The following is a 72,089-nucleotide window of genomic DNA, read 5'->3' as shown; positions in this document are numbered from 1 at the left end:
TTTATTAATGTCAACGATTGCTTGAGGTTGTAGGTGGGCCATAACGTTCTGCTGATTTTGCATTTCGTCTGGTCTCTCCATCTACAATCTGCAATTCGAAGGTATTTTAGGGAAATTGCATTCTTGACCGCACCTAGTGGAGTGAATACTGGTACTGCAAGAGCGCTATTCATGGCAGATCCCCCTCTTGCCAGTTCATCAGCTTTTTCGTTACCTTCTATGTTCCGGTGTCCCGGGACCCAAATCAAGGTTACTCTATGGTTTTCACTCAAGTTGGTGAGGCTATTCCTACTTTGCTCCACCACTTTAGAGGTTGTTATAGTCTATAGCTACAGTCATAGTGATTAATAATTTTTTTGGTTTTTGTGTTTCAGATAAATAGAAGAGCCAAAATGGAGGAAGGGTCAACTTCAGCGCCATTTTCTAAATTATTAAAATTAAAAAAGTTGAATTTTTTTCATTTTTGTGTGTAAAAGAAGTTAAATAAAAAGCTTAAAAAATGTATATATCATTTTTAATTTTTTTTTTATTGTAAAGAAACAAATCCTGAAAGTACCGGGACACCTTAAGTAGAGATTTGTAGATCCAGTGATAATGCAGATTTTGGATTGAGTAACTAGTAAAGTGAGTGAAGTTTTAAATCAGTTGATTCAAGAATATATGTGGAAACCAAATTAAACTTCTATCGAGTTGAATACACAGATATTTTGCCTGAGCAGCTTGAGGTATTTGACAGTGATTTAAAGTTACTGGAGGATATGCGTCTTTGCGGAGTGTGAAAGTTATTTGTACCGATTTGTTTTGATTGGCTTTTATACGCCACTTGTTCAACCAGGTTTTGACCTTGTCGATGCTATGCTGCAGTAGAGATGAAGCAATGGGGCAAGATCATATTGCTTCATTACAACGGTATCGCCTGGGTATGTAGCTGTGTGTGTGCGTTTTGTCAAGGGTAGATCGGCAGTAAATAAAGTGTATAGAACCTTTGTCCTTTGAGGCACGCCTGCTCACTTTCGTGCATTGTTAATTTTCACAAGAAAGTGTCTACGCTCTAGGTATGATTTAAGCAGCTTGTAATAGCAGTGACGCGGATTCGTTAGAGCTTGCATGCTAGACTTTATCAAATGCTTGTGTTATGTCTAAAAAGACAGCCGCGCAGTATTCTTTCTTTTCTAGTATTCTCTGCATTGAAAAATTCATATATTTTGCTATCTTCTCCTTCGGATTTTGGCTTGGGAAAAGTTGAAAAACTAACACAAAAGTGTTTCGCAAATTCAATTCAAATTTTGTTTTGTCGGTTTTTGCCCACTGACCCTCGGTTGTTTTATTGGTTCAATCTGCTATTTTATTCAATAAGTTTTGCCGTTCGATAAGAAAAACACAGGTTTATGGTTACAAATACACTTTATTATTCAGTATAGACTCTCTGATTATCACCACATCATCAATACACCTGTTCCAACGAGATTCCCTTTTATGAATTCAATCCCGGAAGTGAGAATTTAGAAGGGCTACCGAATACGCTTCACAGCAGGTTATGACCTGATCAATTGATGAAAACGACTACCACGCGCGAAATTTTTTAGGTCTGGCAATACACAGAAGTCGCAAGAGGTCAAATCTGGTGAAAACTGTTGATGCTCCAACAATTCGAACTTTAATTCATTGATTTTAGCCATTATCAAAATGCTCTTGTCTTACGGTGCATTGTCCATTGATGAAAAATAATTTTTTTCTTTTGCAAACTGTGTCTTTTTTCACGAGATTTTTCCTTCATCTGGTCTAAACGGTGGCAATAATATTAAAAATTTATTGCTTTACCTGTTTGCAAGTATTGCACAAGCAAAATTCATTTCGCATCCCAAAAAACTGATGTTAACACCTTCTTGGCCGATTACCGATTTCTGAACACGAACTAGTTTAGGAGACGAAGAACCAGGTTCACACCATTTTTTAGCCTTTTGGTTTAATTTAGGATCGTGATGATAGACCCAAGTCTCATCGATAGTGATGAATCAACGTAAAAAATCCACTTCGCCCCTGGAATCACAACGCCCTAAATGTTGCTGAGAAAGTCACATACGAATGCGTTTTTGTTCCATTGTTAGCGAATGCGACACCCATTGTGCACATAGCTCTCTGAAACCCAATATTTCAGTCAAAATATTACTTATACTACCCAATGAGATGCCTAGAGCTTCTACTAAATCCCTTTTAGTCACTCTTCGATTTTCAAATACGATACCCTGTCATTTTTCTACGATTTATGCTGTTGCTGCTATGGACGTGGATCGTCTTCACGGCTTGTACGACCACGTTTCAACTCAGCAAGCCATCTTTCTATTGTACTAATAGATGAATTGATGGCGAACAAACCTTATACAAATACAAAAATTCAATTACTGCAGCGTACTTGACTTTTTCCATTGAAGGAAGTATTGCACTTATGCACTATACTGAATAAAGAAATTTTTTTCAATCTCACACTTTTTGATTCGAATCTTTAGAAAAACTATAAGTATGCAGTTTTATAGTCCCCTAAATATTGGCATAATAATTATCACTGATTTTTGAAAAGTTTTCCTGCTGATGATTTTGGGCATTTTCTGTATGAAACGAATGTTCGACACTTTTAATGTGGAAGAAATCGGCCACAAAATATGCACCTTATTTTTTGATAAATTATTATAGGTGGGTATTGTGATACTCAATACTTACTTGCCATCCTTTCACAAAGTTTCTTTACAAAAATTTGTCCCCTTATTATCTAATAAATATTTTTCATGATTGCGCCTTTAAAAAACTATAAAATTTTGATGCTGTTAAATAAATCCTCATAAATACCAATTATATGCGTTTATCTAAACCACTTGCGCTATAAAGTAAGATTATGCCCATAAAATGAAAATGCATACATGCATACATATAAATATGAACTACTTACATATGTGTATGGGTGTATATATTGTACAAAATTAGTGTGCAAAACTTACCCAGTAAACACAAGAAAAAATATTCTTCAACGTTTAGGTAATCCTTAGTTTTCAAGTTGAAAGTGAAAAGAATTGAGAAGGTGTGGCCAATAACAGACTGTTATTCGAATTCGACAGAATCAGCTGATAGGCTGACGTAAAAGGGGATGTGTTTATAAAAAACTGAGAGTGTGTTGGTGCTCAACGCATCTTGATTCGTTACCGTTTGAACAACGACTGTTTGAACGAGTGGGTGAATAAGTGTTCGGACGAGTGTGTGATTACATGTGAAATTATCGTGCAGAATTCGGCTGCCGAGTCCCCTGTGACGTGTTAGCCGAAGTTCCCACCACATTGTTCTTTTTCACCATATTTATTGGCCAAACCTTGTATGTAAATCTATCATCCCTGTTAAGTTTCGGCATTTCTTAGCATTTAATACCCGTATTAATAATTTTCCAGAATAAGAAGTTGAAGAATATTTGAGAAGTCATTAGCAAATTTCACGCAGTAATTACATTTCCTTGCAATTCGCTTTTATAAACAAAACTTTTATTCAAAAAAATTAATACAAGGTGGCGCAAAATAAATATTCCAATTTGGTTTTTGGATAACATTTTTACTAAATAAAACAAAAAATAATAATTTTTAGTAATGGGAATTTTTATTTTGATCTTTACACGCACCATTGATCGGCTGTGTGTATACCGCAGCTGTCTATAAAACTTCTGAGAGGGTGATTAAATTTGCGCTACCTTGTATAATTAGTTCAGGAAATGGCTGATGGTTTGATTCGCAACGTACCCTATTTACTTAAAATTTTTTTTTTTCGATAAGTTTGTTCACTCGTCGAAAAAAAACTACTAATCAAAACTACAAAACTACTAAACAAACAATGCAAATTGACTCTGTATAAAACCATCATTAGACCAGTATTATGCTATGCAGCTGAATCGTGGACGCTAATTGAAGCAGATAAAACAAAACTGCAAGCCTTCGAACGAAAAGTACTCAGAAGAATTTTCGGAGATCACGGCGAGTGGCGGATAAGATGGAACGACGAGCTAGATCAACTGATGCAGCGCGAAAATGTTATACGTTTCATCAAAGCGCAGCGGTTAAGATGGCTGGGTTACATTACAAGAATGGACGGTACGAGGGCGCAGAAGAAAATCGTAGAAGCCAGAGCATTCAACACTAGAGCAAGAGGAAGGCCGTGAACAAGATAGACCGACGAACTAGAGGACGACATCAAGAAACTTAGGATAACGAACTGGAAAAAAGTCGCAAGCGTTCGAGACGTATGGAGGTCCCACGTGCAGCAGGCCAAAGCTCACAAAGAGCTGTAGAGCCAAAAGATGATGCTGTTAACTCGTCGAAAAAAACCCATATCATTTTGGTGATTACAAATTTTCGCATTTAATTTTTTAAATATATTTTAACTGATTTTCAACAAAAATATAGTTCATTCTTTAACGAAATCCATGTGAATCAAATTTCTAGTTTAATTTCCAAATTTTTAGTCTAAATTTCTAGACGACTTTAAGTATGCAATTTTAGTATGATAAAGATAAGTTTTGAAATGTCTCAAAAATCGGGCTGGTTTTGGAAAAAAAATTGAAATGAAAAAATGAGCATTTCATTTGATACCAATTGGAGAAATCCCTTGAAATCAAGCAGAGATTCAGTAATTACGCAGCTTGATAGCTAAGAAAATTTACATCTAAAAAGTACCTTTTACGTTGGGAACACTACAATCCGCTTGTTGGGTTCCCGTTGAGAATTAATGCTTGGGATTTGAGAAAACTATTTCATATCGAATGCCCCTCGGGGCTTGTTGGGTAGCACCACATTGCTACAAATACATTCGTACCACTTACCAGAACTTCGAGCCAAATTTGTTACTCGTGATGTTGAAAAATAAAGAGAACAATAAACATACCTCCTTGTATATGCACATACGTACACAAGAACTTAAGTATTAAAGCAGAAAATATGTATCAATGCTCCTACAGTGAAAATAAGCCCAACAATAGAAACAAATCCCAACACACATATTCGACTATTGAGCAATGCAGCAGAAAATCCCAAAAACGAAAAGTACCAATATCCAAATAAACTATAATACATAGGCACATATCTCTATACATATATGTCTATACATATAAATAAAGCATCCAAAATGATCCTCAGGTTTGCTAAGCTTCCACGTTAGGCGCCATAATGGCCCAAACGATCGATAAATCTGGCGTTTATCTCGCACAGCAAAATGCCCTCTGAAAGCTGAGTGAAAAAAGGGCGAAGACAAAAATATCTAAGGCAAAAAATACTTAAACGTTCTGACGTTTGTGGCCACTCTACGTGCGTCAGCCACAAATTGCCACAAGTAACGTAGGCGAGTGCAGCCAAGTGAGTGAACTAAACTGCGGCAAGGCAGAGGTCAACTTGTGGCAACAGCATTGGGCGCCGAAGCGCTGGGTTGGGCCTTGCATACAGCCTGCAGGAGTGCCAACTTTGTCTATGAAGACATGCGGTACCGCGCAATTGTAATACTCGTCTCATCTACAGCGTATTTTCAGCTTAATTTTTTGCATTTTTTTGCTATTTCGTTTTTTCCCCCAGCATTGCTCTGAATTTTCCGCATTAGATACACATACAAATGCAGCTATGCTTGTCATATCCAACATGCGCATGGATCATGGATCATGCCACATGCCTTGTGCATTGCAATTCTTCATATAGTTTGCCGCTCCGTAGCCATGTCTTGTGACGCATTTGTGGTGCAACTTGATTTTATTGCTATTTTGTATGCGCAAGTCAATATCTACACACTAAGTGCTTGTGTTGTATGACTCCCATTAAATTGCTTTTATGTATTCATCCAACTGTAAGTGCGTCATGTCGCTGATCGCTGCTGCTGCTGTTGTCGTTTGTTGTTATTGTTTTATGCAGCTGTGGCATGCATGCGGTGGTCCAAATACTCCAAATCGTTTTATTCATTGCATCAATTGATTGTTGCTGATATTGTCTATTTGCATGTTGCTATTGTAGTTGTTCGTTTTATTACTTTTATTTTTGTTCTTGTTTTTGCATTTTGCATTTTGGCGAAAATGCTTGTCGATCGCCAATTGCGATAAATTGCCATCAATAATGTGGGGTTGAACGAATTAATCGATGAACTGCGATATGAACGAAATTTTGCTGGTTGTTTACTCGAAGAGGCAGGAGGAGCAGAAGCAGCGTAACAGTCATTGATGAATAGAAATAGGCTTCACTGAACTGAATCGACTTAATAATAATTAACAATTGGTTATTACCAATAATTTCGCTCACCATAAAAGATGGGGAAATGGAAACGAACCGAATTATTATGAAATTAAACTCAATCAAATTTTCTCTTGAAGCGCGCTGCGGCCAGTGCCTTGATCGCTGCTTGACAAAAATGATCAGGTTTGTCGGAGGTAAGTGCATTAGTCTTATCGTTTTTGCTGTTTTGTCTATAGCGTAGATCTTAGCTGCCTTCTAAGCTCCGGTCTCGGAGTATAAAGAAGCAATTTAAGTACGATCCAGTACCACTGGCCATCTTTGCGCCGTCAGTATAAATATGGTGACCACTATCAACTGATATGACTCTGGTGTGCCAATCCTCTCTGTCGGCTATTCGTATTTTATAGTCTTGCTTTAGATCAATCTTCGGAACCAGATAGTCTGTTTTCGATGCATATGACAAGTGTTCAGTAGATAGTAGAACTGATGCATGACCGTGCGTGTTTTCTTTTAGCATGTCTGCGGTTTTAATCCTGGAAGTAGATTACGTAGGATCACATCCAGCGCCACACGAGGCATCGATCGTAACGCATCTGTTATTCCTACATAAGCTAATAGTTGGATTTTATGAGATTCTTTAGGTAGAATTGTGTCTGCACCGCCTTCCAACACACATAAGCCCCATGAGTCAAAATGGGTCTGACGACGACATTGCTCACGCAGTGTATATTTACAGTTTTAGACCCCATTTTCTGCTCAGTATCTTATATCTTTTAGTGAACAGAACTAGTTCGGTCTTGGCTGGATTAACTGTTACACCGTTTAAGGTCACCCACTTAGAGAGTTCACTTAACGCTGATTGAGTCTGCTAATAGTCGAGAGACATTTGCCTGACATCAGGATGACTACATCCTCCGCATAAGCAACTATCTTGATCCTTTTCTTGCTCATGCGAAAACTCTACCAGAAAATTCGGCGTCTTACAGAAGATTTCGAGACCGGGATATTTTCGCGCACGAACGTCCAAACCACACTGAAATGAGTTAACACAACTCACACATACAAAATTGTGAAAGCACTGGATGTCACAGAGGAGGTGAAGACTCTGATCCCTTAATCGTTAATAACGAGACTGACGTTACATTACCCAACCATGATGAGGCGTGAGTCACAATAAAGTGGCTCATGCTGCTTCAGAAAGAAAAGATGCCTATAGAGCCACGCTGTGATCGGGATGGGTACGGAGAGCTAAGAGAGGAAGAGAAGAGAGACGTTTTATCCGACAGAAGAAACGAGAGGCCGAAATACGTGAGTGCGAGGAACTTTAGATGCTGGCGAATAGGAACAACGCACGAACATTCTACCAGAAAGTTCGGCGGCTTACAGAAGGTTTTAAGACCGGGGCATTTTCCTGTAAGAACAAAGGCGGCGACATGGTGACTGACATTCAGAGCATACTTAAATTATGGAGTGAACACTTCTTGAACCTGTTAAACAGTGATAGCTGCGCATGTCACAGAGAATGTGAAGATCCCGATACCCCAATCGTTGACGACGGAATTGTCCTTCTCCTACCCGACCATGACGAGGTGAGAATTGTGATAACGCGGCTAAAGAACAACAAAGCCACGGGCGCCGACGGACTGCCGGCTGAGCTATTCAACCAAGGCGGCGAGGAGCTGCTAAGGTGCATGCATCAGCTCCTATGCAAAATATGGTCGGATGAAAGCAAGCCTGCCGATTGGAATTTAAGTATGCTCTGCCAAATCCATAAGAAGAGTGATGCTGCAATCTGTGCCAATTGCCGCGGGATTAGTCTTCTAAATATCGCCTATAAGGTTCTAGCGAGCGTATTGTGTGAAAGGCTGAAGCCCACCGTCAACCAACTGATTGGACCTTATCATTGTGGCTTTAGACCTGGAAAGTCTACTATCGACCAAATATTTACAATACGCCAAATCTTGGAAAAGACCCACGGAAGGAGAATCGACACACACCATCTTTTCGTCGATTTCAAAGCTGCATTCGACAGTACGAAGAGGAGTTATCTGTATACCGCGATGTCTGAATTTGGTATCCCCGCAAAACTCATACGGCTATGCAAGATGACGTTGCTCAACACCAGTAGCGCCGTCAGAATTGGGAAGGACTTATCTGAGCCCTTTGATACCAAACGAGGTTTCCGACAGGGTGACTCGCTGTCGTGTGACTTCTTTAACCTGATGTTGGAGAGGATCGTACGAGCTGCAGAACTTAATCGCTCAGGCACAATATTTTATAAGAGCGTACAATTGCTTCAGTATGCCAATGATATTGACATCATCAGCCTTAACAGCGCTGTTAGTTCTGCCTTCTCCAAACTGGATAAAGAGGCAAAGCGAATGGGTCTGGTGGTGAACGAGGACAAAACGAAGTACCTCCTGTCTTCAAACAAACAGTCGGCGCACTCGCGTATCGGCACCCACGTCACTGTAGACAGTTATGATTTCGAGGTTGTAAAAAGACTTCGTTTATAATATTTAGGAACCAGCATGAACACCGATAACAATGTCGGCCTGGAAGTCCAACGTAGAATCTCTCTTACCAACAAGTGCTACTTTGGACTAACTAGGCAACTGAGCAGTAAAGTCCTCTCTCGACGAACAAAACTAACACTCTACAAGGCTATCATCATGCCCGTCCTAACGTATGGCGCAGAAGCTTGGACGATGACAACATCCGATGAAGCGATGCTTGGAGTATTTCAGAGAAAGATTCTGCGGAAGATTTTTGTGACCTTTGCACGTTGGCAACGGCGAATATCGCAGACGATGGAACGATGAGCTGTATGAGCTTTACGACGACATAGACATAGCGCAGCGAATAAAGATCCAGCGGCTACGTTGGCTGGATCATGTCGTCCGAATGGATACAAACGCTCCGGCTTTGAAAGTATTCGATGCGGGACCAGCTGGTGGTAGCAGAGGAAGAGGAAGGCCTCCTTTGCGTTGGAAAGATCAGGTGGGAAGGACTTGGCTTCACTTGGTGTGTCCAACTGGCGCCGGTTAGCACGAGAAAGAAACGACTGGCGCGCTTTGTTAAACACGGCCAAAATCGCGTAAGCGGTTATCGCACCAATTAAGAAGAAGAAGAAGAAGACTAAAGAACGATAAAGCCACGGGAGCTAATAGACTGCAGCTGCGATTATATCTATAAAATCGGCTTAACAATGGTGCTTTTTGTTCTGTGCTTTTTAAGCTGGGAAAGGAAGTAAAGTGAACGAGTCTGGTCATGAAACAAGCAATCGACGCAGTCAGGTACTAGCATCCCCGTCACTGTTGAACATAAATAGGCAATTTATAAGTCTCTCTCATCGTGCTCGTCCTATTGTATGGTGATGATGACAACATACGATTAGATGGCCCTTGGAGAGAAAGATTCTGCGGACAATATTTGGACCTTTGCACGTCAGCGACGAGGAATAGTGGATGAGCAACATAGGCATAGTGCAGCGAATAAAGATATAGCGTCTCCGCTGGTTGGGCCATGTTGTCCGAATGGATACAAACGCTCCAGCTCTGAAAGTATTCACCTCCTTTGCGTTAGAAAGAGTAGAAAGGAAAAGTACTTGGCTTCATTTGGTCTTCCAACTGGCACGCTTTGTTAAATCCGACCAAAATCGCTTAAGCTGGAACAATCAAGAAGATAAATACGTCAATGATATCTATGCCAAACTTATATATTTACTTAAGTCTAGAAAAATTAAACCTTCGTAAAAAATCCTGTCTCTACAAATTTCCAGATCTCTATTCTGGAAGTTACAAGATGAAAACTTTAGAGTAGAAGTAGGCAAAAAAATTTAGAATTTCTACTAAAATTGCGTCAAGGAAACATAGATCTGGGAAGTGCGCAGTCTAGTTTTTGTAATGGAAGCAAAATTAGAACAATTTGATTTAGTCACTTTTACATAAAACGGAAGGTGGAAACGCAAGGGCTGAGTCAGAAATGTTAAAGTTTATTTATTCCAGAAGAATAAGGCAATTGGCGGCAGGATATGTCGTAGGTAAGTATTTTGAACTGTACAGTGGGTCTGTAATCAAGTGGCTTCCTTTGTTTGAGCATACACCGAGAGCCCTAAGACAGTACACAATTAAGCAGTTGACTTGCGAAGCTATATGAATCCATACCGAACTCTTTCGAATCGGTGGGATGTCGTGGCATAAATCAGATTCCAAACTATTGATGCATATTCCTGCTTTGACTTAACTAGGAAGTTGTAAAGCGTTTTTCTAGTATATGGCTTTTTGAAGTTCTTAGCATGGCGCTGCACAAATACTAAGTTAGAATTGGCCTGAGGCTAGTAATGGTTAACGAATGAAAGGCCTGAATGAAAAACGCCACCGGGGTCTAAAAATTTATTGGCACTAGAAAGCTGAGGGTTAAAAGAACTATAAGCAGAAGCTATTGGATTTAGAGAATGTCGTATGAAAGCCAATATTGATATTAAGATACAAATTACTTCTAATAGTCCAGCCAACTAAAATGTTTAAATCGCTTTGTAGAAAGAAGCATCCGACAAATTAAAGATTCTACTAACAACTTTTAAGAAGTCTGCATAAACAAAAATTTTGAATTATGAAAGCATAAGCGAAAGAAGAAATAAGAGTGGATGCCCAATGTACCCAAAGGCGCACCAGGGATTACATACTTCAAAAAAATGCTATTTAATATTATCTGTTTCCATGTTTGCGTTTTTGTTGGAGAGACATGACTAATCCTAATTAAGAATGAGGAACGAAAGTCTACTCTGCGAGACAGCACAGAATGCCAATATTAGCATTCGATCAAAATCACACACAATACTGGTTCTAAGACTGAGAATTCACAAATAATAAGGCTATTTTAAAATAATTCTTACCTAAGACTCACGAATAAAGCATTTCATATTTTTCAAAAACACAAAACACAAAAACAAAAACACATACATATTCACAAAATTTTAATTTTTTTTTCTCCCCCTAAATATTTTATATGCGCATCCCAGTGTGCGCCGGCTGCAAGGATGCAAGAGAATAGATTGGATATTTTTATGTACAAAAAATTTAATCAAGTTTTTTTAATAACTTCCCTGTAATAAATATTCTATTGTAAGTGAAACATAAAATTATATTTGATAGTTTGCGCGATAATTGCTTGTCTCCAAGAGCAAATTATTGGTTATAAATTCTAATGACAAGAATATGCTCCTGCAGCCATATTTATGCACTTTGCATATCGGTGCGTCATTCATTTCAAGTGTTAATAAAATACAGCTGTTGATTTTTAGTAACTTACGGTGACCGAAAGTGGCACAGCTTTTGCGCTTAATTACGCTTGTGATGAACTGAAGAGTGCATCTTTTGTTGCCGACAAATGGAATTGTACGAGTGTAAACACACACGCATATGCATTTATTACATAAATTATGGCAAAAAAACCAAAAACAGTCATTAACTGGCATTTAGAATATACACATTAGGGTGCTTTGCGCCCCATACCAAAAAATCGGTACTGTTTTCCAATGGAATTTTAAATTTATTATATTTCAAAATTTCGCCAAATATTTCGGAAAAATATTAAGATTTATGAGAAATGGAACGATTTCTCATCATTATTCTTACTCGACGCACTCACGTATCGGCAGTTACCATCTAACCAACAAGTGCTACTTTGGACTACGTCGGCAAATTCTTACCTTGACGAAAAAAATTTGCACTTTATAAGTCTCTCTGTCATCATGATCGTCTTATTGTTTGGCGAAGAAGCTTCGATGATGTTAGCATCCGATGAGATGTCCCTTCCAGTACTCGAGAGAAAGATTTTGCGCAATTTTTTATTAACCTTTGCACATTGGTGACGGCGAGTATTATAGGCGAGGGAACAATGAGCTGTACGAGGAGTATAGGCATAGTCCAGCGAATAAAGACACAGCGTCTCCGTTGATGAGGCCATGTTGTCCTAATTCATACAAATGCTCCAGCTCTGAAAGTATTCACGTCTTGGTGTATATAGTACAAATGACACGCTTTGTTAAACCCGACCGAAATCGTTTAAAGGGTCCCGGTGGTCTAGAACTCGAAAATTTAGGGTATTTTCAGGAATTTTTTTTACAATAAAAAAATGAAAAACGACATTTAAATTTTTAGGCTTTTGATTTAACTACTTTTATATACAAATATGAAAAACACGTTTTTTTTTTAATTTTAATAATATTAAAAATGGCGCTGAAGTTGACCCTAACGAAAAATTGGACCTGGACGGTGTTGTCCATTTTGGCTCTTCTATTTATCTGAAACACAAACTCCAAACAAATTATTAATCAGTATGACTGTGGCCCCGTACTAGAGTAAAAAAAAAATATTTGACAAAATGCCGCGGTTTTGAATTTGACAATCTAAAAATCGGGTTTTTTTTTAAGTTTTTTAATAAAAAAAGAAATAATTGAAATAATAATATGATTCTAGTACGGGCGATAGCTATTGATGTTGTGAACAACATACTAAAATTTCAGAATATTTGGTTGGATAGTTTTTTTTTGTTTTTTTTTGACAACACCAGGTGAAAAAGATAACAAAGGGAGCGCGCGGACCGCTCTCTACTTAGTTAATGGGCTGTAGAAGCTATAATATTGGGAATTTCCGCATGAAAATTTCACACTACATTTTTAAGATACTATACTTTTAAAATATCGAGAAAACAAAAAATCGAGTTTTTGAAATTTTAAACCACCGGGTCCCCTCAAGCAGGTATCGCGCCAAACAGGAAGAAGAATACTCTCACTGATATCTACATACCTATGTCAAACTTATAGACTGACTTGAGTCTAGAATTAAGAAGCCTTACAGCCCAGAGATACACACATGAGTTAATACCAAAAAAAAAAAAAGAAACAACATATGCAACTTATTGAGAACCAATAATTCTTTAGCATGTTGCAAGTTGAAATTAGTCAAAGAGCTGCAAGAACTAAATTAAGTAAATTACTACTATTGGTATGGGTAGACATAACAGAGGTAACGGGAAACTGTCCCTATCATTATACACAAGGAATCAACCATAGCAGCAATGGGCCTTAATAATACTTCTAACAAAAAAAATCGGAAATTTCACAGGACATCGAAATGGCAATGATTTTCATAATAAATCCAGTATTTCAAATGGTCTCGAAAATTTCCATATGTATTCTAGCACGGGCGCTCTGGGCGACAGGTAATTCATTATTGAATCTGCCTTGGAAATCTGGAACAAAAATGGGTCGAAGCTTGCCGATGGTAGTGTTGGTACGGGCGTCTTTGAGCCGAACATCAAAATAAATATGTGGTCGAGAGTGTGTTCGAAGATATAACTTCAAAGTGCAAATGCATTTTGTCAAGCATATGTAATAATATTGAGCTCGCTGAGGAATGCTTTAAGAATTATTCAAAAAATTTTATGAAGACGTTTTAAGCTCAAACCTATCTAATGTGATTTTTAGGAAATCCCATTTTTCATTAGAATTTCAAGAAAACTTTTTGATATTCAGTTTTATGGCTTATTACATATTAGCTTATCATATTACTCGTATTTCAGTATAATAAATTGCAAGTTGAAGTTTCTTAAAATTCGCGTTGATTTTCTATAATTGTTCCCCTTGACTTAGTTAAGCATTTTCTATGTATAAAAGCGTCAGGCATTCGTTATATAGAGAAAATGCGCAGTCAAAAAATTCGTCATGGAAAAAATCCGTCATGGAAATCTACGACAAACTTTCAACTTACTGCAGTGTCACGCATTTTCTTCCATACAAAGTGCATGCGACAATTGTTTTTGTATAGAAAAAATGCTTAGCACAATCAACAAAAAAAATTGTCAAAAATCGACTGAATTTTGTGGCCACTTATAACTTGCGCTTAAACTTATATTATTATTCAACAAATTCTGATTAAAAAGTCTGAAACTTTCATACAAATTTGCATAATTTTCATAATTTTCATAGATTTAGAACAAAGGGATTTGAAAGAACGCTTTACATACATATGTATATATACCTATATATGGTTTTTGAATTAAACTTATAGAAGAATTTACTAAGCACTAAATGAAAGTAATGGGCAAAAAGTAAGGTGAATTTGGTTGTAAAATGAAAAATCTTTATTTATTCTTGTAACTCAATTTCAGCCGCTTCAAAATAATCCCCTCTCGATGAAATACACTTATGCCAACGATTTTTCTAGTCCCCGAAACATGCCAAATAGTCCATTTCCGGTATAGCCATCAGCACCTTCTTCGATTCAGCTTTTATCTCCTCAATCGACTCGAAACGCGTTCCCCGGAGTGGTCTCTTGAGTTTTGGGAATAGCCAGAAGTCACACGGAGCCAAATCAGGCGAATACGGTGGTTGCGGAACGATATGCGTGGAACTTTTGGCGAAATGGTCACGAAGAACGAGTGCAGTGTGAGACGGTGCATTATCGTGATGCAAAAACCAAGAGTTGTTGGCCCATAGTTCTGGTCTTTTTAGACGAATTTCTTCACGTAAACGACGAATAACGCGCAAATAATATTTCTTATTAACAGTTCGGCCAGGTGAAAGGAATTCATAGTGCACCACACCACGAAAATCGAAAAAAACTGTCATAATGACCTTTATTTTTGAACGACTTTGACGTGCTCTTTTCGGTCTGGCCTCGCCTTGAGCACGATATTTGCTTGATTGGTCAGTTGTTCCAGGGTCGTAAGCATAAATTCAAGACTCATCTCCCGTAATGATGCATTTGAGCTTGTCCTGATAGTCTGACAGCATTGTTTCACACACATCAACGCGACGACTTTTTTCCAAGAAATTGAGAGTTTTCGGTACCAAACGAGATTTGACTTTTCGTAGGCCCAAATGGTCATTCAAAATGGTTTTCACAGATCCTTCTGATATTCTGATCATATCAGTAAGGTCTTTAACAGTCAACCGACGATTTTTCAGCACTAACTCCTTCACTTTATTGACGTGTTGGTCTTCTGTTGACGTCGATGGTCGTCCGGAGCGCTCCAAGTCATCAACACGTTCTCGACCCTCTTTGAAGTCTTTGTACCACTTATAAACATTTTTCTGCGACATGGTCGAATCACCAAATGCCTTCTGCAACATGCTAAACGTTTCCGCAGCCGAAATTTCATTCCGCAAACAAAATTTGATGGCACTTCTCTGCTCAATCAAATCAGACATTGTAAAAATCGAAAAATCCACTCTTGGTAAACACAAGCGTAAATATATTACTGATAATTACATTCACATGAAAGTTGGCCCAGATGTTATTAACAGTGCTGCCAACTCATGAGAAAAATAACTAGAGCGAAATTTTAATCCTGCGAAGTTTAACAAATAAATTCACCTTACTTTTTGCCCGCAGTATATTACTATTATTAGGCTATTGCGCAGTGAGTCCAAAAGTGATTTTGCAAAGCATGCTGAGTTAGCCTATATTTTAAGGTTTTTCAAAAATTTTAGTACATTCTGGGATTTACTGTTCCATAATTTACATGGATGCACGGCAATACCACCAAGGTAGTTTAGCCGTTTTCTGCCTAGTGCACGACATTTACAAGGAATGTGTTCTGAACTTTCAGTGTCTATGATTGGTTTCAGAGAGGCCATTTAAGTGGTATTTTAGGCTACAGGGGCCTGTGAAGTAACCAGTTAAGAGTCTTAAGACTACTCTGCTGAGTGAACGTCGCTTATCAGAAAAACCTCTGTCCGGCGTTAAGAATGGTTTTGCTTGTCGCTGACTGATAGATTTGATAGATTTTCGCCAGTGTCAGCGCCAGAATTTTGTATCCCCCCACTCCAGTGAATTTCGTTAATGTGGCCCTTTGTAAGTCCACAGAAGGGTTCAGGACCAATTAGATGTATGTTTGTCCTTGAGCTAGCTAAACGTAGAATAGTCAAAACTTGTCAAATTTTAGTTATAAAATTTCGAATTAAGGTTAAGCTCAAACAAATCTTAATATAATATTGTTCCGAAATATTTTGGTCGAAGTCTTAAAATATAATAAATTTAATATCATCAGTGAGCAAATCACAACTTTTTTTGGTGAAGCACCCTAATGTACTTATATATGTGGATGTATGCGTACATATGTACATATATATATACACGCTGTCATTATAACTAGTTACTTCTTCTGTACGCACTTGTAATATCGTATAGAGTTACGTAAGTGTTAGGCTATTACCATAAAATATGGAATAGCAATGACAACAACTTCACATGAACCTGAAGTTGGCACTAAATTTAATGGAAAAAGTGGGTTTATTACCCAGTCTTAGCGATAACTACCGTTGTAGATTACATATTCTTATGCTCAAACCTACACACATTTGTACAGGCATACATAAATACGTGCGGAACTAGGAATACGAGTACCAGTTTCAGCTACAGCGGCAAGTGACCGGCCACGCATGCGCCACAGGGGTTGCCTTTCATGCGCTTTGTGCATACTCATCCTGACGGTTTTTAGAACTTTTTTATGACTTTTTCTCTATGTATTTGTATCAACATTTACACATGAATACGTATGATATGTATGTCTGTATGCACGCCCATATGAGTTTAATAACATCTAGTTTAAAATGAATGCAAATATTTGGATTTTGAGCACGCTATTTTCATTTGGAGTTGGGCTTTCTTTCGCTTGTCGGGCCCGTCAGACAACTACGCATATGTACATACATACATACCCCAGGAATACATATATAACAAACACCATACAGCAGCTGCCGCTAATTCAGAAAAACTTGCCGCGTTCTAAGCGGTTCGTTTGAACAATTCGTTTTTTTTTTTTGTCTTTTTTATTAAGAAACCAGATAAATTTTCCACTATTAACAACAAGCTGAGTGATGAAGTCATTACATACTGTCAGCGGGACAAACTGAGTATTGGGTTGGATTGAGTGAGTGTCATTGAGCTAATGCAGGCGGTGGGTTGATGATACCAGTAAGAGACGTAAAAGGCGTTGTGAAAAGTGGCAAGACCTTAATGTCGAACTAAGCGAGAAATAAAATTAAACAAATATTGCAAATTAGTTGGAAATTCAGGTGACGTATGGGGAAATTATTAGTGTTAATAATGTAATGCATGTCGTGTATCTGCTTACTAATGTACGTACGTCGATCGATAATAATTTAATATTGGCCCTTCGCTAGAGCAGCATTTTGCATTGAGTTTTAACTGGTTCGCTGTACGTACATATGTATGTATTTGAATATAAATCAAAAAGTTAATGCGATCGCACTGTGAAACTGCCAGAGATTACTGAGCATAGTCTTAGCTATTAAGTGAATAAAATTATAAAAAATCTGAGAAGCGTGTTTTTTTATTTAAAATTGGAAAAGAAAATTTTTTCGAAAAATTAATTTCGAAAAACTTAATTACATTTTTTTCCAGAATTCCAAAAAAAAAACAATTAAATTAAATTTGTTTACCAAGAATTTTTCTTTAATGAAATACTTTAGGAACTCTATTAATTAAATAAAATATTAAAAAATCTGAGGAGTCTTTTTCGAAATTAAAAAAAAATGTCCCCTAAAATTCTTAACGAAAAATTTCATTTTTTTTTTAATTAATTTTATAAAAATTAATTAATTTTTTTCTAATAATAATACAAAATCTGAGGAGTTTTTCTCAAAATTGAAAAAAAAACTCCCCAAAAATTTTTAACAACAATCTTTTTCCCCCCAAATTAATTTTATTAATTAAAAAAAAAAATTATTAAATTTTTCCTAATACGAGTAGTAATAAAAAATCTTTGGAGTCTTTTCACTTTAAGAACTCTATTAATTAAATAAAATAATAAAATATCTGAGGCGTCTTTTTCAATATTCAAAAAAAAAACTTTCCCCAAAAATTCTTAACAAAAAATTTAATTGTGCTTTCCCAAATTAATTTTATAATAAAAAATCTGAGGAGTTTTTTTCAAAATTGAGAAAAAAAATTCTACAAAAATTCTTAACAAAAAATTTAATTTTTTTTTTCAAATTAATTAAAAAACAAATTAGTTAATTTTTCCCTTCAAAATTCCAAAAAAAAATTCCAAAGAAAAAAATTTTTTTAATATAACTAGGTATTTTATCCGAAAACTTGTAAAAAATAATATATATACATATGTTAAAAAATATTTTACTTTAAAAACTCTATACAAAAATTTTCAACAATGAATAAATCTGATAAATAATAATTTTTTTCAATTTTCTTCTTATTCTACTCAAGCCTCAGAAAAATGACAATGCCCAAGATACTCGGGTCACCTGGCATGGAATCGCTCAGTTCGCAAAGAGAAATTTTTCAAAGCAATTTATTTTAAGAAAAGAAAAGCAAACTAAACAAAATGCATCTAAAAATATACAAAATGGGCAATAAAATAAATGAATAAAGTTGGTTAGGAAATAGCATAATCCGTATAATATCCCTACTTATACTTTGAAGCACTGGGCTAGGCATGTGGCTTGTGAGCTTGGAGATTGAACATAAAGTTGCTTTCATATACAAATTTTTTGCTTGGCGTGCAGAGAATTGGTGAATTGAAAGCAATTATTATGTGAGGTAAACAGTTCTGAACCCTTGTTTCGTTTTGAATTTCAAATATAATTTCATAATTTCGCGATCGAAAAAATCTTCGTGCATATTGGCAGAAAACTTGGCCAGTAAATTTTCACAAGCCTTCCTTGAGACCAATTTTTTACCATCGAGAAATTTTTTTAATGATTGAAAAAGTAATAATAACTCGCTGTTAGTTCTCCATTCTAGCATTCTCTGTTTCTACATAACTCTCGGAATTTCAGGTGCGTTGTTAGAGATGTTTGGGTCTTTCAAGATATTTCTCTCGTTGGAACCAACTCCCCTCATATTCATCAATTCCGGCCGCTTCTGGTCGATTACTGCTTTTTATCCCATCAGTTGCTGATAGTAGAGGTCGGAATTGAGTATTTGAGAGAAACTCATAGCGCCTGATTCGATTCCAATACCAACAAACACATATAAAAATCTTCTTGGCCAATAACTGGAATGTGGCTATAGTTTTGGCCGCTTCACCTCGGTTTGACTACGATCTTTTTCGAATGTTGTTCTCTTGTAAAATCCAGTTTTTATCCAATTACCATCCGCTTCAAAAATAAGTAGATTTTCTAACGTTTCAGTAAAGAATCCCTGTCGCCATTTCGGTTTAAAAAAAATATTTTGCGTCATTTCATGAGGATCGAACTTTTTCTGCAGACCAGCCCTCTCGGATGACCCAGATTAAGAGTTCACAAGTTAGTTTTCCTCTACGGTTTCCATGATTTTATCAACGTTTTCGACGATGAAATCATATCAAATCATTCGATATTGTTTTAGATCAAGAAATCGCATTTATTTTTTGGCAACTTGCTCTGATTTCTCACCGGAGTTCTCATAATACTGAAGAATATAAACTCAAATCTGACCCCATGCAATGAGTATATCAGATAAGGTTATATAAGATATGGTTCATTAAAGGCATTTTGCGGAAAATGATCAGGATTTTTTATTTCACCAATAATATAAAATTATTTTATGGCTTTCCTAAAACGTTCGTAGCGATAACTCGACCTACCAAATTATGCCAAAAATGCAACTGAAAACGATATACCAAGAATTAAGATAACTTTTTATTAATATTACTACTAATTGTAATCTTACCCTAAATGACACTTATCACCACTTTGAAACCGACGCCCAATAAATGCAATAAAAATACTAGTACGAGTATACTTGTGTATGTATGTGTATGTAGATCAGACACCAACGCCCATTTAAGCATTGCAAATCATAGTAATTGCTTCACAAGCCATAAAACAGTTCATTTCTGCATTTGATATAAGCCTACAGTGGCGAGCAAAATAATAGCAGCGGGGCATTATGCAAAATTTGGAAAAATTTTCAATATAATTTTTTGTATAGAAATATAGTTCGTACTACAATAAAAACCAGATAACATAAAGTTTCAAGCGTTGCATAAAACTAACAAAAAATCAGAAACTTTCATCAACATTTCAATTTTAGTTTTTAGTTCGAATTTTTTGAAAAATTCTGGGTATGCGGCTTGCAGCTCTGTAAAATCATAGAGTGAAAATTAAAGAAATAAAAATTAAAATTCAAGTTTATTTTTGATATTTTTTTGGTTCAATGAATATACCTCAGACCTCTGCGTAGTTTTGCCAGCATAGATAGTCACTATCAAGCTTTCAATCGATTGGATGTTTGTTTCGATTGTCGAGCGAAAATCAAGACCCTAGTCTCACTTAATGAGCCTTGCCTAGCCTGAAGAAAACATAAAACTGAATGAAACAAAATCAGCCAATGTAACCAAACTTTAGAAACAAAAAAACATCATATATCTTCAGTAAACGTTCCATGCGCTTGTAGCGTAAAGTACATGGGCATGACGCTAGGCGCTAAGCTGAAGTGGAGCATGTAAAAATGAAAACAGCTGTGCTGAATATAAAATAAAAAGCACAAGGGAACTTCACTTTCGATCGCAGCTCAATGCTTTGCTATCAGACTTACATATCGATGGTTTTCGAGAAAAGTGACATAACTCAAAAATACAAAATATTGAGTTGGGTCAGTTTTCTAGATAAGTGACGCGCCAATTCGATCACCTGACAAAACGACACTAGCGCCATCTCTCAGAATTGCTTCAAGATTCGCTTATGACGCTTTTCCAGATAAAAATATATAAACTCTGTAGTTGATTTTTGCTTTTCACGGCAAAACTCCGAATTTGAGTTAATTTTGAGTTGTGTCGCTTTTCTCGAAAACCATCGATATGTGTATCACCTGCCACAGAAGAGACATTGTGGCACTCTTGAGGGGGTTTCGTCGTGTCAAAAGATAGCAAAAAGAGTTTTTCTTTGGCTACCTGTATTCTAGAGCTCCTAGCTAAGTAGGTCACGAGTCAGGTCAGCGAGTGAATGTGAGTGACAAGTTGGAAAGCACCTCAGACCACTGGGAGATCAAGAGCATTTGAGTAAGAGTAACGAAGCTGCGATTCTTTTAATAGGGGAATCCTTAACGGAGCTCTTAAGAAGGAATACAAGGCGTAAAACTCAACTTAATTTCGAGAAGAATTATTGGGGAAGCTGACTTGAAAGTAATGACATGGCATCATTACAGTATTTACTCCTTTGCTAACCTGTTTTTTCAGATGTCTTGGCTTTCACTTTTAACAAGTGTCCGAAAAAAATCAGGCATATATATTTCCATCCGCTGAATGTTTGCCATGACCAAAAAGGATTTTTCCATCGGCAATTTCTTACTTTCTCCAGCGCCTTTAAAGTTTTTAATGATAAATAAAAGTGTTCCTTTAACTTCGGTTTGGTAACGACTCTTCGTAATTGGGGCATATAGGAACTTCATTTTCGTCAAAATATCAACACAAATATTTTAATTTTATATATTATATTCTGTTATAACCCTTTATAAATCAATGTAATGCATGGGCTGTAAAGTCCCGGGCCTAACACATAGATGGCGCTAGTTTTATTGCATTCAACTCTTTTTCAGTTAGTACTAATCTTAAAGAGACAACTGTTATAATTTCATGATATTCTATTATTGATTCCTGAGTTTTTGTGCTCAGAGTGACGTTACTTTTGTTATTTTCAAAACAAGAATTTCGTGTTTTACACCGCTTCTTGATGAGATCAAATACCATTCAAGCGAAGCAATGGCTTGAATAGTATTATGGAGACTCCGCTCTATTAGAGACAACAATAAAACGATGGTTTGTTAACTAGTGCACAACGCAGTGGCCGTCCATATTATCCGGTAATACCTGAAAACATCAAAATACTCTACAAAATCGTTTTGAAAGATAGAAAAGTGAAGCTGCGTGAACTAGCTTAGTTCGTAAAAACATAAAAAGAACGCGTTGGTCTTATATTATTGCATGAGCATTTGGCTATGAGAAAGCTCTGTTCGAAGTGGGCGCTGTGTTTACTCAGTGTTGACCAAAGGCCAAAGAAGTCACAAGTTAATCAAAACAATGGCAAAACTACAAGAAATAAACTTCGAATTGTCCCCACATCTGCCGTATTTGCCAGATTTGGCTCCCAGCGACTACTGGCTGTTCGCAGACCTAAAAAAAATACTCACCGGTAAGTAATTTTGCTCGAATGATACTCTTCATTCGCTGGAACGAGGCCTATTTTTTGAGCCCAAAAGTTCTACAAAAGTGGTTTTAAATATTAAAGCGGCGCTGGCAGGAAAGTTTTTTTCTTGATGGAAATTACGTTGATGAATAAATCTAATTTTGAACAAAAACTGAGTATTTTATTTGTTAGACCTTGGATTTTCCATGTGCTAGGTAGACCCTAGACCCCCTCCAGAGTAAGCAAAGCACTCCACTTATTGCTTTGTAGGGTTTTTGGAATGTGTTTTTGGCTTGCCACTTCCTTATAAAGGGGTTTTCAATAAGGGCGGGTAGATGTTGAAATGGAATAAAATGGCGTTTGCTGTGTGGCACGTAGCGCCGTTCTGCTGGAACCACATGTCGTCTAGGTCCATATGGTTCAATATGGGCCATAAGAAATTGGAAGGGCCACCACGTCTACCGAAAAATGAGCGCAATGCGCGCAACGTTTGCGTTAATGAACACTCATTTTGATAATAAAGTTTTATCATTTGAACGTGCTGTTCAATCGTGTAACTTGCCATGATGATTTAGAATAAACAACTGAGTAATTAACAAAACATTTGACAGATGTCACCAAAACAAAATGGCTGCCACAGGGCGCCAAAATCGACCCGCGCCAATTGAAAAACCCTTTATATGCGCGAGAGTGATTTCCATTGCACAAAAACTAGAATGTCTGTAATAATATTTTACACCCGTGGGTGTGGTGCTAATATTTGTGCTGCAACTGTACATACATTGTACTGGTACAATATGTGCATACAAAATTATTGACGGGTGCGCGCAAATGCACTGAAATAAGAAAACAAATACAAAAACTGCCATGCTCACACTTGTATGCACAGCAAAAGGCAAATATTTTGATATTAAATTGCAAATTCATGATTTATTACCGCAATTAGCAACAAGCTGCACATTTAATGCGTTTTTCATGTTTGTGATCAACGATCGAGCGAGCAACAAGTCGCTAGCGGTGAACAGCGTGCGCCTAACGAATGCATGGCAAAGAGACGCCTTTCATGTGTGACAGCGTATCGATATGTTACAACAAATAAACAACATTGTTGTTTTTGTTGTTTATATATACGATAGCCCCTCCAAAACTCACTCCAGTTCCCTAAGGTCGTTTGTTGGTGTGCAAGCACACAATTTAATTACATAAATGAGCTTTTACGTTTGCGCTAATTAAAAAGCATTATTGAATATTTGAAAAAAAAGACAACAACATACCTAAAACAAAATTGAATATGTTTTGTACTGCAGAAAAAAAGTCATTGCATTGCCTGACGACCTCATATTTGTAAGCAGCATTAACGCACTCACTCGCGCACATACACTGACACTCACAATGCATCCATCGCATGCAATCACGTTCGCCTTATTCTGGTTCACCTACAGTTAGAGTCAATGATTTGTTGACAACTTGTCAAAAATAATTATGTACGTGCTGCTGCTTTTGAATGGTACTTGTTTCGCTTATTCTTCTTCTTCTTTTCCTCTATAAAATAAGCAGCGTTATTAGATGTGTGTTTTACAGCGCAAACTTTACATGACAACTTTACAATTGAAGTGATACGTTTTGGCATAAAACGTTTGACGTTTAAGCTATGTAGGTTAGGTTACGTTACGTAACTGAAATCAGCGGCACACCTAGCCCATAAGTGGAGACCTACTACTGTGATACCACGGTTAATCTTCCTTAATACCATTTATTAAATCGTCTAGTGTCCTTGATGAATTTCTTCAGTACTTCTCAATTAATTTCCATCATAGGGTTTATGCTCATATTAAACAACTTATAACAGTCTGAAATTATTAAATTTGAGATTTTAAGTTAGAGGCTATTTTTGTGACCGAAACGATTAAGATATTTAGTAGCATGCAGTCAAAAAAAGTCCACCAAATTTGGTGGTGAGAAGCAATACAGGGTCTGGACCGCTCGCGCAGCTGATGACAGGGAATCAGCTGTCTGTTAGTTGGCTAAATGGCGACAAAGGTAAATCAGTAATGGATTTCACACGTAATAGTGTGATTTCATTATATTCGACTGGAAAATCACGAGCAGCCATTGTTCGTGAGCTCGAGCACCTTAAAGTAAATAAAGTTCTTGTTTATCGCAACACGACTCGTTACAATGATACTGGTAGCACCGCGAAACGTCATGGAGGTGGTCATCAAAAGACTGCAACGTCACGTGAAATGGTTAAAAGAGTGAAGAAGCGACTTGAGCGAAATCTCCGACGAAGTGTGAACAAAATGGCGAAAGAACTGAAAATATCTGACCGTACCATCCGCCGCATACTGAAAAAGTATCTCAAAGTCAAGCCTTGCAAGATCCAAAAGGCGCATGATCTCACACCAAAGCAGCAACAAATCAGACTTGAGAGAGCGAAGGAGTTGCTTCGCTTGGCCGAAAGCGGTCAATTTCCGTGTTCCGAATATTGTGTTTTCTGACGAGAAAATTTTTCAAATTGAGTAATTCATAAACTCCCAAAACGATAGGGTTATTTGATAGAACGTTCATACGAGAATTTGAGTCATCGATTTGCCACAAAGTGGCAGCACCCGCCACAGATTGGGCCGCTGTAACCGCAGATGGGCGCTCCCCAATCACTTTTATCGAGCCTGGCGTCAAGGTAAATGGGAAATAATTTCGGAAAAGTATTCTGAAGGTTGCTTTGAAACCGTTGACTGACAAACATTGCAGTGGCAGACCATGGACGTTTAAACCGGACTCAGCACCGTCTCACAAAGCTCGAGTGAACCAAAAATGGCTAAAAAACAACGCTCCGAACTTCATAACGTCTACACAATGGCGCTTAAATTCACCACACGCGAATGGATTACTTTTTTTGCGCCATTGTAGAGAGCAAGGTTCGAACTAAACGATTCACCAGTCTCGAGGCGCTGAAAGAGCCATTGTACGCGAGTGGGTCAAAATACCTGCGAGTCACATTCGGGCAGCCTGCGAACCATTTCTTGACCGTCTCAAGGTTATAGTCAAGACAAAAGGTGGTCATATCAAGCAAGAGTAAATTAATTCTTAATTTTGTATTATTTTCACTCATTTTTTACTTTGAATTGAATAAAATTAATCTTCCAAACTAAATGTATGGCCTCTTTAATTGGTTACACTTCGAGTGCCGGACCTTGTAGAAACAGTTAGCGTATAGGGCGTTTTAATAAATGAAATTTTTTTCGTTGAAATAATTTTTTCGTAAAAAATTTCAACAATGAATTCCGAAATCTGGGTAAACTCTGGAACTTACCACTCCATTTCCAGATGATAAGCAAATTTATTTTCATTTCGTATCCATTAAACTTCATATTGATTTTTTTTTTAATAAAAGAAAAGGCAACAATCTCTTTCTCCATATTTTTCTTTTTATGGTCTGCTAAAAATTCGCTGGGAAAATAGATGTTGTTTTTTGAAACTATAGATGAGAGACTGCTTCCTAAATAACAACTGGTCTAAAAATGAGATTTCACCGCAGAAAATCTCTATTTGTGAATTGTAGCTGCTTACTGGACCACGGAATTAAAGTGGCTAAAAATTACCGAAGTCTGTGTCTGCAAAATATGAGAGAGTAACATGGAAGATGAGAAATAGTTCGCTCTACATAAGTGTGATTTTAGCTTCTGAAAATCAGTCGGAAAAGCAGTCTCAGCACTATGATGACTATACACTAGGCCGGGTCGATTTGTGGGGAGGCAAAAAAATCGCCCATTGCTCTGTGAAAATCATATTCTAGGGATCAAAATAAGAAACTTTGCCGAAGGAACCATACCTCTAAAATGAATTCTGATGTCCCCCAATTTGGGTCGAACTTTTTAGTTTCTTTTCTCATGTAATGGCCAAAAATGGTGATATTTTGAAATGATTGTATGTGGAACCCCCAGGGGATGTGCCACTGGCATGGGTGGATCGGCCGTCTAAAGTTAGTGGGGGTCGGTCATACATTTGGACTCGATTGGAGCACTCTAAATGGGTCAAAGTGGGATTTTTCGTTCGACCCAAATTGGGGGACAACAGAATTCGTTTTAGAGGTATGGTTCCTTCAGCAAAGTTTCTTATTTTGATCCCTAGAATACGATTTTCACAGAGCAATGAGCGATTTTTAAATCGACCCGCCCTAATATGCATGTATACATGTACCTACACGTACCTACACTCATGTATATTCGTTATACTTTGATTATCTACATGTGTACATGTGTCAAATTATTCAAAGTTCAAGCGAAAAAATAGGTTATTGAAACAATATTTTTCTATTTAATAATATTAATTTAATACACTTTTGCATTCGAGGAAAAATGCAACGCTGATCACCAGATTTTCCCACTTTCTCTAGTTAATGCTTACAGGGGGTGGAATTCTGATAGCGAGAAGAAAGCCAAAAGTAAACAAAATTTAATTGATGAGACTTATTTGTTATTGTTTATAGGGCACATATGTTCATGAATACGTATGTGTATGAGCTAATTTATAGAGCTCATCGACTTTACTTTGCCACTAAATGAGCATATGTTGCACACATATGTATGTAAGTATATGCATATGTAGATATGTTTTATGTAGTATTAGAAGTTAAGAAATCCCATCAACAGCTGCATTTCCAAACAAAAATTAGAGAGAAGCCATACAAAAACAAATTGATAAATTTGTTGGTAAATATGTAGTACCTATACTATGTAAATACTGGCTACAGATAATTGAGTTGGGCAAACAAAAGAGAGCAACATGAGGCGTGTGCGAGTATTGAAATGCTCTACTCTACTTACTTTTTGTTGAGTAAACAAACTTTTCTCTTAGCTTGAAAAAGAAATGGGATTTTTAGAAATTCTTTTTGAATTTTGAATATGAAGTCCCTAAATTGATTTCGGATCACAGCGGTTGTTCCCAAAAATAAAAATAAAACAGATCTGCATTTCACGGCTTTAGTGAATCATTTGAAGATCAAAGGGGTGCTAGTCTCTGCATAAGCGGGACACTAAAGACTACGCGAACGGCAGCGATGAATGTCATGCTGCACTTACTACCGATTGAGGCCTACAGCAAACTGCTGGCGGCGAAATCGGCACTTAGGTTAAGAGAATCTTCCAACTTAGCCACTAACAGAAGAGGTCACGTAAGAATACTGGATGAGTACCCTTCCTACATCAAACGACAGACTTTTGTAACTCAGTAAAGGTGCATGTGCATTGGGACAATGGGGTAATGGACAATAGACGTGGAATCATTATCTATACTGATGGTTCCAAGCGAAATGAACAAGTAGGGCGAGGCCTTCACTCTGAGGAAATGAGTGCCAACATTTCATTCGGGCTACCGGATTACTGCAGCGTATTTAAAGCTGAAATTCTGGCTATCAGGGAAGGCCTGTTAGCCTTAAAGAAAAGTGTTCTCACTACAAGAGAAATAAATATATATTTAGATAGCCAATCGGCCCTGAAAGCATTACAATCACCTAATATTAACCCGAATACAGGAAAAGTATGTGTTGTTGATGTTTTGACAGGACTATCACAGTACTTTGCAATACCTATACCTACTCTGGGTACCAGGTCACAGCGACATAGCAGGCAACTGCAAATCAGATGAACTATCGAGATTAGATACTACATTACCGATCCAACGAGGAAAAGGGAACATGCAACTTGTAAGATGCTTATAGACAAACACATTATCAGAGCTGCCAACGGGCTATGGACTCAGACATGAGAAATCTTCTTGGGGTTCTAACAGGGCACTGCCTGGTTGGCAGGCATGGGAGCACCCTATAACGACTACTGCAGAAGCTGTAACGACATTGAAGCCGAAAAGACTAAAGAAACTGAAGATGTTTGACAGTGAACCAAAACACGAAACATGCGTCAGCTGTTTAAGGGGTTATATACCTTGTGTTTTTCAAAAAAATCAAAATAAATTTTATTTCTTTATCGTAAAGTACAATCCCTTGAGAACATTTTCCAAAAATTTCATAGAGATCTGAGCAATAGATCGAAAGTTACAGCGTTTTAAATTGTGCGTCGTCACGTCCTGAGCGTACGGCCTCATGCGGCGCTTGAAACTTTAAACGCGATTATCTCAAAAACGTGTTTTTCCAAAAATGCTTTTGCGGTGGACGCGATTGCAAAAAAAGTGTTCAACCGATTTTTATAATTTTTTTTTAAATTGTTCGTAATTGATGTCGCCTCTTAGTGAACGATCAACTTTTTATGTATAAATTTTTATTTTGCAGATATGAATTTTTTAATGCCAATTTTAGGACTGTAGAAGTGGAGTTTTTTAAAAACATGTTCCTATTTTCACAAAAATCAAAATATTTAATATATTGATCGTTCACTAAGAAGATATAACCCTATACTAATGAAATCTTTTCGATTTTTTGATTTCAGTTGACTTGGTGGACTTGAATCGCGTCCACCGCAAGCCTCTTCCAAAAAAAGGGTCTTGGGGGAAAACGCCATAACTCCGCCATTTTTAAATATTTTTACACAAACAAAGCCTTTTTTTTTCTTTAAACATTGTAATATCCAATAATAAAAACTTTTATACAATAAAATTATTGCTACATATCTTTAAAAAAAACCCAACTTTCGCTAATTTCACCGGACCACAAGGTATATAACCCCTTAAAACAACTGTTTAAAAAGATAAAAGATAAAAAATCACCCTTTATTTGGTGTGATCCCATTTAGGTGCATTTGCCTATATCTCTTGAAGGGTTCGCATGGATTTTTTGCGTTTTAGTTGGAGCACTGATATTTTTGTGAGAAATATACTTAACGATTCGGTCTTCGTCCAAAATTTTGTGAATTTTTCTGTTTTAAATTGTAACTGGTTAAATACAAAATGAGGTATCCGGAGTACTTCTTCAGTACTTTACTTAAGTTGAAACGTTTAGTCTGGAACGATATTTCAACGCAATTAAACGTGCTCTGGAATATTTTTCTAAACTTTTTTTAAACAGCAGAAAACGTTTACAGAAAAAAGAAAGCGCGAAAGACTTGCAAAAGCGCGATTGATAAAATGAAGAGTGTATATAACATCCATCGAAAAATTATTGTTAACCTGGAAAAGCCAATAACGAAAAGAAGAGTTGCACTTCGATTGGTAGAAGCAAGGCTTCACGGTCGACTATCACGGAAGAAACCTTTGGTAAGAGCGTCACAACGAGAGCGCCGAACTCAGTTTACTCGAGAGCACATATCGGCTCATTCAAAATCAGTGACGTTATATTTTATTCAGCGATGAAACGAAAATAAATAGAGTTGGTCCAGATGGTAGCAAGTACGTGCGGCGGCCAAAACGTACAGGATTCGACCCAAGTTTATGTCACCAATAATAAAACACGGATGAGGCTCAATAATAATGTGGCGGAAGAGAATTTACAGGACAATAATTCGAAGCACATTTCTCGTGTGGTAAAAAGTTTTTCACAGACAATTTGATCACTGTTGTTCTGGATTGGGCATCTTTGAGTGCCAACATAAAACCACTACAGTGGAACGACGTATAAAATGCACTTAATATGTAGAATATCACAAATTTGGATCAGTTATTTGAAAAGGTCAAGACATTCATGTTGAACATATTTTTTTTTTTCCTTAATCCCACCACTTGGGAGCATAGGGCCCCGACAAGACTCAGTCTTGCGTTGGTTTCGTTAATCTATTTTCATTTCTGACAGGGTAGGTGATTAGCCTGCCGCTACCAGTAATAAATAATGAAAATGCCCACCTAACGTTGCTTAGGAACAACCCTTTCTAACTGTTTAGGGCGCCATCGATGTTTCACATTTTTCTGCGAGAAGGATCGCACAGATGGTTGAGGGCTTCACTAAATTTGGTGTGTCTGTGCTATTACCGCTGTTGCCCGCTTCCTCTTGCTGGCGCCACTGATGTAATGTGTAACTGTGTGGTTTTCTTTGTTTTTTGCTTGTTTTAGCAGCCACAATGCAAATAATGCGCTAAATATTGTGCGCGAGTAAGAATGGAAACGATAAGGTTTTCGGGTTGAGGAATAAGAATTTTTTCTTGGTTTTACAAACAGAGAAAATAAGCAAATTTGGAAAAGTGTGAGGTCCGTGCCCTATGGGGGGATTTGAATCAACAACCCCTGGGATGGCAGGCTAGTGCACTACGCTAAACTACCGAGGCCGAACATATTGGAGGCTTAATAATGGTGATGCAAAGGCGCTGCGCAGCAGCAATAGGGCAAAATGGATTTTCGACAAAATATTAATGTATACTTACTTTTCCCCTTCGCTGGCACCTTTCAAGATCTGACTATTATTTTGCTACGTTTTTATATATTTTTATTGATGGACTCAAATAGTACTATCTTTTGAATTATTAGGTTATTCTTAAATAAAAAGACTGACAGAGATCGAAAAGAATTTACATTTATAAAACAAAACCTAATATGCAAAATATTAAGTTATTTATTGAAAAAAAGTCTCAGATGGAGAGAATTGGGTATTTCCTAAACATTTTTCAAAGGCTGTAAATAAAACAAAACATTAAAACAGTTAAAAAAAATGAGCATCAAATGGCTGGTGAGTAAATAAAAATTCTCACCTATTACCGCAATTTCATTCAGCCTCTCAGTGTACTCAACATCATCAGTTATGCATCTCAATTTGTTTGTTGGAGTATACTTGCATGTGTATGTATGTATGTATTATGCAAGCAATAGTATTACTTGGGGAATTCCTGTTTTAAAAACAATCAGCAAAACCCTGCAATACGTCCACACATACATTTGTAAGTGAAGTGTACATTGGGCACACAGTTCGTACACTCGGCATACTCGCGAGTACATCGTTACAGTATTGAAGTCAATTAACAAGCTTACTCGCCGCCTTAAAAACAGGTTTCTAGCAGAATCTCAATTCATTGGCGGTTAAATATAATTTTTTATTATTATAACTCTTTTTCTTTTTTGACTGTTCTGTTTGTTTTTGTTTTTTTTGTGCTTTTGTTAGCATTGAAGTCAATTTGTTTATTATTTAGTAAAAAAATTGTACAATTCCCTCATTAAAGCTTATCTGACCTCTAGCAATATAAAGTACAGTTTGTCAAATCTCAACCTCTGCTGCTCTGATTGACTTCTTATCCCTTTCTTGTCTCTTTCTTCATCTACCTTTTATTACATGTTATCAATATCAATAGCCGCAATTAATTCAGGTTTTTGCGGTATTTTTTTGTTGTTTGTTTTAATTCAGTGATGTTGCTCATGCTCTCGTAAATTTAATGTACACTAGACGCTCACGAGTGGAATGTGGCATTTTGCGTAGTTTCCTGGCAAAAATTAAAAATATTTGCATAATTACGGCATTCGCAGAACGTGACGAATGCAATTATTTACGGGATACCCAGATGTTGAGAAAAATGGTATGCGTCATCTAGAAAGTATTGTTAAATGCTAGAATAGCGCGAGTATTTTTTCTTTTTTTTATTGCAATCAAAAAAATAATTAATGCAAAAAATTTAATTTCGTAACCAATGTTCCTAATAAATACATATTTAAAATTTTATGAGAGCTGAATAGAACTTTCTTGGTAAAAGTAATCGATGTCGAAGAGCCCTTTTGATGCTTACGCTGCGCTGAAATTCCTTCAACAAATCTAGTTTTTCTTTCAAATAGTCGTAGAATTTTAAGCAGCTTTGTTCCAAATTATGTTTAGTGAACAAGATAGACCTCAACATTTTGACTTGTAAGCGGTTTTTTCGGTAGTCCAGATAGTTTTAATCGTGGAAAGGAGTCATTGGAATGACAAGTCCCTGGTAGAGCTAAACACGCTCCATGAGAACCGCAAGTTCTGTGAAGCGTGCGCCAATTTTTAAAAGATATTTGAAACACTAAATACAGCATTTGTCAGATGGATTTAGTTTGTTTGTCAAAAACAAAAATGGGTCGTCTTTTCTACTGCATTGCGAAATTTTAACGCCCAGAAGTAGTTTCACGAACGATGGGGAGCAAATGGTCACATTAACCGAGAATAATAATATTTTAAAAAGCTTTGCGAATTCCTGTAAGGATTGTCCAATGATTTTTCAAGAATGGCGGTTTACCTGCCTTAGCGATTTTGGCCGGCTAGAGAAGTATACAGCAGCCCTATCTATTTTCCTTCAACAGCAAATGGATGCCTTTTAGTGGCACTAACTGAAGTTATGTCACAAGTCTCGATAAAATAAGTTACTTTGATTGTGTTGAATATCATCAGCATTCCGCAACATTTTGAGCAGTTTTATTTTAATCTTCTCTATATTATTTTTAATTACAAAAGCATAGACGAATCCTGAACTATGTATATGAAATTCAAATATTTTAATATTGTAAATGTTAATTTGCCTCATTGTTCTCAAGGTATTCGTGAAAATCTATCTCAGCAGGCAGACCAAACTGAGGCATATGAAAACATAGCTGAATGTGAGGTTAAGTAATTAATGAATAATTTAATGTCAGCTCTACCTTAAAGCTCACGGTGCTTTATACCAATTGTATACCATAGCCGAACAGCTTCGCTTGTTTGTCGCTCCTAATTAGGTCGCAGTAATTACTCCGCCCTCAGATTATATATACATATATATAATTGGCGCATACACCCTTTTTGGCTGAGCTCCTCCTCCTATTTGCCATTGCCTGCCGAGGGGCGACCGACATTAGAAAAATGTTTTTCTTAATTTTAGTGGTTTCACCGACATTCGAACCAACGTTCTCTCTGTGAATTCCGATTGATAGTCACGCACCAACCCATTCGGCTACGGTGGCCGCCCTGAGATTATCCACTCACTAATTATGACTATGAAAAAAGAGACTTCGAACAAGCAATGCCAATTCAGGAATTTTTCCCAGAACAACTGTTTACGACTTACTAGGGAAATTCCGTCAAGCATCAGCAGTTGCAACTTTTGGAAAATACCTAGCTTTTACATATCAGAGTAGTATTCTGGTGCAAATAAATTCATTTTCATCAAATGTTTCGGAAATTTCAAAGAATGTGAATTATTACAGAAACTCCGCTATTAAGAAAGCGGCCACAATTAGTGAGAAACATTCTTGATAAGAATGTGTGTATTTTACTATTTGCCAGATGTTGCCTGTCACCTCTGATAAGGTGATGGTAAACAAAGCGTCGCCACATCCCTTGTTACGTCAGCAAATCAGCTGACACTTTCAAAGTCCCTGAGCGCCGTTTAGCTGTATGATGTTGAACACAACTCTTCTCGGAACTTTGTTTCTTGACAAATCTGTAGCTGTGCCCATTGGACATTTAACAGGTAGTAGCAGTAGAGCTGATTTTTTCATATGCATTTATTTGGTCTCGAAATTGTCAAGTTTTGTTTAAATTATTGTACTATAATCGATCTTTGTTTATAGATTTTCATATTCCAGGAACCGAAAGCAGAACAAAAATTCACTTGTTATTTTTGCTCTACTGCTAGCTTCTACTCTTCAATGTGTCTTGGCTATGCCGGTTTTATAAGAAAGTTAACCGCAAAAGTAGTAATGGGTTTTGGCGATTTCACAAAAAAGCTACATATTTACATTATAAGAATTTTTTGTTATCACAGATAGTTCTTTTTACAGAGAATATATAATATATTGAACTTTAGAGTAAATAAAATAACAAAATTGTTTTGCTCCAATACTACAGAATTTACAATAATAGTATTTTAATATTTAACTGATGATGCTTGCCGTTTGCCGTCGTCAATGTGTTTATATCATGCTGTGAGAATCGGCGAACTCTCTCTTTCTCTCTTCATGTTCGATCCAACAACAATTGCACGGTGTTCGCCAATTTTAGCATAACCACGGCCTCAAATATTTATATTAAGAAGTTTATAAAATTACGACCAGTGCCGCTTTGTCATAGTAGCCGCAATGAACAAAGTGTATAGTAAGATACGTGTGCGCGAGATTTCGTTCTACCGTGAATAACTGGTAATCTTTTAAAGAGGAGGAAGCAAAGAAAATCAATAAAAGTAAAAATAAATGAAGATATAAACAAGTGCATAACAGTTATTTATATAAAAAATTTGCGCAAAAAGTTCATCAGTACGAAATAATTTTTTAAATACTAAGTAATCGCACGAATTGCAGCCCGAATCGTATTGGTGATCGTATACTACTAGTAGCGGATATAAAAGTGAATACTAGTGGGGAAAAAAGAGTGAACAGAGCAAAGAATTGATGCTGTATTAGTGCAGAGTGGAAAGAGATAAAGCCAACAAAATGCAGGGGATTTTTCGTAAGCAATTTACTAATTAATCAAAAGTATTTAACATCAAAAAAACAAAAACAACAAAAAATACGGAAAAATATCAATAATCGCATTCGCTGAGAACGTACATACACACACATACATATCTGAAATTCAATGGAAATACCAGAAACTGATTTGCCGAAATTGAGATATGATGGAAGAAAATGCGTTCTTAGCCCTAGGTTGCACTTCTTATTTTTTATACGCTAAGAACCATCTTCGTCGATGCGACTACGGGAATTTTCATTTGAACTACGAGTATCATACTTGTAAATACGTAGTAAAATAAACTCGGATATTTGTGTGCATTTAATTAAATGCTATATTTTTTGTATATATTAGTTGATTTTTTTCGTTTTTGTATGATTCGGTCAACTTAAACTTAAGTCGCATAGTCGATTCGATGAAGAAGTGTTATCTAGGTTTAAATAAGACGCTTTGTTGGTTAGATTAAGGGGTCCCGGTGGTCTAGAGCTCGAAAATTTAGGGTATTTTCAGGATTTTTTTTTTACAATAAAAAGAATGAAAAACGATATTTAAAGGTTTTAGGTGTTTTATTTAACTTCTATTACATTAAAAAAATTAAACAAAAAATTTTTTTTAATTTAAATAATTTTAAAAATGGCGCTGAAGGTGTTGTCCATTTTGGTATTTCTATTTACCACAAAAACCAAAAAAAAATATTAATCAGTATGACTGTAGCTATGCCCCGTACTAGAATAAAAAAACAAAAAACTTTGACTAACTGGCGCGGATTTGACACTCTAAACATAGGGGTTTTTTTCAATTTTTTAATAAAAAATACTAAATAATTGTAATACTAATATGATTCTAGTAGTAAAATTTCAGACGATGCGGTTGCATAGTTTTTTTTTTTGTTTTTTTTTTTTACAACACCAGGCCGAAAAAGGTCGTTTTGGGATATTTGAGCTTAAAGTTTTGAGAGTGGCCGCGTGACGAATCTGGCCTGCTAAATCGGCTGTAGAAGCGAAAATACTGGGAATATCCTTGCAAAAATATGACAGTATATTCTTAAAAGTCTATAATTTCGAAATATCAAAAAAAAAAAAAAATTGATTTTTTGAAAATTCTTAACCACCTTAAGTTAATGCAACGGTTTAAATGCTTTCCGTAATTTACAAATTGCTTTTTGGTATTTCACTATACATACATATTTTTATAAATTTTTGTTGTATTATATTTGTATTTGTTTTAATTATTCTTATTTTTTTACTGAGTTATTCTTATTTTATTTAACGTAACTATTTTTCTTTAATTCTATGTAAATATTTTTATACTATTTTACTTCATTATTTTAATTTTAATTTATTATTTTTATTTATAGTGAAGTAATTATTTTTGTTTTACTCTTTTTATTGATTTTTTTTTTTTAATTTGGGTTTTTAAATTTTTTTTTTCAATTTATTAGATCCACTACTTTACATTGGAATGGAGCACTAGTGTAAACACCTTCGGCTTTTTTCAATTTAATTTTAATTTTTACATACACATTTTTGTTATATTTGTTTTTTGTATTAATTACTTTTATTTTATTTCACTCAATTATTTTTGTTTTATTTTACAAATACAAATACAGGTAGAAAAAATGTAGTATTCTACTTTACTTCATTATTTTTACTTAAGTTAACTTTATTATTATTTTTTTTTAATTCATGATTTGTTAGTTTTTTTCTGAAATATAAGATTTGCGTTACATATCGAAAACTTCAGCGATCAAAAAAAATTATGTTAAAAATTGAAATAGGTAATTTGATCCATACACTTACATATAAGGTATTATAATCTGCCTTTACTCGTTGCAAAATGAAGTATGTTTTTAATTTTTATTTATTTTAGGACCTTATCATGTTGTGCTCTTAAATTTGCTGCAAAGTGCACAAAGGCCTTTCCTTTAATGTGCATTGTATTATTTACACTGTACAGAGCGAATACAGATTATTCAATATTTTATCAACATACAAAATTTTGCTGACTTATCGCATTTACATGTGTATGTATGTACATATATTTCCGGATGCATAATTTCAAGATCGATACACTTAAATTTGCAAATATTAACCTTCAAAACTGGAAGAATTCATAAAATGTTAAAAAAATTTAATTTTTAAACTAAAATCAAAGCGTATCGTAAAAAATTCGTTACCGGAAATAAAATTCTTGAGTATTTTGGTATATTAAATGATTCATTTACTGAATACTATTGACTTCAACCTCCTCAAACTCAAACAATAAATAAAAAGTCGCCTATCTGCCTTTCCTCGAGAATGCGAAATGCTTGCAAGCCTTTATCTAACCGAAGTACTTGTAGTTCAATTCCTAAAGGTCATATTCTATCTAGACACATTTATGTGATTCACAAGTTGTCGTACTGTCTTATGTATCGTTTAAATAAACTTTTAAGCAACTCGAAACCGCAATCAACTACATACTTTTTGACTATGCGAAGTAATCATAACATAATATGACTGGTACGGTACCTTGCAAACCCCCTCAATATACTTTTAGCCGCTTACAAGTTTACAACGTACAGCAATACGATATTACGAAGCCCTTGTGGAGATCCCAATTGTGTTTAAATAAGGCTTTAAGATGAAAAACATAAAGGTGTTCTGAAAAGGGAAAATATATAATTTTTCGATAACGGTACCGCTGTATTCTTTTTTCGATGGTTCGGAGCTACTATGATCTCGTATGCTGCACATCTCTCACTCGATGGCGCCGAAGCCGATAATTTTTTGGCTCTTTGGGAGGCTCAGTTTACCCAGTTCTCTCTCTGCCCCCGCACTCACAAACGTTCACGAGTGGTGTATCGTTCAGGAAGTCTTAAGTTCGATTCTCGGGGCAAGCGAAAAATGCAGTACATTTTTTCTTTTATTAAACGATTGTAATAATTTTGATTTTAATTCAAATGCGAAGTTTATGTAAACACATTTATTGTAGGTCCCATCTCTGGTTACTCCCCAGTGTCGGGAATCCCGGATGTTTTGTTGCCTCTTAGTAGTTCTGACACCGCGTCTGCCGCATATGGTATCACAAACGAAAGAGCAATCGAAACGCAAGCGATTTCTTGTGCACTGCTGGTTTTCCCCCCAAATCAACCTAAAAAAGAACCAGCAGTTTTTCTGATACATTTCGTTTTTTGCAGCGTTAATACAAACATTGATTGTTTTTATTTACTCTACTTTTAGTTGCCTTACTAATTGGCTATGCGGCGGCGCAATCATTTCAAACGCCTTACCAACAGCAGCAGCAACAACAACAACAACAACAACTCTGGGCACAGCCACAGCAAGCACAAAGACCTATGCAAAATGCACCGCAGACTTCGCAAGGGCAGCTGCAGTCCCCCAACACACACACAAATTATGTGGATCAGCAGCAGACGTACACCACTGCCAACACCGCTACCGGCTCAATCCTTTCATTGACGCAACATCACAATATTCCAGCAAAAACAAATGAGGTGCCACAATCACTGCCGGGTGCGAGTTACGCTGAACCTCCACAATCATCATTAGCCAGCTTGCAGTTTCCGGCGCAGCAAAAACAGGGTCAACCACTGCTACAGGCGCAGCCACATCCCTTAGCCACACGGCCGCCGCAATCAGCAAATAGCAAACCAATTTGGCCCAATAGCAGTTCAGGAAGCAGTGATGGGCTCAAGGATCGTTTTAACCCACAAACCGCTGCCGCTGCAGCTGCATCAAACTCTCTTAACGATTTCAATGCCGATCTTTTCTACATAATTGCCGGCTCGCTGCCACAGCGCAACATCGTTTATTCGCCCATTTCGCTGCAATTATTGTTGGCGTTCGTCTATACCGGCGCCAGTGGCCAGACAGCGTTCCAATTGCAACGCGCACTCTCACTACCCGCCACTAAACAAGATACCGAAAAGCTTTTCTACAATTTGTTGCAAACGCAATTAAATACCGGCAGCTCACAGCTGGTAATGGCAAATAAAATGTATCACAGCCAACAATTAAGGGTACAAGCGGATATGCTGCAACGCGCTCGTTACTTCGAGAGTGCCATCGAAGCGACTGACTTTGGCTCGCCATATGCGGCGGCGGCGAATATCAATGATTGGGTGGCGAGAAAAACGCAAAATATTATACAGCAACTGGTTGCACCCGCTCAACTAGATGCACAGACGCAGGCGATACTTGTCAGCGCCATACATTTCAAGGCCAAGTGGGCGAAGGAGTTCTCCACTATGGATACGGAGCAACAGAATTTCCATGTTTCGCCACAAGTGACAGTGCCCGTCAATATGATGTACAATGATGACATCTACCGTTATGGTGAATTTCCCGAATTGGATGCAACCGGTTTGGAAATGAAGTATGAAAATTCAAATATTTCAATGTTGGTGTTGCTACCGAATCAGTTGAATGGTTTGCCCGCGATGGAACAACGATTGCAGAATGTCAATTTGAATAAATTGACGTCGCGCATGCAAATGGAGACGGTGACAGTACGAATACCAAGATTCCGCGTGGATTTCGAGTTGGGCATGCAAGGTCCATTGAAAAAGGTGAGTTGAAAGCGAAGCAGATCAAGAACTAAAGGTTTTTTAAAACTGGTAAATTCTTCTGGGATTCTGTACAACGGCTCTCTTCATAAAAATCTGTATATGGAAGCTGGGGGTATGATGACGTACGAAAAAAGTAGCACTAGCAGCAATACTATGCCTGTGGTAATAAAAACTTAAGATCGCTCACGATTGAAATTGTTTGGTTTCTCCGTGCAAAGTGAAGGTGTGAAATCCTCTGGCTATCTACAGTCGATTCGCGGTCAGTCAGCGCACCGGGCTTTGGACAAAAATATGGATTTGAAGGGTTGTAAAACCATTCTACTTGGCCGCCGTAGCTGGCTACCAATAGAGCTCGGGCTCGAACGACGCTCTAAGCACAAAATACTACAGATTTTGGCGTTCTTGTTTATTCATATATCAAATGGTGATTGGCTGATGTAAAAAAAGAGAAATCAATTGCAGTGTCTTTCATTTTAATAAAAAAAGAAAAACTTAACGCTAAGAGTGGCAAACGGGAAACTTAAACCTTAGGGTGACATAATTTTGTATCTAATAGTGCTCGTCGCTCAGCTGGATATGGCAAACTGCCGAGTGCATTTCTGACATGAAAAAATCTCTTGACAAAAAAACTTTCCGCCGTTCTGAGGTGGTTAATTTGTACACCTCAAATTGGAGGAGGATTTCATTTTAATAACCAAGAAAAGCCATGGATGGGTTAAAGGCAGCCGTGGGATTTTCTTAAGCTAACAAAGCCGGCTCACCCATTAGTAGATGGAAGTCTTAACCATACACTGTTCATCAGCGACTCAAGGCTTGCAGATTCTACAAAATTTCAAGTCTTTCATTACGAATTTTATGGAAATTTCTATTTCATATTGTGGCTTCCCATGTCTTGTATTCTGGATTTGAGCTAAAACAGGCCCAAAAAAAGATTTTTCGAAATATCTCTATGTCTGTTCCACCTAATAGGCCAATACTTTCGGAAAAGTATTCGTTTTCAGAAGTTAAAATTTCAGTTGCTTGAGTTATGTGTAGTTCTGCTTCAGCGCTTAGCTTACTTTCATTTTTATATATTGTCACTAATAAACTGTTAAGCAAATTTCACTAATTGCCCATTTTCCATTACAGCTCGGCATTACAGATCTTTTCACCGACCAGGCTGAGTTGAAAGGCTTTTTCCGCTCACAACCGGTTGGTGTGTCGCAAGTGCAGCACAAAGCATTCCTCGATGTCAATGAGGCAGGCTCCGAAGCGGCAGCAGCATCATGTAAGTATTTACATGAGCAAATAGAAAGCAAAGCAGAAACAAAAACAAAGCCACATTCAAACCTAACGAATTGAGAAAAAATTCAAATTTGTAATTTGTCTCCTTTTTTTAATTCTTCTCTATTACAGTTATCAAGCTAATACCGCTATCGCTACCCAACAAAATCATTCATTTCACGGCAGATCATCCGTTTATGTTCGCCATACGAAGCCCGCAGGCTGTATTGTTCATTGGACATGTCGTTAATATACAGTAAAAAATATGATCAAATATTTGTTCTAAGACTTGAATACTTTTACCCGTAATATTAATTTATGCTCCATGCCATTATGTGTGTGTGTGTAATTTTTAAGAAAAGAAATAAGAAAAAACAATCATGGAATTTCTGACACAAAATACTCAAATAAACATTTTTTATAAAAAAAGGTGCTGCTGTTTTGTATTTCCATTGATAACAGTTGCTCAGAGTCTTGAAAAATCGCATTTGTTTGGTTGCAGAGAACGGGGGGAAAAGACTATGCGCAAATATTTGTTTCATTTAAAAAATTACACTGTGAGGCAAAAGTATGCACATAAGTAATTTCAACTAATTTGGTGTTAAGCACATCTGAAGCAGACCCGTATACCTATAAGAGAGTTTCTGAAGAGTTAGAACAACCATACTTTGCTGAAAATAAATTCATCAGAAAATTTAGATTGTTTCTTAACCCGGCGAGCGTAAGGTTGGGTGAAATTCACCCAGCCTGTAATAAACCGTTTGATATTTTCTATTCCGTACGTCAAAATAAGTTGTGCGTCTGAGTAGCTGCGCGGGGGCAGGTAGGCATTCGTTGTGTTTCATGCCGCAGTTGACCGCCGACTGGCGAGGTGTTTAGATGTTGTCAAAGTTGCGGCCGGGTAAGTTTCACCCACCTTACGCTTCGTGTTACAAATTCGAGTAAATACTTTTTGTTTTATATTCGTTATATTTTAGTTTTTATTTTTTTTTTTTCAGCTAAATAATTAATATGTCATACGAAGAAACCCAAAGAAGATTATTGAGGGTTTTCGAAGCAGCTGATCAGGATGATTCTTGTGATGATTCTGGTAGTGACTTCGAAATTGATAATGTTGGCCAAAGAAGCTCTGAAAGTGATTCGGAACAAGAGGTAGGATTACCGAATGAGGAAGAAAACGAAGCTGAGGGATCTGAAGAACGTGAAAGCAATGATAACAGACCATATTTTACTGGAAAGAATGGTACAAAGTGGTTTAGTGTACCAGAAAGGTCTAACGTGCGTACGAGATCAGAAAACATTATAAGGGAAAGGCAGGGCGTAAAAGATATTGGCAAAAATGCAAAGACAGCTGTTGAATGTTGGAAACTCTTTCTTACTGATGAGATTTTGGAAGAAATATTGTTACATACAAATAGTCAAATAAATCTGAAGAGAACTGCTTGTGAAAATAGTCACGTAAAGAAATATATCATGGCAGACTTGTCATCGTCAGAATTAAAGGCTTTTATCGGTCTCTTGTATCTTGCAGGACAGTTCAAAGCAAATAAGCTGAATTTGAAGGATCTGTGGATAAGTGATGGATCAGGGGTTGAGATTTTTAGGACAACGATGACTTTGAAGAGATTTCAATTTATTCAAAACTGTTTACGGTTTGATGATAAGAATACTCGGAGCGTAAGAAAAGCTACTGATAATTTGGCTGCCATTCGTTCTTTTTTCGAGAAGTTCGTAGCAAATTGCCAAATTGTTTATACACCATCTGAGTATACAACTATAGATGAACAACTTCCATCGTTTCGAGGCCGTTGCAGTTTTCGCCAGTATATGCCCAATAAGCCAAACAAATATGGCTTGAAAATATATGCCTTGGTTGATGCAAAGGCGTTTTACGTCATCAATCTTGAAATTTACCCAGGAAAACAACCAACAGGCCCTTACGCTCTCAGTAACAAAGCTTATGATGTTGTGGACAGACTTGTGGCTCCAATTTCCAAAACCAATCGCAATGTCACCTTTGATAACTGGTTTACCAGTTATCCGTTGATGTTACACTTATTGAAAGAACATCGTTTGACAAGCACAGGCACTGTTCGAAAAAATAAGCCCGAGATTCCAAGTCAGATGCTCCAAACGCGTAACCGAGAGATCCCCAGCACAGTGTTTGGATTTCAAAAGGATATATCTTTATTGTCCCATGTGCCAAAAAAAAACAAGGTTGTTTTGTTGATGTCAACATTACATCACGATGATAGCGTTGTTGCTGATACTAATGGCACACAAAAACCAGAAATGATTATTTTTTATAATCAGACCAAGGGAGGCGTTGATGTTGTAGATGAGCTGTGCACCAACTACGATGTTTCGCGAAATACAAAGCGCTGGCCAATGGTGATTTTCTATGCAGTTTTGAACATGGCTGGTATAAATAGCATAATAGTTTACAAGTCCAATAATAGTAGCAATTTGTCACGCCGAAATTTTCTTAGAGACCTGGGTATTGGATTGGTTTCAGAACATTTACAAAACAGAAAGGAAAATCAGCATTTACCCCGAGAGCTTCGCAAACGAATTCTGGACCAAGTGGATGAACCCTCACACTCACAACGACCTCCAAATAAAGTTCCTAAGCCTATCAGGAGATGTCAAATATGCCCTACTAAAAAAGATCGCAAGACTAAACACACTTGTTATAAATGCAATCGCTATTTATGTATGGAACATGCTGTTTTCACGTGTCAAGATTGCGCTCAAACTGAAGATGATTACGAGAACTCTGAATAACTATATAGTAAAAGTTTTGATCTCATATGTTTCCTAATTTTATAAGCTAGAAGTAAAAGCTATTCGTTTTGTTTTTTTTTAGTTTCCTTTTTTTATAAAATTATAATACTAAGTGTTACACTTTGTTTAAATGAAAGAAAATATTTTTGTTAATTTCATAAATAAAGATTTAAAAATATTTGTTTGCTTTATTTTTCCTTCCCAATCAGTTCTTGGGTTATTACATAATTGTACTAGTAAATAAAAACATATAAAAATATTATGGACACATTAAAATATCTAGCTCAATATATGGGTTTGTTACACCCAGCTTACGCTCAATGTAATAAATATTAACCTTACGCTCGCCGGGTTAAATTAAGAGCTTAAGAGTTTGAAGCTGGTGCTTAAAGGTAGAACTGAACATACATAAATCCAGCAAGGGCATGAGATAATTGGACGATCAAGCAAACAGTAAAAGACACACAAGCAAGGCTTCAATGGCTTATTAAATTCAATATTCAATTTTGTTAAACGCTTCAAGATTGAGCTTGGCAATAAAAAGACTTGCGAGGGGTGATCTAAAGCCTGCAAGATAAACGAGGTAGAGGCAGCAATCAAGGCTCTCAACTCACTCCAGCTTACATCAAAACTGGTACTGGAATGTCTTGGTAAGCTGAATAGAGCTCAGAGATGTCAGGAACGTATGTCATGGATTCCAGGGCATATAGGAACTATGGGTAACGGGATATGACAGATAAATTAGCCAGGAAACGCTGGACCTATTAATAGGCTCAGAGCCATTTTGTGCGTAGGAAATGGTAAATTCTCCTTTATTATTCAAGAAATCAAGGAAAGACAAAGAATATCACACTGGTACAATCTACCGGGTTCATCGCAATCAAAATCATTGATAGATAGCTTTAACCCAAACCGATTTATTGTATGGAATGAAAGAAAAATAGTTTAAGAAACATCACAGGAATTATAACAGGGCATTGCAGATTGAATTATCATCTTACTAGCCCGAGAATATACTTGCAGTCCAACACTAATGGAAGACCCAGTGGGACAAACACCTAAAAAACAAAAAATAAATAATTGGCGCGTACACTTCTGTTAGGTGTTTGTCCGAGCTCCTCCTCCTATTTGTGGTGTGCGTCTTGATGTTGTTGCACAAATGGAGGGACCTACAGTTTCAAGCCGACTCCGAACGGCAGATATTTTTATGAGGAGCTTTTTCATGGCAGAAATACACTCGGTGGTTTGCCATTGCCTGCCGAGGGGCGACCGCTATTAGAAAAATGTTTTTATTAATTTTGCTTTCACCGAGATTCGAACCAACGACCTCTCTGTGAATTCCGAATGGAAATCACGCACCAACCCATTCGGCTACGGCGGCCGCCAGGGGAAAAACACCTGGATAAACATATTTTACCAGAGGAGGAAATGAAATTCAATAAAATGGAAGAAATACTAAAATTGATTGCGAAACTTGGACTCGGAGAAATTTTCTGCACCTATAAAGGGGCGTAGGGCTCTTTCATGTCAATAATAATTATAATCTAGACCGAACTCCTCTTTCAATATGTGCTCCACATCCCTTTTTTTAGTATTTCATGCATATTTAATATTTTCAGGATGTTTCAACGATAATGCAAATTGATTGAACAATCTTTACTGTTTTTGTGTGGAACCATTAATTTTTATTTTCAAAGATAATCTCTTTCAAATGTTGGCTGCAACTGCGCCATAATTCGGCCATCCGTAAACACCAATTTCGAATGACTCGCTGGAGGAGTTCGGTCGGTATTTGGTGAATAACTTTAGTAGTGTTGACTTCCAATGCTTTAATCGAACTCGGTTTATCCCCAAAGCATTTACACCCAACATAATCTCACATATAAAAGTCCAAAGGTGTGATATCACAAGATCTTAGTGGCAAATCCATTGGTCAGAGACGAGAGATAAATTTGTCACCGAAACGACGACGCAGTAAATCCATTGCTTCACGGGCTGTATGGCAAGTAACCCCGTCCGCCGTCTTGTTCGAAGAGATCACGGGATTCAATTTCCGGCATTTAAAAAGTCGTTTATCATTGCATGATAGCGCTCGCCATTCACTGTTACATTGACGCCAGCCTCGTCTTTGAAGAAATATGAGCCGATGATTCCTCAGCCCATAGGCCGCAACAAATGGTTGTTTGCAATGGATGTAATGTCTGTTCTTGAATGGCTTCGGGTTGCTCTTCAGCCCAAATATTGCAATTTCGATTATTGACCCCGCCATTAAGCCAAAAATGGGTCTCATCGCTGTACATAATAAGTTGGTCTGAACGCTCGATGAACACTTTTCACTGAGCGTCGGTTTTTGTAATACAATTGTACGATTTGTAAATGTTGTTCACGCGTAAGTCTTTTCATGATGAAGCATCAATGAACACTGAAAAAATTATGCGTTTAATTTGACAGTAGTCACGCGTGATCTGTCATCATTTATGCACATATATCCCGGAATTTCAGAGAAAAATCAAGAAAAATATTCTACATCATCTATGACATTTTGAACTGAATTGAATATATTGAGACCAACTGAAAAATTATATCAGAATGTTTTCTTGATGATACTACATTTTTTTGATGGGCAAAAATATTAGACATCTATTTTTGTGTTTATTTGGTATTTAGTGCGAACGCATTCTTATATTACAATTGCATTGCTATGGGAAACATGCAATTTGGTATAAAATGTTTATATATAAATCGATCGACAAAGGTCCAAAATATGGTACCCAACCTGTGCTTTACTTAAAAAAATGTTAAACAGCTCTGTGTAAGCGTAGACCTGTTTCACAAAATGTCTCCATTTGACTCGATCCTCGGCTGATCCCTTCCAGTTCTCGTCCTTGAGTTTCCTCTTGTCATCTTCCAGTTCGTCGGCCCATCCTGATCTTGGTAGGCTTCTTACTTTCGTTGCAAATGTTTTAGCGTCAATTATTTTTCGTTGAGCTCTCGTGGGGCCCCGAACATCTCCAGAGCTCTTTATAAAATTGAGAAATAAGTTTTTTGCCATAAGAAGAAAATATTTTTCGTTGAAGAAGCTACGATTCTCAATTCGAAGTACTCCTATGAAATAATCCTGCAGATTTGAGAAATATGGTACCTTAGTTTTCAATTCAACCTCAAGCTGATTTCAAACCTAAATACTCACTGCTTAACTCATCTATACACGACACTTTGTTGCTATATTAAGTACTGCAATATGTAGGCAAAGAGACCTCAATCCATTAATGGTGAGTTTTCCATTTCCAATATAATTATAACCCAAAAAGCAGCTGGACAATTAGACTTAATAGAGGCGCAAGAAAATCAAACTCTACAATTGAGATACACATAAATCGACGTCGATTACTGAATTTTGATTTTTTTGACGTGATAAAGTCTTATAATTCGATGTAGCCAGCTGCACGCACCAAAAAATGCGTCGTTGTCTTGCTCATGCGTCGTTACCTTGCTTGAACTGCAAGCGAGAGCGCGGAACGAACGACAAAGAGGCACAATCGGCCCCCGCGTTCGGCAACGCTCGATATCTGGCTCTCTCCTACTTGAGTGAGCACATACATATTTGTATTTGCATATGCCTTCTGCCTGTGTGCATGGTAATGAACCATTTTTCTGTTGAGAATAGGACGATGATAGGAAAAGTTGGAAATGAAAGCGAGTGTTTCGAGTGTAAAGTGTCTTGAAAAAGTCAAATCGATGATGGTGCCTCTTAGTGTTGTTGACTTATTAACGTCTGATGCACAATCGAAATTGAATATAGGTATCTTTCATGAATTTGATAAATGTTTCGTAATTTTCACGTTTGTGTAAATGTAACTTGATTAATTCCACTGTGATTCCATTTACCTTCTTCTCTATATCCATACAAAATATCTATCAAACAAACAAAATTAAAATTTTCTTTTGAAAAATGCAACCATTCCATCAGAATTTTCTGATGACGTTGTCAGGTTAAACTAAACCGACTTTACAGACAACCGTTTTTACCAGAATCGAAGTATCTTGAATTCAAAAAGGGCTGCTTGTTATTTCAAAATTCGAAATCCAAACACCGACCAGCATTAAAAAAGTGGTAAAGACTAATTATAGTTTGTTTTTATTATTATTAATCTATATATTTAAATATATGAGCTTAACATTTTCTATACGAAAACATTATTTCATATTAATGTCTGACCGATATTTATTTGATAAGACTTGCAGGTGTATGCATACTTTGTCTCCACACTGTATATTTGACTATTTGACAATCTGAGCTAAATTATTTATGATCTTAGCAAAATTAAGACTAATCGTAAATCGCACTGTGTAGAGGAAATTTAGTCAGTCATAACGCGATAAAGCGACCACATTCTCCGAAAACGCGTTGCCTTTGGAAATTCTATATTAAATGTGTTTAATTACCTAGAAAGCATTGTATTCAGTACTATGAATCTCAGATCATGTAAGTCATAAAATTTATTACTATATACATACATACATACACATATTGCCTTATTGAAAATTCCACTTTTCATTGCAATTTCGTATTCACCCTTACACTTTACCCACTAATCGCGCTTTACAATCTTCCCATTTGGCCGCTTCAGTTTTCGTTGCGCTCAGCCGCATTTTTGTGCTCCAGACGATCGCCGCCGAAGCGCCCGCACTCACAGCCAAGGTTGCCAGCGATCGTTTTGCCTTAAAACTCTCCACCGCACTTGGCCTACAGTTGCCGTCACAGAATGTTGTCATCTCGCCAGTATTGGTGCAAGCCATTTTGACGTTGCTCTCCTACGGCGCCAATGATGTGGAGGCTGCAACATTGCGCGCTGCTTTGCACTTGCCACAAACGGAGACAAAACAAACTGCAACACTAAACATGTCGCTCCTTTTAAGCTCAGTGAAAAGGCATGCTCAACACAGCGCGCTCTTACTGAGCGCCATCTATGTACAAGAGCATGTGATGTTCAAATTTCAAGACGAGTTCCTGGAAATGTCGAAACATTTTGAAACGCCTGCTGAAATGGTGAATTTCAATCGCAAAACCATAGATGAACTAAACTACCAATTCTTGAGGCAATCGAACTACAGTTGCGGTCAAGTGCTCAATTCAAAATTGGCCGAATTGGGCGATCGTTTTGTCTTAGCGACGGCGGCAGTATTTCATGCGCCATGGGCGGTGGGTTTCAATGTAAAGGATACAGAGAAATTAAATTTTTTCACCGATCGCGTTAACCATAAATTAGTCGATTTCATGTTTGTGACACACAAATTTCGTTACGCAGAATTGGCACATTTGGACGCCAAATTGGTGGAGCTGCCATATGCGAATGATACGCTTAAACTTTGGCTATTGTTGCCCAACAAAGTGGATGGTTTGTTGGAGCTTGAGGAGCGGCTACAATATGAGGATCTTGTAAAGCTCAATGAGCAGTTGAGCGAACACAAAATGGCTTTAACTCTGCCGAAATTCCGCGTTGAATACAACGCTGACCTCAAGGAGGCCCTTAGTGCGGTTTGTGTGCAGTTGTTGCTATTTTTCATTACTTTCTTTCATTTTCGATTTTTCCACAGTTGGGCTTCGCACGCATCTTTAATGGTGAAACGAAATTCACGCATATGTTCTCCTCCTTTTTCAATACGCGCTCTCCAGCTGTGTCGAATATGCCACATAAGGCAGTTTGGTGGGTAGATGAAACCGGCGGTGCAATCGATGGCGAGTTTTGTGAGTTTGAGGCTGAATATTTTGGTAAAATTTTTTTCGCTAATAATTTTTTTTTTTCGTTTTTAGCGATCAGCGGATTTTTTAGGCGCCCCATGCAGCTGGTGGTGAATCATCCATTTTACTTCTTGGTTAAGTCTGAATTGACTATTTTAATGGCTGGACACATTGCAAATGTTTGAGTGGAATGAAGAATGAAAACGTCATACGTATGAATATAAATACTTGAAATTCAAAATTGAGTTACTTTTATATTCACAAACAATAACCGACTAAATCATATGATAAAAAAATAAATAAAAAATGGCGCGTACACTTCTGCCAGCTGTTTGGCCCAGTTCCTCCTCAAATATGCTACTTTCATGAAAAACCACTTTACATAATTGCAAATTATTAAGAAGCAATTATATTTTTATTTAAAACTTTAAAAAAGAATTCTAATATAAAAAATAGAAAAATAAAAAAAATTTTTTTGTTAACAGAATAAGAAAAAAAGTTTTTCTTAAGTCCAATTAGGCGATTATTTCTTTTAGCTGCAGATTTATGGCTTGTTGACAAAAGAAATTTCATGTTTGCCATCGTCGTCGCAGCAAATTTTGATCATTTTTTCATACGTACAACCGCAGAAATGATAAAAAAGCAATAAGTGCTTAGCAGATTTTCAACTGAAGGAAGGAATGTGACGAAAATTGATGTTAGTGGCTTTTTTATTCAAGTTATTATAACTTTTATATATTATTTTTTCTGATTTTAGCGCTCTTAGATTTTACATTTTCGTGGCAATTTTAATATTTTTTTTACAAAGTTTATAAACTAAAAATGGAGAACAAAATATTAAAAATTTTCGAAAAAGCTTGAAAATGTCCCAGTTCTTTGAATTTAAACGCCTCTAACTAAAAAGTATAATTGCGATGCACACAAAGTATAGAAATTTAATTTTATTCGATTTTCTGGAGTTGTTTTTTTTAAAATAACTGCAAAGAAGACGAGAATTCCGATTTGTTGCCTATATTTCCAAACAGATTCGTTGGAAAAATTAGTGTAAAAAATTCCTTTCGTGTAAACTACTGCAATTCTCGTGTGTATTTTAGTGCTTTAACAAGAGCGTCGACAATGGTGGAGCCTGCCAGGTGAACTTAGTCCATCGACAGTGAAGATAAATGTTCATGCGTCAAGCGATGTGAAACCATCTCTGGCGATCGTTACCGACTGCAGCTAATGCGTTTGAATCGAGCTCTCAAAGGAAAGCGTCCAGAATGGGATGGTAGACATTGCGAACTGATTTGTTGCAATGACAACGCCAGGCCACACGTTGCCAAATCGATGCAGAAATATTTAGAGCGACTGCATTGGGAGATCTTGCCCCAGCCGCCGTGTTCCCCAGACATTGCACCTTCGGATTACCATCTGTTCCGATCAATGCAGTCAGCCCTTATTGGAGAACGATTCACCTCTTACGAGAGCATCGCAAACTGGCTCAATGAATGGGTCAAAAGAAGTCGAATTTTTCGTCAGAGGAATCCGTATGCTGCCTGAAAGATGGAGTAAAGAATATCATTTATTATTTAATTGTATAAAGAATTCGTAGCTTTGGCTAAGAAAGGAAACTGGAAACTTATTTCCATACCCAATATACAATAAAAAAATCAGTTCTCGCTAAGATTGATTGTTATTTAGGACATGGGCTGAAAAGTTGTTCACGTATGTGTACCTTACATATTCTGTTCAGAGTAATATTCCACATAAAGTGCATCCTTTTTCCAAATCCTATTTTTACTGCTGGGGGTATAGCTCAAAAAAGTTGGTTATGAAGGCAGATTTTCTACATCGCTAGCTAGTGAAGTGCATTTTATGGTATCTTTTAAAGTATTTATTTAGTAAAGAATGTATTGCCAGCCCATTTAGAATATGTTGTTTTATTAACTCAAGAGGAATTTGCTTGATAAAAGCCCTCGCGTGAGTCGAATTCTTGGTATTTGATTCATATTTAATCTTGCCATAAATTCTGTGAAAAATTTTAAAATGCATCCGGCGATAAAAAATTCGCAGAAAAAAATTCCCTGGTTTATTCTTGTCTACTCATAAATTATACTCAGTTTCGTGGCAAATTTCGCTTGCTAACAATGCAGTGGGGAGCTAAGGAAAATCGCATTGCACTGATTGCATAACAAAAAAATGGGAAAATGTCTGAATGACAGACAGAAAAAGAAGTGGTCGTCCTCGCGTGGGTCGAACCAGTGTAGCCATAAAAGCCGTTCGAGAAAGAATTCGCATAAATCCCCTTAGAAAGCAGAAAATCGTGTCCGAGAAATTAATGTATCGACCAGATCCATGTCAAGACTAGTCAGAGGTGATTCCCACATGAAAGCCTTCAGTCGCTAGACTGGTAATCTTTTGACAACGCGAAGAAAATTAGACTCGACAGATGCAAGCAGCTTCTTTGGTTGCACGCGGTCAACGGCCATGAAAATATTATTTTCACTGATGGGAAAATTTTCACTGCGAATGAAGCTTTTAATAAGCAAAACGACAAAATCTATGCTAAGCCCGCAAAAAATGTTGTTGCAAGGGTTTAGCGCGGCCACCAACCAGCCTCCGTAATGGTTTGGTGGGGCGTGTCTGGTAAAGGCGTTAGATATTTTCATTTCCGCCAAAAAGGGGTTAACATCGGCGCAATAGTGTACCAGAAGGAATATCCATGGAAACCGTGCGTGCTGCAATAGTTGAAAGGCTTAAACGTGTGAAGGTTTGTGTAAAAGCAAATGGTGAAATTTAGAATGAAAATTTAAATAGTTTTTTAATATTATATTTATATCTTTATACCTAAATACTTTACACATTTTTATCAACAATATCAAAGGTAAAAAGGAGTCCAACCACTAGCATGAAAGAAGCTCTTCAATTTAGGATTGGTGTTATCATAACGAAGTTGATTGGTGAGATCATAGAGATTTATTGTGGTGCCCAGAAAAGTCCAGTTTTATACTGATGAACATGACGTTAAGGAATACCCATTTTTTGGCTAATCCAATCAGGTATTTCACCGAGTCTAGACGAATTTTGTTGATTACTCGAAGATTTGATTTTCCATAAATCCGAAGAACATTCTTGAAGTAGCGTAGCATCTTGACAGGAACTGTTTAGTGTATTATGTTTCTATCTAATCACAGCTTCTGCAAGAAACCTCATGTGAGGCTCTGAACCAGACGGCCAGACTGACTATAGTCTGGAGCCACTTTAGTATACTGGCGTCCCAAGCTGTAGGTATGTACGCTTTTGAGAATCTCAGTAGATCTCATATTCTTCGTTCATCGTTCATGAAGTATTGGCAAAATAGAAGGTGAGGTGTAGGTCTCTCGACTAGTCCACCTACTGTTGGTGGGTATGCTTTAACTTTCTCCTCAACTTGTGAGCACAGAAAATCAGAGGCGCTTTGCATTGGTATTGTCTATTCGTTAAAAATCGCTTGTAAACTGTAAACATTCGAGTAAATATTATAATAAAAAGAAAATTACTTTGAAAATTAATAATGTTTTTCATTATTTAGGTCGATCATGTCGTGCTTCTGGTTATAGCCGATCATTTGAAGTTGTCTTTCTGCTAGGGGAAGCACTCCTTTGTGAATTCTCATAAATGTAAGTCCCGATCAGGCATTTGTACAAATTCTTATTAAACGTTTTCCTTCATAGGTTTTTAGAACAGCGTTTCTGCAAATAAGAGATAATCAGATTGCAGGTACTTTTTCCAATAGGTTTTCTTTGACAGATCTCGCGTGACTACTGTGAAACTACATTTTTTTAGGCACGATTGGATCGAGGGTAAAATCTGAGAAAGTCCTTTGGACTCTTCGCCATTCAATTTTTAAACTCGTAGCTGTGTTTACTGATCGCTGGACGATCGGCACACACGCGTAAAAGCTAGGGTTACGATTTAACCCCCATTGCAGAAGCTGTGGGGTCCTTTCAGAGAAGGAGACTGTTCAGCACTTTCTCTGTAAATGTCCGGGCTTGGCAGCTAGACGATTAAGGTCACTGGGTGCTTATTTCTTCAATAGCCTGGGGCAGTGCACCAACCTAAATCCCATCAATCTTCTCCATTATATCAACAGCTCTGGCTGGCTGTAGTCCTCTGCCTGTTGGAGGTATCATAGTGGTATCAAAATGGCGCTTTAGTGCTACTTGAAGAGTCCAAACTGGTACTTCAACCATTTCACCTACCTACTGTCACACTAAATCGTATTTTTTTTTGTATTCATTGATGTTTCATCATGAAAAGTCTTACGCATCGACAAGGTTTACAACTTATACAATTGTATTACGAAAATCGGCGCTCTGTGAAAGGTGTTTATCGCGCGCTCAGGCCAATTTATGGTGTAAAGCGATGAGGCCCATTTTAGGCTGAATGGGTAGCCATTCAAGAGCAGCTATTATATCCATTGAAAATCACCGCCTATGTAACAGTGAATTGCGAATGCTATCACTTTTTGATGACGGAAATTGAAGCTCGTGAGCTCCACAATATTTGGTGAGATGACGCTACTTGCCATACAGCCAGTGAAGCAATGGATTTACTGCGTCGTCGTTTCGGTGAGAAATTTATTTCTCGTCTCGGACCAATGGATTTGCCACCAAGATCTTGTGATATCACAACTTGCATTTTTATTTGTGCGGGTGGGAAAAGTCTTTGTGGACAAACCAGCCTCGATTGAGCTTTTGGAAGTCAACATCTCTACAGTTCTTCACGAGATACCGCCCGAACTCCTCTAGCGGGTCATTCAAAATTGGTATTTAGGGATGGCCGCATTAGGGCGGAGTTGCGGCCAGCATTGGAAAGGGTTTATCTTTAAAAAATGTATGTCAGGAATGCTTCTAGACAAAAACAAAAAAGGTTGCCAACCAATTTGAATTTTCGTTGTTTTATTTCAATTTAAAACCTGATACCTCTAAATTCATCACCCTTTAAAGTCGTCGCCACCTTGCATATATCACAGTAAGTAATTTCGATTGAGCTATTTGTCAATAAAAATTTTTTATAATTTTGATAATTAATTGAATTATTTTTGTTTTTATTTGTAGGTGTTCACAGATGTGCAAGGCAGCGTCCAACGCCTAATTTACATCTACAAATATACCTAAGTTGTAATTATATATTTGTAAGCTAACTACTTTTAAAACTTTTAGTTTACAGATTTTAGATTTATGCGCAAGTGCAGCGTCCCCCACCTATACGAGCAAGTGCACCGCTTTCCGCATATTCCCGCCACGGTGCATCCGATCAACGTAATTTAACAAACACGACTAAGTTTTTTCTAACAATTATATACTACAACTGGTTTATAATAACAATATGGATATGAAGCCTTCAGATGTTATAGTATAAATACATTTTCTTAACTGTTACTAATATTAGGGACGCCAAGTATATTAAGGAGGCACACCTTAAACTTTAAAATATAAACTAGTAAATTAGTAACTTTTCTAACTCCGAATGTTTTATGATTAGAGATCGACTGAACTTCGGTTTTGGCAATGACTTTACGGCAACTTGAATGTACCATATATTGGGTAGTCGAAAAAGTCTTTTCGTATTTCTAATCAAACTTCAACTCATTTTTTTTTATATTTATATTGAACTTTATTAAACCAAATATGTACCAATTTGGTCGACCACCTTTTGCCAGTTTTCTTCTAGAGACATTATGCTATCAGTGTAAAACTTTTATGGTTTCTCGGCGAAATACTGCGACAAGTAATCTTAACAAGCTTCTCTTGAAGGGAGTTCTGCATTGACCGAAACAAATGGTAGTCCGATGGTGCAATGTCAGGGCTATATAGTGGATGCATCAAAACTTCCCAGCCAAGCTCTCCCAGTTTTTGCCGAGTCATCAAAGATGTGTGTGGCCTAGCGTTGTCCTGATGGAAGGCGACGCCCTTTCTGCTGACCAGTTCTGCCCGTTTTTTTCGATTGCTTGCTTCAATCTCATCAGTTGTTGACAGTAAAGTGTAGAATCAATCGTTCGAGCAGGCTGGAGCAGCTCATAGTGGATGATTCCTTTCCAATCCCACCAAACACACAGCATAAACTTTCGAGGCGTCAATCCTGGCTTTGCGACCATTTGTTGAGCTTCACCACCCTTGCACCATGATTTTTTTCGCACCTTACTGTCGTATTTGATTCACTTTTCGTCTCCTGTTACCATTCGCTTCAGAAATGGTTCGATTTCATTTCGTTTCAGCAAAGAATCGCAGATGTTATTTCGGTCCATTAAATTTTTCACAGACAATTTATGTGGTACCCAAACATCGAACTTCTTTTTGTAACCAGCCTTTTTTAGATGGTTCAAAACCGCTTGATGATGAATGTTTAGTGCCTTGGCGATGTCATGGCAGCTTATGTGACGGCCCTGGTCAATCGTTTCCATAATTTCACCGACTTTTTCAACGATAGGTCGACCGGAGCAAGGTGCATCTTTCACATCGAAATTTCCAGAACGGAAGCGAGCGAACCATTGTTGTGCTACACGAACTGATACAGCATCGTCTCCGTAAACTTCACAAATTTCATTGGTGGCTTGCGTGGCATTCTTCCCATTTTTATACAAAAATTTCAAAATATAGCGAATTTCTCCATTATTTTCACTCATTTTTGAACAGCTATAACTTTTTTTTAACTTCTCCGAATTAAATTTTTTTTTGGTTAAATGAAGCTTAAAATGTCAGCTTTCCAACACTATGATATGACACAATGTAATTGGTAGCACTGGAGATAGATGGCTCCAACGACATCTATTGACAAAATACGAAAAGACTTTTTCGACTACCCAATATTAAAATAACCTGGGTTTTAATATTTTCAAATTATAGTATTTTTCAGTCTCTATCCGATTCTGAATGGTTTGGCAAGTTAGTCCCTTTCTTGTCTCGTACAAGAAAGTTTTAGGAAAATTGTTTCTTCAATTTCTTTATTATTTTGTTACTATGATTTTTATAAATGACTTTTAGGCGTCCTTCTCTGCTTCTTCATTCTGTACAAACGAAATTTCTTACACATTTGGTGGAAGGCGTAAAAAAATATCCTCGCGAATCTTCATATAAATTAATTTTGTTTACCATCCACATTTCTTTTTCAATATAATGAAAACATTCGTTTAGAGACTCTCTGATCCCGATAGCTATCATGAGTTTTGCCGACTTTTGCTCGCCTCAAGTCTAAGTACAAACCTGGTGAACTTTTAGGCAGTTCCCTTCTATCCGAAAGTAATTCTGTTAAATACAAATTTATAGAAAATTTGTTTGCAGCTACGAACTAAGTAAAACACATACATTCTGCCAAAAAAGTACCGTGAATTGTTCAATAAACGCAAGATAATTGTTTAATTATCAAAATTTATTTTGTCGCCTTCAAAATAGACTCCATTCGAAGCAATACACATATGCCAACGATTAGTTCAGTCATCAAAACACCTTTTAGGCACCAAAGCGTTTGAATAGATCTTCTTCAACTCCTTCAGCGAATTCTCCTGAATGGCCTCTATCAACTCAAAGCGACGTCCGCGGAGCGGCAATTTAAGTCGTGGGAAAAGCATAAAGTCACAGAGGGTTAAATCCGGTGAATACGGTGGTTGTTCGATGATATTTGTCGAGTTTTTGGTCAAAAAAGTGTTCACAATATGAGTCTTGTGAGACGGTGCGTTGTCATGGTGCAAGATCTATGAGTTTTCTTTACACAATTCTCTCTCTACGCACATTCTCTCTCAAACGTCGCATTACTTCTTCTTTTTATTTACCGTAGAACCATTTGCATTGAATTCCGAGTGCACAACACCATCATAATCAAAGAAAACGAGTAGCATGACTTTCACTTTTGACCGACTTTGACGTGGTTTTTGAAGTGAAAACTTCTTTAGAATCGTTGGGAGTGATTTGGGAAAAAGTGAAACGAAAAAGCGACCAACTTGGCTACGAATATTACATATAAACGTAGCGATGAACTAAATAACTTTTAGGCCAGCACCGACAGTATGGCGCGATAGCCGAGCGGCTAGCATTGTGGGCTTCCGATCCAAAATTCTTGGTTCGAATCACAAGAAAAAAATTTTTTTTTGAAATTTGCATTGTAGGACATTTCTGATTATTTATTGAAAACAGTTTTTTGGCTTTTCTATTTTTGGTTTAGATACTGAAAGTCAGTTTAAGTGAATCGGTATAAATATTTCGTACATTAATTTTTGTGAGCGTGTAATTCTCAAAAGGTTTATTAGAAAATCTATTGACTAGGTAGTGTGGTATCTGTTCTTATCAGCTTAACATCTGATAGATCCTCCGTCGGAGGACAACAAATGTTAAACTGATTTTTGGAAATGGGCGGAGTGTTTTAAGGGCTTGCTCCACCTCTGCCACGGGTTGGCCCGGTATTGCAGTACCGCCGGGATTTCGGACCAAATTATTGAATAAATACAAGAAGAAATATACTAATACATTTAGCTTTGGTGGGAAGAGACATAAATTTTTATAGGAATACAAGTAGACGAAAATGGAAGAAATTTGTAAGTCTGTTTCTTCGGTCCGTTTGGGTATTTTTTTTGACAACATCGAAACCAAAGCATTTGTATCATATTTTATCTATCATAAGACACTCGTATCATTTGTTGAAATTGAAAACATTGAGGATGAATAATAATAAAATGAAGAAAATAAAATATGAACTTTAGAGCAATATTATAATGAACCTATAATTATCCCGCTCCTAATGCTGCTTTCGTCTTATTCTCTCTCAGTTTGTCTTACGGAAGGTTTCACTTCTATCGCGTCTAACCGTTAGACTGGTATTTTTTTTGGGGTTTCGGCTCATGTGGATCGCGCCATTCAGTCGCTTGTTGACTAGTTTGCATACCCACTTCTCATCACCTGTTATGATGCACTGTATAAACGTTAGGACCGAATTCACTTGCTCAAGCATGTCTTCAGCTACCTTTTCCCGATGAATTTTTTCAACTCTCTTGGAACGAATCGAGTTGCTACGCGTCTCATACACAATTGATGATGTAAAATGTTGCGAATTGATTCGTGAGAGATGCTGAGGTCACTAGCTACCTTGCTCAAACTTAATTGATGGTTTTCCAGCACCATTTCCTTGACTTTTTCGAAGTTTTCATCCTTTCAAGACGTTGATGGGCGACAGACTAGATTGGGGCAAACCTTCCACGACTTCTCGGCCCTCTGCAAAAGCGCTATACCACTCATATATATACCCATGTTTTTGATAAAGTACACTCGCCAAAGGGTTTCTGCAACATTTTCAACGATTCAACACACGAAATTCCGTTCAACACACAAAATTTAAGACAAATTCTTTGTTCGATATTTGTATCCATAGTGAAAATCGCAGAGCACACTTGCGGTTGAATTAAATAATTAAATGCCAAAAAGAAGCTAATTGACAGATCACGCTTAAACTCTGCGACACTATAGAGGACAGTTGAACCAGCATCCCAGGATAAAAAATTTTGACATTTACGCGCGCTTTTTAAATGAACAATTTCCAATATTTTTTACTTACCTAAGCCTATATACTTGAATCATGTAAGTAAGCAATGTAATTGACACTAAAGTCGAAAGTATTAGACTTTGTTTTAATTAATTTTTTTTTTTTTTTGCATTAACAATTTTGGTTATGATTGCTCTGTATAAAATGATTTTAAACATATACTAATATCATCTTAATAAAAAACAGTAAATATAATCTTATTATTTAAGCACAAAGAGAAGCAAGAGAAGTAAGGCAACTAATACAACTAATGCAACAACATTCGTCATTAGATGTAGTGTTGTAACAACATAATGTCCACCAGAAACATTTGTCATCTGCTGATCCAGCTTCAGTTGGTTCTACATTTTTGCGATTTTCACGTTCTTGCCTCAACTCCTCGTCCGTCAGGTTATTATTTTGTGTCCATGCACCTTCTTCCATACCGTATTGTTGTATAAATTAACTGTTAGTTATTTTTGTATAAAATAAAATTCTATATAAATAGCTTTTAAACAGCAACGTCTTCACTTGCTTGCAACCAATTTGTTTGTAAACGTAGAGTCGCAATAAATTGCATTTTCTTCATGATTCATGAAAGTTAAAAGAGAACAAAACTTAATTACCATTTATTATTCTCTTTAAACTCATTAATTCCTTCATCTCACAAACTATCCCATATCATTACACACTGGCTATCGACCGGATCATCGTCGCTCAGGTGTAAGCGTTCGGCGGTATAATTAACGGTATGTTGTTGTCAGCATCTCCCCTGCAGGGGAAACCTACAGTAGTGAAACAAGTTTGTGGGTGTACCTGCACTTCGCTGAGAACTAACGAAACATAGTGCCGTGGCAAAGTAACGTGTAGTGAATAAATATCGAAAAAATAACGAGTGGGTACCAGTAACGAAAGTAGCCAAATGATACAAATATTAGTGTATTTTATAAAATAAACAATTCAATATTACCGCGCTTTTGTTAACTGAACTTGTAACGAAAATTGCTTTCAAATTTCGAATTTGGCTATTTTGAGATGGCATACATATTTTATAAATAGCAGAAATAGTTTTAGTAGGAATACAAAAATTAAAAAAGAACTAAAATCGGTCAATAAAAAAAGCAAATGGGAATGAAGTTATGGAATGGGAATGAAACTAAAAAAAAGCTTTTATGATGATATGAACTGAAAAGTCACTCATTTTAAAGTAAGGCAGTACCTAACGCAACTTAGTGGTATAAATGGATAGGTTAAGAAGTATGTAAAATGGCAATACTCGAGTTTATTCAATAGTATTAAATTACATTTACTTTTAAGACTAAAAAGGAAAAAAATAAAATTATTAGAATGTCTTAATTTTTTCAGACTACGATTTCATTTATATTCATGTTCTTTTTACAAATACTGAATTTTTCGGCCGCCGTAGCCGAATGGGTTGGTGCGTGATTACCATTCGGAATTCAAAGAGAGGTCGTTGGTTCGAACGGTCGCCCCTCGGCAGGCAATGGCAAACCTCCGAGTGTATTTCTGCCATGAAAAAGCTCCTCATAAAAATATCTGCCGTTCGGAGTCGGCTTGAAACTGTAGGTCCCTCCATTTGTGGAACAACATCCAGACGCACACCACAAATAGCAGGAGGAGCTCGGCCAAACACCTAACAGAAGTGTACGCGCCAATTATTTATTTATTTTTTTAAATTTTTCTACTTTCACGTATTAAGTAAGCAAAAAGTACAGAAACACAGATGATCTAAAAATTTTCCTGATAGACAGACGCAGACAAGAGTGTATACACTTTATAAAGGGTGGTTAAGTTTCAAAGGCCAGTATTGATTTTGAATAAAATACAATTTTTTTAGGAAATCATTTCTCTTTATTATGATAATACTGATATGGCTCAATTACGTATAGAACAAAATATCGGTCTCGGCGGCACACCTCCATCCGATGGTCCAAATTTTCGATGACGCTGAGGCATAATTGAGGTTCTATGCCGTTAATGTGCCGAATTATCTCATCTTTTAGCTCTTGAATTGTTGCTGGCTTATCAAAGTACACCTTTTCTTTCAAATAACTCCAAAGAAAGAAATCCAACAGTGTCAAATCACATGATCTTGGCTGCCAATTGACATCGCCGCTTCGTGAGGTTATTCGGCCATCAAATTTTTCGCGCAAAAGAACCATTGTTTCGTTTCGCTGCGTGACAAGTGGCACCGTCCTGTTGAAACCACTTATCGTCCACATCCATATCTTCCAATTCGGGCCATAAAAAGTTCGTTATCATCTCACGATAGCGAACACTATTCACAGTAACTACCTGACCGGCAATGTGCCTCATCACTGATCACCTGATAGGTGCAATTGTTTGGGTACGACAACGAGTTGAGGTGGACGGCTCTTCAACCACACTATCGCGAACAGCAGCAATATTTTCTGCAGTAGGAGCTGTAAGAGCATGCACTGGTGTTTTCACATCTCCTACAGACCCGGTTTGCTCAAACTTTTGCACAATTTTTCCGATTGTACGCACATTTGGACGATTAAATTGACCGAAAAAATTACGAAGTGGGCGATATGTATTTTGATTTGAACGCCCGTTTTCGTAATAAGCCCGAATAACTTTAACGCGTTGTTCGATTGTGTATTAGTCTGAAATTGAAAAATTTCAAATGAAATGCAGAAAAAACTTAATGTTTAGGTGTGGTTCACATTCAACATCGGCCCTTGAAATTAAACCACTCTTTATATAAATATATATTGGCCTCCTTCTCAAATTTGCGGTGTACATAATGGTATTTTACCGCAAAAGAAGTGACCCACAATTTTATGCCACCTAAGAATGGCATCGCTTTTGAAAAAAACTCTTTCTGTCATTTGGTCCTTCATGCTCAGGGCGTCGAACTCAGGCACAACCGAATAGTACACTTAAAAAACACATCCGAGCGAAATACATGCTTGCTTCGGGATGAGGGTTTACCTTGAAGCACACGCATTGGATTTTGATTGCCAAAATTGCGAATTCGAGTTGGTGTCGAGAAAATGTGTGACCTTTTCTATTGTGTCACTATTGAATTTCAATACAATAAAATTTATGAAATTTATTTTATCGATCTCCCTTTATCGATTACTACGGAATTTTTGACGTGATAACGTCTTATGATTCTATGTAGCCGGCTGCACGCACCAAAAAATGCGGCGTTACCTTGCTCATGTGGCGTTATCTTGCTGTCATCGGATAACTTTGTTACTGTGTGCAATATCAGTTCCGAATTTACTAAAACCATGAGTTCGCTACTGACGGATTTTCCCACAGGGTCACTCTGCTCTTATGAGCAATTTTCCCCAAAGTAAATAAATTTTTATCACGTTCACGATTTCAGTCAAGTTTTTCAAACTCTCAGTTGGAAGTAATGCGATCTCACATGTTTCGCATTCGAATAAGTGGCAGAACTCAGTGTCCTCTCTTCACGGTACAAAATGGATCGTTTGAATAGCTCAGAAAATGTGGACAATTGACCACCACGGACATTTATATAAAGTAGAGTTAGGCAAATAATATTTGAAATAAACCAATATAATTATTATTTAGTGGGCAAGCCTTTATATTTTCTCACAGCATTCAGTCTTCTTGGCATGGATTCAACCCGCTACTTGTAAAGCATCGTCTCTTCATTCATAGCATCGTCTAGGTCTTTCTTGTTTCTAATAACAAGCTTTTTCAGTTGGTTTTCCAAATGAGCCCGCAATCTGCTGACGAAAGTGATCGTCTTATCCAATCACACACGTAAATATGTGCCTACAAATGTAAGAATCTATAGTTTTATTTGTCCTCATAGTGGCACTTACTCGTAGATATTTATGAGGTGCATTTTTCCATAACAGAAATTTCACCGATGATAAACCTAAAACGCGAAAAATTAATTTCCTTTTTTTTCAGAACAGATTAAGAAGCAGTTGAAAGAGTTTCTAGGATGAACAAGAACAAACAGTATATTTGCGCCTAATTATTTCATGGATTATATTAAGTTAAGGTAGTTCCTAGGACATATTTTCATAGTCCACTCTCTACGGTCCTTAAACTATACCGATATTTTGGCTAAACCTATCAGCTTCTCCAAACGAAACTGTACTTGAATTGTCTATAAACTCGCTACATGAGGTTCCGACGCTACTCTAGTAGTCCCGCTAGAGGTGAAGGGTGATAGATTTAACAGGTTTGGTCATTAACTATGGTGAAAAAACAAATTGTGGCTCCACTCGACTGCCGAGTCCCTTGCCGAGTCCTTTTGTAACATCGTTTTACATATATTCACTCACTCGTACAATCAGTCGTCGTTCAGATGGCAACGAACCGACATGTTAATTTTTTTTCGTATATCACCAACCCAATCTCAGTAAACCTATCACCTGTTACGTCAGCCAATCAGCTGATCTCTCGGCTCTCGCTCAGAGCCAAATAACAGTATACTTTTCACCACGATTAGGGGTCGCATATTTGTGTTCGTGAGCTTCAGTAAGTTCCGTGTACTTCGTTTACCGTCTGTGGGCCGGAGTGCATGCGATACTCCACGAAACACCGCAATAAGAGAGACTAGAGAGAGACTGTCCTAGAATTTCGTGAAATTTAATTAAATTTGATGATGACGCGTTGATTGTAAATAGTGAAACGGATATAAATATGGCAGAAATAAAAATAAAGCATTCAATTTTCAATTACCCGAGGCGCTCTATACAAGCCGCTTTATAAATTTCATTATCAGCTGAGAAGTAAAACAAGCGCGGGTCAAGAAGCTATTGATTGATATTCAAAAAATAAATTTAGATGTTGATTTTCATATATACAAGGCCTTGGTTTTGTAGGTATGTAAATGTGTGTGTTCGTTTGTTTACTTGTTTGTTTATTTCTTTTAGAGAAAATTGCATTAATCATAGACAAATTTCACGTACTTACTTACACACTTACAGGGTACGGCACTCGAAGTGTAACCAATTAAAAAGGCCATAAATTTAGTCTGGAAAGTAACTTGTATTCAATTTAAAGTAAAAAATGTGTGAAAATAATACAAAATTAAGAATCAATTTACTTTTGCTCGATATGACCACCTTTTGCCTTGACTGTGGCCTTGAGACGGTCCAGAAACGAATCGCAAGCTGCACGAATGTGACTTGCAGGTATTTTGGATCTTGTAAGGCTTGACTTTAAGATTATTTTTCAGTATGCGGTGGATGCTGCGGCTAGATATTTTCAGTTCTTTCGCCATTTTGTTGACACTTCGTCAGGGATTTCGCTCAAGTCGCTTCTTCACTTTTTGAACCATTTCTCGCGACATTGCAGTCTTTTGACGAGCACTTCCATGACGTTTTGCGATGCTACCAGGTTCATTGTAACGAGTGTGATAAACAAAAACCTTATTTACTCTAAGGTGCTCGAACTCACGAACAATCGTTGGTTGTAATTTTCCAGTCAAATATAATGCAATCACACTTTGAAATTCATTAGTGATTTTATTTGTTCGCGTTTACTCTCTGCAAAATGCTTCCGTGCGCTTTTAAACAATACTCGGGACTGCCACTTAATCAACTAACTGATGCCCGTGCATCAGCTGCGCGAGCGGTCTGAAGTTGGTTACACTTCGAGTGCCGGACCCTGTACATAAGCAATTACTCACATACATATAAATATACACACAATCATACTAAGCAAGCTCTTCTCCGTCGCTTAGACAAAGTTGATAATTAATTTCGTAAATAGCCTAGTATACTGCGTATCAGTGAGAGAGTGTACACTGTGAACAAATGCTTATACCTATGCTGAAGTATGAAAAGTGCGGCGAATTAAAAAATTCAAATTTTTTATCGAGAACTAGTGATCACTTTGTAATAGTCTAATATCTGTTAGAAGCGCTTATGATCACAATGCAGGAATGACAGAAAAAAGATTGCACCTATCAGAGAGTGCGCGACGTCACATTAGTGTAGTTGTGCAGTGTTGCCTACCCTCTTATACACAAAATGCGAAGAAATTGTGAGTTGGGTGTTTGTTTCCTTTTTTAATTTAAAGCTACAAAAATTCTGAGTTAAAAAGCAAATCATATATTAAAAAAGCGGCTAAAAGGCATTTGAAGTTTATGCTGAGCAGATTTCACTGCTATTGAAAAAATTGATGTTTTGAAAGTGCAAATCTTAGTTTTTTCGCCTTTAAAGTTATGCATGAATATTGGATCTTCTTCCACCGACTCTTCTTTAAAATCTTTGTATAAGTTTTGAAAAGCCCTCGAATTGACTGAATACGAATTAAAGCCATAGAAGTGTAGTCATAGTAAAAAAAGATTACCAGATAATACTTGAAAAACCATATCGTCCTACCTTGTTACAATACATAACCTGAAACATAACCTCAACAAGTATTTTTCAGCCTTTGTTTAAAGAAATCCTCTTAACATAAGTTTTAAATACATAGATAGATTTTTAAAACTCTGATTTTCCATATAGTTTGTCGTACATAACCATAACACATTTATTTAAAAAAAAACGCATATAACTAAGACAATTTTTCACGCATACAAAGTTCTTTAAGTAATTCAAGGAAAATTGAGTATTTCTTTTTCTTTAAATCGACATTTTAGTGCTTTTCTGTATCCAAAACTCGGCAACACTGCAGTTGCGAGAGACTGCTCGAAGAAGAAGAAGAACAAACATCTTAGAAACAAATGTAAATAAAGCAAAGAAATGATCACCAACACCAACAACAATCGCAATCGCCGACAATATGACCAGTTGATAAAAAAGTTAAGCTAAATAGAACAGAATGAATTATTGAACTATTTTTTTTAAATTTATATTTACATAAATATAAATATTACATTTTAATTAAAAAAAGTTAAAGAAATGTCAGAAAGAAGAACTAAAACTCCAAGGCTAGAGAACAAAACATATGCTAAATCTACTTATGAAAATGTTAGTCTGCTCCCACTGATCACCAATTGCACCAGTGCGACGTCACGAAAATCAGCTGATATTGTCAAATTCGCTGAGATCAAAGTAATGGTACCACAATTGGTGCCATCTTATTATTCTCTCCATCGTGACCACAATAGAATCGCAAAATATTTATTTATGAAAAAAAAAAACAGAGTAAAGAGTGCTTTAGAATGAGAAAAGGCCCCCAAAGGCAAAAATGAAAGTGCAAGAACGTAAATATTTTTCTACTCCAAACTTATCGCCTTCGATTGGTTATGAATTTGGGAATTTATTCACCTTTTTTGTCTTAAAATGAGGCTAACTTTTGGGCAGTTTATTATATATACATATATATAAATAATTGGCGCGTACACCCTTTCTGGGTGTTTCGCCGAGCTCCTCTCCCAATTTGTGGTGTGCGTCTTGATGTTGTTCCACATATGGAGGGAGCTACAGTTTCAAGCCGACTCCTATGTATATATTTGTGCTGATCTGTGGTAATAAAAAAAATGTTTCTAAGTCGTTGAGAAAGCAGAAAAAATCACTGAAAACTGCCAGTTTGGTTTTTTTTTTGGCGGCGCGAATATGACAAGTCACAACTTCTCTGCTCGTCAAGTGAAAAATTTGTAGTGAAGCAACAAGGGGTTAACGATAATCAAGCGGCTTTGCTTATAGTCGCTTACAAGCGGCATACTTAGCCCAGTGCTTCCAAGTGTAGGTTCTTTCTTTGCATACTTGAGGCAATGAAAAGCAATGAAGTCGCATAACAGTTTGAACGGCACGTGGTGAAAAGAGGATTGAGCGCCTTACGACGGGATCAAATCTTGTTGCATACTTTCAAGTTATGCACTTTGAAAAGCAATGTTATTAGATAACAATTTGTCAAAATGAAGATAATGCAGTGCTGCCAAATCATATCCAACGTTGAATCACAGAGATTTTTTCGTTTCATTCACTAATCGCTAGGTGGTTGGTGAATCGAAAGCAGTTAATATTATCATATATCGAGTTTTTCGACGGAGGCATAACAATTTTATACTAAAGTAAAACATAGAATAACAGATATGCTGCCTGAAGTTAATTGAATGAATGAATGAAGTTAATTTAATTAATTTAAGGTTGAATAATAGAACACAATGTCGTGCAGCGACCGAAACCAATTTTTTCGATCTTTCAATAAAATCTATACATTTTTACGCAAAACTTTCCACAATGTGGATTGGGAGATTTTCAAATCTGGTAAATTTATAGATTTAAGTTCTGAACTGCTTTTGACTGATTTAAAAACCGTTTCCATGTATATATTTATATTTATTTACGGTGTTAAAAATATTTTTCTCAGTGTACAGTTTTTTCTTATGCTAATAGGCGATCGTTGTAGTCTAATTCTTTGGCGAATTAAAAATGTACGGCAGTAGTGCGAGAAAAAACTGTGCCAAGTATTTAGTCGTAATTTAGCATAACAACCGATCGCAGCTGAAACCTTAATCACCACTATCAAATCTCAAATTCAAACAGGCACAGCATGAAAGCCCTGTTATGTAAGTAGAGTAAAAAAAACAAAAACAATAATATAATAATTGCTCACAAATCAAAGCTCAATAAGCACCAAATAAAATTATTCACAGTTTTAACCGCATTGGCCACGCTGGGCAGTTACCTGCCCGCCTCTGCTGCCACAGTAGGCAACCAAGGCGAAACAACTGAACGCAATCTCTTCGCTGCCGACATTTATCAAATCATAGCTCTGGATCATTTGGGTGAGAATGTTGTGATCTCACCTGCAGCCATACAGACGGCTATGGCCTTGGCCTTTTACGGCGCCAAAGGTCGCACTGCAACTGAAATTCAGGCGGGCCTACGTCTCGGCTCAGCTAATTCCGATGAAGTGGTGCGTCGTTTCAGCACTTTTCAAAATGCTTTCACGCGCAGCAACAATTTACGTTTATTCAATAAAATCTACATAAACGAGAATTTAGAATTCAAAGCCAATTTCAGAGATATTGCTCGACGCAGCTTCGACTCCGATCTCGAAACGGCAGACTTTCATCCACCCTACAACAAGCGCACAGCCGATCGCATTAACAAAGAGGTAGAACAAAAAACCCTAAATAAAGTCACCAATATTCTGCAGCCGCAACAATTGAACGATCTGACTGAGGGTGTAATGGTAAATGGTATAGCATATAGTGCACCTTGGTTGAACGCTTTCAAGGCGAGCAAAACTGAGCGACGCGAATTCTCTTCTGGTGGTCGACGTTCGGTGAATGTGGATATGATGTGGACAGTGAATAATTTCCGCTATGGCGAAGTAAATGAGCTGGATGCAAAGGTGATCGAGCTACCCTATCAAAATATTGAATATTCAATGCTTGTGCTGTTGCCGAACCAAATGAACGGTTTGTCTAGTCTGGTGCAGCGTTTGATGGGCAAGAATTTGGTTGGGCTCGTGGATAGTCGTTTGAGCTCGCAAAAAGTTGAGGTACGATTGCCGAAATTTGGTTTCGAATTTGGTGTCAGTCTGGAACAGCCATTCGCGAAGGTGAGTGAAACTTTGGGGTGGAAAGAAAGCAAGCACAGAGAATGGAGCATTTAAGTAGATGCATTTTTAGTTAACTAATAACGGATACAATTTACATGTAACATTTAATAGAAAGATAATATGATTCTTTCAGCTTGGCGTATCGACTATGTTTAGCCGACAAGGCGATTTCGGTCATATGTATCGCATGTTCGTGAGCCATTACATCAATAGCGCCAACCACAAGGCATATGTGGAGGTGACCGAAGATGGTTCAGTACAGTCTCTGGAATCTGGAGGCAAGTTTTATATTTTCGAGTAAACATATTTTCCTACCAATTTATTTACGAATTTCTGACATTTTTAGGCCTGAAGAGCTTTTTGTCATTCTCGCGTCCGAAATCATTCGAAGTGGATCATCCATTTGTGTTTGCTATCAAACACGAGGACTCGATCATATTTATAGGTCATGTCACATTCAACGTTTAAGACAGATTGAAGTCGGAAAGCAAACATTAATGTTAAACTTTGAAAGGTTACAATAAAAAAGGCATTAATAGAATTATAAAAAAAATTCCAATAAAGCCAGTCATCGCATTTGGGAGTGATTTACTTTGACTATAATTATAATTTTTTTGTTTGGTATAACAAAATCAAGAAGGCGTTATTTGTCGGTTCTAATTGAAAAATCTTCGACAACATACACAAAAACAGAATGTGGTAGCCAGTGATGCCAGATGTTTATTTTTTTTTTAACTGTAAACTTCCGAAATAAAAAACTGTATATCGACCAAAATGTAGAGATTTTTTAGAAAATTAGGGTTTTTTAATTTTATTAATTATATTTGTACATAAAACCAAATAAAATTCAATTTATTTTTTATAAATTTCCTTGCTCATTTTTGTATATATTTGATAGGATACCTGGACTTTAATGATATCTGAAGCATTTCTTTAAAAATCTTTTGCTCTTAAAATCCCAAAGAAAGCTGGAGTTTCCAAATTATTTTTTATATATTATTTGAATAAAAAATTTGGGATGTTTTTTTTTACAATAAATCAAAGAATTAAAAAAATTAAATATTATTTAATTAGTTCGTTCAAATCTGAAAACTGTGATTTTTACTATGAATTAACTAAAAAAACTGAAAGCTTGAATGATAGAGGGAAGTATCCACCTTACCAACTGGCATATGATTGGCTAGAGAGCTATCGCCTTCCATTGAAATAAACTGCATAGTTCACCATCTTATCAGTACATATATTTAGACATGAAGAGGTGATGAACTTTCAGGTCTTCAGTTGCTCTTCAACTGTTAAGTATGTAGCTGCATTTTCCCACAGTACTAATTGTGGCAATGCCATTATTTGCGTAAAACCGTGTTGCCGTTTTCGAAATCTCGAATGAAGTGATTTAAATTCTGTAGTGACGCCCATTAAAAAAATATATTTAGCTTAATTTAGATGCAGTTTTTTGTTGTTGTAGCAGTTTGCCAAATTATGCCTAGTATAGCAGTAAAGTCATCGATCGTTGCCGTCTATCTCATTGAATGGTAGGGTTAGCAAGCATTCTGGTTCGACAGACGGGACTAGAGGGAAATCGCTCTTAGATGCGTAGGTTAGTGGGCGTGTGAACAGGAGGTTAGTGTCATGTGGGGTATCTTCACGTTAAGTATATCTGCGTCAATTCTGGATATGTAGGTCTCACGAGACAGTTAAAGCTCTTCGCCTAGAATGGATCGGAGAGCGAGAGTGCATAAGTTGGAGACATGCGGAGAGTGAAAGTTCATGATATTGGTAAAGGACTTTCGAAGAATGACGTTGATAAGCTGTCTGTATACTTTAAGATCCAGTGGTTTTTGTGTGTATGACCGGATCTCATAGTACGAGGTATTTTAAAAAAATAAGGTGAATTTTCAAATTTTGCGTTTACGTACATTCGACTTTCGATTATTATTATTTTTTTTTTATGTTGTTCACGGTTTTAGTAATATACCATGTTTAGTTTGCTTGTGAGAGGCATAAATAAGACAGGTGTTTTGCGTGTTCGGTGATTTTCTACTATCGAAAAAAATGGATCAAAGAGGTTGCATAAAATTCTGTGTAAAAATGGAATTAAGAGCTCAAAAAGACTTTAAATGATGGTAGTGGCATAGGGTGAGACTACACTGAGTCAAACAAATGTTTACAAGTGGTACAAGCTTTTCACAGAAGGTCGAGAAGATGTGAATGACGTCGCTTGCTCTGGAAGCTTTAGCAGAAGTTCAGAAAGTTCAGAAAATTGTTATGGAGAATCGTCGAATCACAATTAAAAAAGTTGCTTAGGATGTCGGCATATCGGTAGGCTCATGCCATGCAATATTTTCGGAAATTATAGTCATGAAACGTGTGACAGCAAAGTTCGTTCCAAAATTGCTGAATTTTCACAAAAAACAACGTCGCATGAGCATCGCCCAGGAATTGTTGAATGACGTCAACGATGATCCAGATTTGCTTAAAAGGGTTATAACTAGTGACACAACATGGATATAATCGTTATATACTACTCAGGTGTACTCGTTATGATATCAAAACCAAAACCCAATCGTCCCAATGGAAGAGTCCAGGAGAGCCAAGACCAAAAAAATCTCCCCAAGATCGATTAAATGTCAAGGTTTTGCTCACTATTTTCTTCGATTACCATGGCGTAGTGCATCAGGAGTTCTTACCCCAAGCTCGTACGGTAAATAAAGAGTATTACCTTGAAGTTATGCGCCGTGAAGCAATACGGAAAAACGCACAGAATTGTGGAAAAAAAATTAATGGCTTTTGCTTGATGAGGATGCACCTGCTCACTCATCTCTGCTTATAAGAGATTATTTGGCGAAAAACAACACCGTCATCATGCCTCAGCCACCGTATACACCCGATTTGGCCCCCTGCGACTTTTTTCCGTTCCCACGAGGGCAGAGATCCATGAAAGGACGGCGTTTTGTGACGATTGGGGAGATAAAAACCGAATCGCGCTGAGAGAGCTCAAGAATATACCAAAAAGTGCGCTGGCACAAATTTATTACATTTGAGGGGGGCACCTTTGAAAAAGGTAAAAAAGAAATTGATAAGTAAATTCCAGGACGTTCAATAATGTGTGTGACTGACACATAGATGGCGGCACTAGTACTAAATCAATATTTTTTTTGAAAGTTGGCAACCTTTTTAGGCTTACTGTCAAAATCATATGTTAATCCGACCATTTGTTTACAAGTTACAGTGCTTTAAGTGACGCTACTTTTGAGTTAAAAAAAAATGAATTCAAAGCAATTCCGTGTGCTGATTTATCATTGTTTTTTAATGAAAAAAAATACTGTTCAATGCCAGGAATGGCTTGAAAAACATTATTGGGGCTCTGCTCCATCGAAAAGAAGCATTTGTTATTGGTATGGTATTGGTACTGGAAGGCCAAATGACGCTGTTATTCCGGAAAACGTTGAAAAAACACTGAAAATCATTATTCCGACCGTAAAGTGAAAGTGAGGGAGATTGCTGACATTCTAAAGACATCAGCAGGCAGTGTACACACCATAATACACGAACATTTGGGTATGAAAAAGGTGTTTTCCAAATGGGTGCCGCGTTTGCTCACACCGGAGCAAAAACAACAACGAATCGATGATTCAAAGAGCTGTTTGGACATGTTTACGCGCAATAAGTCGGAGTTTTTGCATCGGTACATCACAATGGATGAAACATGGATCCACCATTTCACTCCAGAGTCAAATCGGCAGTCTGCTGAGTGGCATGCAGCCGGTGAAAGCCGCCCAAAGCGACCAAAAAGCAGTCGGCTGGCAAGATTATGGCGTCTGTATTTTGGGATGCGCATGGAATAATATTCATCGACTATCTCCAGAAGGGGCAGACCATCAACAGCGACTATTATATAGCGTTATTGGAGCGTTTGAAAGACGAAATCGCAAAGAAACGGCCTCATATGGCAAAGAAAAAAGTGTTGTTCCACCAAGCAATGCACCGTGTCACAA

The 72,089-nt window shown here is 37.0% G+C and overlaps 2 protein-coding genes and 1 non-coding gene across 3 annotated transcripts; all 3 read left to right on the top strand.

The window, feature by feature from the left end:
- Positions 1–34,297: 34,297 nt before the first annotated feature.
- On the top strand, positions 34,298–68,670 carry LOC128867045 (uncharacterized). Its single transcript, XM_054108136.1, has 9 exons — positions 34,298–34,702; positions 37,927–39,275; positions 40,404–40,542; positions 40,671–40,796; positions 47,954–48,861; positions 48,921–49,071; positions 67,181–68,094; positions 68,228–68,372; positions 68,441–68,670. Exons 1-9 carry the CDS (start codon positions 34,687–34,689, stop codon positions 68,560–68,562), a joined length of 3,870 nt encoding a protein of 1,289 aa, XP_053964111.1. The 5' UTR covers positions 34,298–34,686; the 3' UTR covers positions 68,563–68,670.
- LOC128868656 (ovalbumin-related protein X) lies at positions 47,678–49,497 on the top strand. Its single transcript, XM_054110980.1, has 4 exons — positions 47,678–47,808; positions 47,954–48,861; positions 48,921–49,071; positions 49,138–49,497. The coding sequence occupies exons 1-4, from the start codon at positions 47,793–47,795 to the stop codon at positions 49,248–49,250; spliced, it is 1,188 nt and encodes a 395-aa protein (XP_053966955.1). The 5' UTR covers positions 47,678–47,792; the 3' UTR covers positions 49,251–49,497.
- LOC128868972 (U2 spliceosomal RNA) lies at positions 57,321–57,514 on the top strand. The gene has a single exon (XR_008455188.1). It is a non-coding gene; the product is annotated as a U2 spliceosomal RNA (small nuclear RNA).
- Positions 68,671–72,089: the final 3,419 nt, after the last annotated feature.

Source organism: Anastrepha ludens, chromosome 6, assembly GCF_028408465.1.
Source record: "Anastrepha ludens isolate Willacy chromosome 6, idAnaLude1.1, whole genome shotgun sequence".
In the NCBI taxonomy this organism is placed as follows: Eukaryota; Metazoa; Arthropoda; class Insecta; order Diptera; family Tephritidae; genus Anastrepha; species Anastrepha ludens.
This window is presented reverse-complemented; position numbering and strand designations above follow the sequence as displayed.

Coding starts and splice junctions, on each gene's coding strand:
- LOC128867045 (XM_054108136.1), top strand. Junction 40,543..40,670: donor CGAAGCGGCAGCAGCATCAT/GTAAGTATTTAC, acceptor TCTCTATTACAG/TTATCAAGCTAATACCGCTA. Junction 49,072..67,180: donor TGCAATCGATGGCGAGTTTT/GTGAGTTTGAGG, acceptor AATTATTCACAG/TTTTAACCGCATTGGCCACG.
- LOC128868656 (XM_054110980.1), top strand. Junction 48,862..48,920: donor TCAAGGAGGCCCTTAGTGCG/GTTTGTGTGCAG, acceptor ATTTTTCCACAG/TTGGGCTTCGCACGCATCTT. Junction 49,072..49,137: donor TGCAATCGATGGCGAGTTTT/GTGAGTTTGAGG, acceptor TTTCGTTTTTAG/CGATCAGCGGATTTTTTAGG.